At 41.8% G+C, this 72,089-nt stretch overlaps 3 protein-coding genes across 3 annotated transcripts; 2 read left to right on the plus strand and 1 right to left on the minus strand.

The window, feature by feature from the left end:
• The first annotated feature begins 12,886 nt into the window (after positions 1 to 12,886).
• LOC309506956 (uncharacterized protein) lies at positions 12,887 to 16,819 on the plus strand. Its single transcript, XM_082180988.1, has 2 exons — positions 12,887 to 13,256; positions 13,609 to 16,819. The coding sequence occupies exon 2, from the start codon at positions 14,470 to 14,472 to the stop codon at positions 15,712 to 15,714; it is 1,245 nt and encodes a 414-aa protein (XP_082037114.1). The 5' UTR covers positions 12,887 to 13,256; positions 13,609 to 14,469; the 3' UTR covers positions 15,715 to 16,819.
• A 30,181-nt stretch (positions 16,820 to 47,000) lies between these two features.
• LOC309505364 (uncharacterized protein) lies at positions 47,001 to 50,726 on the minus strand. Its single transcript, XM_082178728.1, has 8 exons — positions 50,448 to 50,726; positions 50,060 to 50,272; positions 48,931 to 49,154; positions 48,592 to 48,758; positions 48,401 to 48,502; positions 47,951 to 48,208; positions 47,581 to 47,789; positions 47,001 to 47,287 (listed from the first exon to the last, which is right to left on the minus strand). The coding sequence occupies exons 1-8, from the start codon at positions 50,704 to 50,706 to the stop codon at positions 47,229 to 47,231; spliced, it is 1,491 nt and encodes a 496-aa protein (XP_082034854.1). The 5' UTR covers positions 50,707 to 50,726; the 3' UTR covers positions 47,001 to 47,228.
• A 1,464-nt stretch (positions 50,727 to 52,190) lies between these two features.
• Positions 52,191 to 54,090, plus strand: LOC309505988 (uncharacterized protein). The gene is made up of 3 exons (XM_082179490.1): positions 52,191 to 52,468; positions 52,563 to 52,845; positions 52,964 to 54,090. Exons 1-3 carry the CDS (start codon positions 52,206 to 52,208, stop codon positions 53,609 to 53,611), a joined length of 1,194 nt encoding a protein of 397 aa, XP_082035616.1. The 5' UTR covers positions 52,191 to 52,205; the 3' UTR covers positions 53,612 to 54,090.
• Positions 54,091 to 72,089: the final 17,999 nt, after the last annotated feature.

Below are 72,089 nucleotides of genomic sequence, written 5' to 3' on the forward strand. Positions count from 1 at the left end.
AGCCATGGAGGAGGCCTGTGACCAGATGGAGGTAGCAGCAATGCAAGGATGGATTCGTCATTCAAGACGTTTCTTTCCAAGGTGTCTTGCTAATGACAACATTGCCTGCGATGTTGATGAAATTCTCTGGCCAGATCCAGCTAGGCGAAGAGACAATGTCTAGTTTTATTTTTTATTTTTACAGTAAACTTACAGTACAATACGTAAAGTGACATTTTGTTACAGTATTATGAATCTCCATGTCAACATTTTGGGCGTGTTGAGAAATAAATGAGTTTCTTCAGTCTGCAACATTGGTCTTGTGTAGTGTTTGGTGAATTTACATTATATTTGTACTTTGTTGATGGTAGCCTACTCTAATCATAGGGATGTAGAAGTGCTAAAAGTGTTTTAGGTTTATCACAGCAGAGTGTAACTCGTGCAAACAGAGTATAGTAATGTGAAACGAGTGTGTTTCATATGGTAACAAAGTGTGGTTTTTAAACAGAAGTGTATAGTTTTTACAAGAGTGTTTAATTATGCAAAGGATCTGTAGTGTTTTGCTAATTGGGTGTGTGGTTGTGCTAATTGTGTGTAGTGTTTTGAAAACACGGGCCCTGTTTTGAAAATTGTGCTTAAGCAATCCAAAAAAACTGTAATTATATAGGCGGATCTATGTATTGGCACTGACAACATGTAATAGGCTACATCTCATTAAACGACAAATTAAACCCCATGTAACCTACTATTTAAATCGATTGCTGGACATCGTAATGTTATTGGCGTCCATGTTCATTGAATTTTGAAATCAGATAGAGCCGGCCAGAGCGCTGCATAATAAGTAGCCACGCCGACTTATTCAGTATGGAAATACACACCGACAATGACACGCCCCTACTGCGTGCTAGAATCTCCGAAAAACAAGCCGATTTCAACATCAAAATATACGCTTTTAAATATACCAATACTGCTATCTCAAACATGGAGAGGCTTCTTCGTGATCTCAACTAACAGATTCTGCAAAAAAACGAAAATCACCAATTTTGAAAAAAAAACCGCTTCTTTCTCATTTTGCTCGAAAGTTGTGCTGCCGACTTGTGTCCCTGGTTTCCGTGACGGGTCACAGTTGTGTACTTACAATATCCCAAAAGTTCCCAAAGATTTTTAATTTCAGAGAAATTCCAATTTTAAATAATTGGCAGTCCCGGAAAACCCAAAAGGGTCTGGCTGCAGACTTACGGGACGAGTGGAGCTCCACTCAATAGCGGAAATACGTCACCTCCACTGCGCCGGAGCGCATATATACGTCACCTACAGTGCGCCCGAGCGGATATATAAACGATTATAAATGTATAAATGACCTAATCTTCACGCAAAATATCGAAGCGGTATACAAAGCTTTTACGTTTTATGACTTATATATATATATATAGTACCAGTCAAAAGTTTGGAAACGTTACTATTTTTAATGTTTAACCTGAGATACTTTTTTCAGGATTATTTGATGAATAAAAAGTTCAAAAGAACTGTATTTATTTAGAATAGAAATCTTTTGTAACAATAAACACTACCGTTCAAAAGTTTGGGAACAATAACAATTTTTTTTTTAAGAAATTAGTACTTTAATTCAACAAGGATGCATTAAATTGATAAAAGGTGATGGTAACGATTTATATTGTTAGAAATGTTTTTATTTTGAATAAATGCTGTTTTAATGAATAAATGCTGTTAACGTTTTACTCATCAATGAATCCTGAAAAAAGTATTCCAAAAAAATATATTAAACAGCACAACTGTTTCCATCATTGATAATAACTGAGTATCAAATCATCATATTAGAATGATTTCTGAAGGATCATAAGACACCAAAGACTGGAGTACTTGCTGATGAAAATTCAGCTTTGCATCACAAAAATAAATTACATTTTAAAATATATTAAAAAAGAGAACCATTATTTTAAATTGTAATAATATTTCATAATATTACTGTTTTTTGTTTTGTTTTTTAACTGCAGGCTTGATGAGCATAAGAGACTTCTTTCAAAAACATTAAAAATAGTAATATTTCCAAACTTTTGACTGGTACTGTGTATATATATATATATATATATATATATATATATAATATTTAAAGCAAAATAACATGTACAAATCAACCAATGTAAAATAATGAAAATAATAATTTCCACAAATTAAGTTCATTGTTTTTATGTAAAAAAAAAAAAAAAAAATCTTAAATTATTTTGACAACACAATAACTGCAAGTTCTACCAGAAAGACTCGGGAGAAGATATTGCAACAATCATCCATTTATTAATGACCCAGCAAGCAATATATGCAATAATCTATTTGGCGTAGGCCCCGTCCGTAACTCGCAATCCGAGGGTACGGATTCAGCATTTCCTGCCTGAAGATGAAGGCAGGGGCGCAGCCGACCCCGTGTGATGTATTGGAAGGGACCGTCCTGGTGATGGTGGGGTGGTTGGAGGGGAAGGAACATCCTGCGGTGATAAAGATGGAGAGAAGAAGCCTTCTTATTAGTGGAGGAAACCATCTTGGTGGTGGTGGGGTGGATGGTGGTGAGTGAAGCGTTCAGCATCTGCGAACTCAGACAAGTGTAAGTACGGGTCCTTTATGCTTCTATTATTAGAACGTGATTGGATAAATGAGAATGTAATAAGTGACGCAAACAATTGAGTCTTCCCGGCAGAACTTATGCTAAAGCTTTCATTTCTACCAGAAAGACTCGGGAGAAGATATTGCAACAATCATCCATTTATTAATGACCCAGCAAGCAATATATGCAATAATCTATTTGGCGTAGGCCCCGTCCGTAACTCGCAATCCGAGGGTACGGATTCAGCATTTCCTGCCTGAAGATGAAGGCAGGGGCGCAGCCGACCCCCAAAAATTGGTGGAAGAATAATTCCACTGGAACGGAGCCCACCCCCAAAACGGAAAAGAAAATATACCTGCCGGCCGTCTATCGTGTCGTACCTAAAATATAAAAGAAAAAAGAAAAAGAGTTAGCAAGCAGCATAATAGACTTGGAACGCATCAATTCTCGTAGGCTGATAGCTTATAATAGAGTTCCATTTATATCGTCGAGGGAACGGTAATTCTAAAAATAATGTTAAGGTATACATTAATGCGAGATACATTCCTGCTGCTGTAATTACGCAAAACATTTAAGCGTTTGCTAACACTTAAACAGCTTTAATTTGATTTAGAACATGCATAGATGAGGCCGCGCTGAGCCGCTCATGGAGTAAGCCATGCTGAGCCGCACATGACTAGGCCACGCTGAGCCGCACATGACTAGGCCACGCTGAGCCACGCATAGACGAGGCCACGCTGAGCCACACATGACTAGGCCACGCTGAGCCACACATAGATGAGGCCACGCTGAGCCGCACATAGACGAGGCCACGCTGAGCCACACATGACTAGGCCACGCTGAGCCACACATAGATGAGGCCACGCTGAGCCGCACATAGACGAGGCCACGCTGAGCCACACATAGACGAGGCCACACTGAGCCACACGTGACTAGGCCACGCTGAGCCACACATAGACGAGGCCACGCTGAGCCGCACATAGACAAGGCCACGCTGAGCCACACATAGACGAGGCCACGCTGAGCCGCACATAGACAAGGCCACGCTGAGCCACACATAGACTAGGCCACGCTGAGCCACACGTAACAAGGCCACGCTGAGCCACACATAGACAAGGCCACGCTGAGCCACACATAGACTAGGCCACGCTGAGCCACACGTAACGAGGCCACGCTGAGCCACACCTAGACAAGGCCACGCTGAGCCACACATGACTAGGCCACGCTGAGCCACACATGACTAGGCCACGCTGAGCCACACATAGACAAGGCCACGCTGAGCCACACATGACTAGGCCACGCTGAGCCACACGTAACGAGGCCACGCTGAGCCACGCATGGAAGAGTGCACAGACGACGGCAACTAATCCATAGCACGAGTTATGCAAACTGAACTATAGACAAATATATGCTTGGCACCACCACCAGTAGTTGCATAGGTATTTACCTGAATTGTTACTGCAGAGCTTGCTGAGCTTCGAGGATGATCTTTAGATCAGGTCTTATATAAGACTCAAATGCGGAGGAAGACCATCTTCCCAGGATCTTGATAGCTGCTGTAGGAACGCCACGTTCAGCTGCTGTAGTAGCTGCTCCAATCCTGAATGAGTGTCCGGTATACAGGGAAGGGGATAGACTACAACTTTTTAAAACAGAAACTAGATGAGATCTGAACCAGGTTTTGGAAAGAGGTGCTCCGTTAGAAAGTGAGAATAGTGGTGAGTGATCTGAGGATCTGGGGCGGATTTTAAGGAATCTAATCATAGATGAGAAGGGGCAAAAATTATTGCTAATTTTAGAAATTGTTATTGAAACGCCAGAACCTAGAGAGTCATTTTTAGAGTGCTTGAGAAAAAGTGTAAAGAAGTTAGGTGAGAAGTGTAAGTCGGAGATAGAAAGACCGCGGACGGGATCAAATTGTTTAGATGCTGAAGTGAATTCACCTGGGCGCATAAATCCATAGAAAGCAGTTAAAAACACCGCTTCTAGCAAAATATTAGAGTACGTGGAAAAAAGGCCATTGCGTAGGGAAAGGATTAATCTTTGCAATAAAGGTAGAGAAAAAGGCAACCTTTTATCGGGGGAAACCGTAGAGGATTTAGCTATGCCTTTGAGCAGTAATCGAACAGAAGAAGCAGTGAAGAGACTTGGAAAATCGGGATTAAAATATTTTGCATAAAATTGAATGCCGGCGAGCAATCTGCGAATTGAGGAAATTTTTAAATTGCGATTTTCGAAATTAAAAACAAGAAAAGAGCAAACAGTCGTAACCAGGATGGGAAATAAAGGAATCTGAAAGGAAAAGCAAAACATTAGAAAAGAAGACCAAGCGGAAGTGTAAGCTTTGAAAGTTGAAGGAGCAACTCCTTTAGACATGTAATGTCTAGCTGATCTTTGCAAATCGTCTAATTTAACATAGTTGCTGATAGGGGAGGGCAGGGTGTTGGTTCCGTATTGGCTGAAGGGCAAAGCCGTCTGAACGTCTGAAAACGAAAGCGGGAAAGCGCATCAGCAATAACGTTGCAGTGCCCGGGTATATGAGCAGCTTTAATAATGAAATTGAAAGTGACTGATTGCCAGATTAAGCGTCTCAAAAAAGGCATGATCGTTTGGCACGATGACCTGCCTTTATTGATTATGGAGTCATAGAAGCAGGAGGATTACCCAGCGTGTTATGGGCAAGAGAAAGTAGATCTTCTCTTGAGAGACCTTGGCTAATTGGAATGCCGGCGTCTTCGAGAACTTTAGTCATACTTTCAGAAGACCACTGCGCCCATGGAGAAGTCCGACACTGTATGCGCGAACTTCGGCGAGCGGTAATAGGAGATGGCTGGACGATTTCATCGTCAGAATCAGAATACTCACAAATATTGTGCGAGTCCTGGGACATATTCGGTCGGCAACTGAACGCGAGCAACTGAGTGAAGCGTTCAGCATCTGCGAACTCAGACAAGTGTAAGTACGGGTCCTTTATGCTTCTATTATTAGAACGTGATTGGATAAATGAGAATGTAATAAGTGACGCAAACAATTGAGGCCACATTTACACATAGCCGGGTATTTAGAGAAACGAATATTTCTCCCCCTCCGTTTTCAAAAATAACATCGTGCACACAATATCGTTTTCAAAAAAAGTTGTCGTTTACATCAACCCGCATAAATACAAAGGGGCGGCAGTGTAAGGAGAAGGATAAAGCCATGCAAGCCAATCAGAATCCTCAAAATCGACAACGACGAATAGCACGAGCGACTTCCTGTTCCTTTCAAAACAATAGACATGGCGCGAGGTTCGTTCGTGTGGACAGACAGCGAAGCAAATGCAAACAGGCCAAAAGCGTTTTCACAAAAGTAAAAATGAGTACCACTTTAACAGCATCCATGATCAAATAGTAGCCAAACAAACTCATAGACAGTATGGAACAAACTCTAAACATAGGGCGCTCACATGACGTAAGCATTTTCTGGCGCATAATGTGACGTTTGAGAACCTAAAACCCCGTTTCTCCCAGTTGACACGGCAACACATAACCGGCGTTTTCAGAAATCTCCACTTTGGCCGGAGTTTTTAGAAATAATCGTTTTCTGGGATAAAAACGGCGTTTTCGTGTAAATGACAGGCCAAAACGCAGGGAAATATCTGCGTTTTCCCATCGTGTAAACGGGGCCTCAGTCTTCCCGGCAGAACTTATGCTAAAGCTTTCATGGACCATACTGTAAATTTTTTGTTTATATTATGAAATAATTAATCAGAATTTTGTATTTACAGCAAAATAATAAATAAGCTTTTACGTTTTATGACTTATATATATTATATATTTATAATATTATAAGAATATAATATTATATATTTAATATTATAGTAAAAAAAAAATCAGAATTTTCTATTTAAAGCAAAATAACATACAAATCAACCACAGTAAAATGAAGAATAATTTCCAGTTAATTTAATTGATTTTTAAAGAAAAGGTAAAAAAAAAAAAAAAAAAAAATATATATATATATATATATATATATATATATATATATATATAATTTTTTTTTTATTTTTTTTTTTTTATTGACAACACACTTGAACTCACACTTGAATTGACAAATTGTTACATCAGACACATTGCGCGCGCACACACACACACACACACACACTTCACTCTTCAAGACCTCCATCGTCCAAAAAACAATCCCAGCTACAGTAGCCAGGGTTGTCATCTGAGGAGTAAAACCCCACAAGCACTCCCCGTTGTCCATTTCCCTGGTAGCCAGACCCACAGTCTTTGTAAAGCTGGCTGCATTGTAGACGGCTGCATCTAGAGATGGTGTACGGCTTTCTGTAGCTTTGCCGGTGTATCTTTGAAAGTCTTTCCCAATTCACTACACCTGTTCAATATCAAAATGACAATGACAGTCACACAATTCAGACAATAAATGAACAAATCTTTAACTGTAAAAAGTTTCAAGTTAGGGAAATGGAAGAGAGTGAGATTAACCTAGCCTAATTGTTTAGACAAGAAACAAGATGGGGAAACCACACTTATTGAACTCACTATCAAGCCATCTGAAGTGTGCCTCCTGCTGAAAATGCTCCTGGCTGACAATTTTGTTAAATGTCTGGCATGCCAGAGCCAGCCTCAGGATTGCAGAGCAGCTGTCTTCTAGAACTACGAAGACAAGGATCCTCTGGAGAATGTCATCGGGCAACTGTAGATTTGAAACATGATTTAATATGGAGTCATTGCAAGCCATTTCATCAACATTAAAGTGAATATGAACACATGCCTGCAAAATGTCAGTGGCCACTGCACCATACTGTGAAACCCTTTTGATCTTTGCTGGGAGTGTAGGTACCTTCAGAAAGCAAAACAGAAAAACAGATCATTTAAGAAACAGCTGCACATTTATACATGCTACTTTCACTACTTTTTACTGAAATATTACCAAAGTGCTGTGTAAAGATTGCTGCAACCTTCATGCTAATCCTAGCTCTGAAAGTGAGTGAGAAAACGTGAATGAAAACAGTAAAAAAACAGAAGAAAAAAAATCAATCCGTCCCCACAGTTTATAAACTGTACTCACAAATTCTTAAAACTGTTCCCTCAGTTTAACAAATCGTGCCCACGGATTAATAAACCGTACAAAGTTAGTTAATTGTTATAACTGAAAATGCATAACGTTAGATTCCTCAAATTCTCTTCACATTTACACTTCTCAATACCCGTGAATCAACAATCAGCACTAAATAAACAGAATTAAACAATAAATACGAACATACGTACAACACACCAACACTAAAATGTTATCTAACATTATAACTTATGTGGTCTCGCGCCATTACTTCTCTAAATGGAGATTTGCGTTCGAGCATCTCTTAACTAAAGAACTTTAAAACATTTAAATTAACAAGCAATCGAATACTCACACCTGCACACTCTACAAACATTATACTACATTATATTTTTTAAAAATCATTAGAATTAATACCTGAATAGAAGGGGAGAAAATCGCTGATGTTTCCCCACAGCGAAGTATGTGGAATGTAAAAACCCCGCGAATTTTCCAAGTGGAGGTGACGTATTTCCTGTCTGAGAGTGGAGCTCCACTCGCCCACAGTCTGCAGCCAGACCCTTCTCGGAAAACCTGTTCACTTGTCGCCTGTCACTGACGTAATATCCGCGTTATCCCTGGTTTCCGCTCAAGTAGTGCCATAGTAACCATGACGACAGACGTGGACAACTGTGCATAATGAGTGTAGTGCGTATAACCTCTGGCTGCACGCTGTTGTTGTTTCGTTCAAACATTATGGACCATGGCAGCAGACTTTGGGAAAAAAGGAGAACTAAAACGAGGATCAATATCAGCGACTAACTTGGACTTGACAGCGCTTCACGAGTCACGACTTCACAGAGACGCAGCTCTTGTATGTACTTTATTAGACAGATGAGCAAATGTACATAAAACTAATCAATGTTATATAGCTCAACATGATGAAATGTTAGAATATGATCAGTGTGTTATTCTAATGTTGATCTAGCTCACTGCTAGTCTCATACAGACAAACTAACACATAGAATAACATTATAACTTTAACCTGTTAAGCTGCAGCCCTACTTTTGAAAAATCCCCAGAAATGACATACCCAAACTGAAACCGATACAGTTCATGAACCCTTTGCACTAAAAGCACAAGTATGATCTCATTTGAAAGCTGACACCTGGTAGTTTATTGTAAATGTAGAATTAATTATTGTCATAATGAATTATTATTTTTTTAAATAGCTTCAAAGTTTTGTAAAGTTATTAGAAATTTATTTTTATGAAACATCTTCATGAAAATAAAATTGAAGTTGGCACTGGAGCAATCTAGAAATGCACTGCAGCTAAAGCCATATGTGTGACCGTTATATTTAAAATCTGAAAATGATAAGTCTAAAACTCGGTATTTAGTTAAATGTTTTTCAAGATCATGTCAAATTACTTTATTTTGATTAGACTCTAAAAATGCTACTGATGTTTAGTCATCATCTAAGTCATCTATTCAGTCTATTGTCTCTATTGTTTTGTGGTGCAAACGAGCCCCATTCAGTCTCAGTCTCCCCATGCACACATTCACACACCTCTCCAGCCTGGTTATGACACTAAATATGCATATCTTTTGTCTGCATTATAGTTACTAACGACTGGCTATTCACAGGCTATTCATAGGGTTTCAATCCCTCATTTATTTTATCAAAGTTCTCACTTACATTTGAAACTGTATCAAATGCACTAAAACATTTCAGTAAGCATAAGTTACCTATTTAGAAAAAAAAAATCATAAAAGAATAACTTAGGTGGCAGGTGCACCTGGGCTAGCTAGCATGTTAGCTTAGCACACCATCAATACACGACCATTTATGAGATTAAAACCATGTTTGTGCTCCAAACTTACTTTATAACACAAGTCGAGTGTTTTAAATAATCTTCTGTGATCTAATTTGGCTTCAGATTAAAAAAAAATCTGAAAGAAAATATATTATTTATAGTATTATGAACGCTGATAGTCTATATCGATTAGCATTACATTATAAATATAATCTATTATTATAAAAATACCTGGCATTGCTTGAAGAACACAGGCAAATCAAGTATCATTGAAATCATGTTTATTGTCTTCAAACCGTCTGTATCTGCATATTACAGCGATCTCTGTGTTAGCTTTGTGTGTAGCTGCTATCAGTGACGTCCTTGAAGGTCACATGATTTTGTCTCTTCTTCATGTTCCATATATGGAGTATTATTGTGCATATAGCGCCCTCAGGCTATTGGTATGAATTGAAAACACAGCACATCTCAGTAAGAAGCGCTCATAATGATTACATCGACGCATTTGGGTATAAATTCAATAAATATTATTCCTGTCTATAGAAATATGATGTGAATCTATGAGAATATATCAATATTTCTCCAAGTCTGCACATTTTTTAGCTAAAAGCCCTGAGGGACGTTGTTTTGTGAAGCACTGTCATGACGACAGCACGGAGTTTTTTTTTTCTGAATGGACCAGCTGACGCTCATAATTCATATTAAAGGTATCGACGCATTTTTTTCATTTCATAACTCCTGACACAAATTAAGACATAGCTGTCACTATAAGTTTCTCAGAATACAATAGTGGTCATACCGCACAAGCTTCATTCGTCTAATACACGTCTAATACACTGACCTGTGTGAGCACTAATACAGCACTTGCGTTTGGTAGAATGAAATCTCCATTCCTTTATATCCGTGGGACTCGCGTGTGGCGCTGATATCATGATAAAAACATCAGTGTATTCACTCATCCATAAACATTATTAGATCCATCGGCTTGACGACAAGTTCCATAATTCCGCAGGAAATTTTGCGTCATCAATTTACTCCTTTGTTATTGTAAGAGGTTAGCGACCCCTAGCGGCGAAAAAAATTACACATTGTACCTTTAACTATACGCGATCATGTTGTTTACTTGCTGTGCTTACGCGCCGATAGCTAACAACACACAGACATTTAAAGCAGTTTTACTCACCGCCTGCGGTTCCAACGCACGACCGTGAACCTTTATCGTTGGGACTGCTCCATCCTTAAGCATTAGACGATCTGCAAATCCGGCGTCGAACTGGGCCTTCCCAGCTAGAATTTTTTTGTTCTAAAAATGTTCTGAGAACATTATCTTGAAGTTTTCTAATAATGTTTTCAGCGGGTAGTTGTATAGCAATAGAGTTTGGTAAAAGCTGTTCATTCATTCACACACAATAACGCGATTCATTTTGAAACAGTATTTTTGCCAGCTGTAGCTACACAGCAGCACGCATCTGTGCATTCATTCATTCACACACAGAAAAGCGATTCATATTTAAACAGTCTTTTTGCGTACAGACACTATTGCGATAAGAACAAAGCAAATATTGAACTGACCTATTCATCAGCTGGATCTGTTGCTCCTCGAAATGAAACTTCCAGCACTTCTGAGGTAAATTTTCCAGGATTATTATTAAGATAGTATTATTCCTCACAGCGTCGTAAAGTACATGAGTCTGAAAGTGAACTCGCTGTGTGTGTTATCCAGCTGATGTGGGCGTTTCACAGGTCTGTATGGATCGCCTCAGATCATTTGCGTTTGAATAGCGCGCGCTCTCCGTGGGCGGGGTCACATTAAAACTTAATGAGATGAGAACGACTGACATCTCTCTCTTTTCATACATATTACATAAACTGAGAATATTTGTTTTTTATAAAAATTACTTCATTTAAAAGAAGAGAATTCAAGCTTCATGCCTGTGTGTCTGTATGCCTGTTTGACTGAGTATTCGCTGAGTTATAGTTAATTTTCGGACGCGTTTCAGAATGGACTTCACTGACAGAGAGAAGGCAGAACTCGCATCATGTTTATTTTTCTTTATTTGGCAAAAAGCACAACACTTTGCTTTTATTGTGAGTACACACACACACAAAAAAAGCACACTTAACAGGATCGATTGATGTATGAAACTTGTTTGTAAGATCAAAGTCAACAGAGTATTTTGAGTCTCTCTTGCACTGATAAGAAAAAAGGCGAGCCTATCGCACCGGCGTGATAGCCAACCTCAGGGGGTTAAAAGCCACAAGTTTTCTTTCTTATAAACTTCATTTTAACTCCTTCGTCATCGTCACTATTGCATTTGTCAGGTGGTTTGAGGCAAAACTTGTGCTAATATTAGTTTAATAATTGTTTCAGGGAGCAAAGAGCAAACAGCTCAATTTATTAAATTGTGGTCTGAAAATTACTATTTCTTTACAGGGCCAAAAACTCCGCCAGCGTGGCTTGGAGGTAAGAAAACAACCTATTTGTAATATTTGCACTAGTATGTCTCACTTGTGTATTATAAGAAATAACACTCACCCAATAAATCCCACAACAATAAGAAAAGCAGTAGATAAGGCAATGGGGTTACACTTTTATGTGTTTTTGTAGTGCTGTCATGCAAGCTATGTCTGCAAAGGTTTTAACCAAATTTGAGTATCCAGAAATATGATTTCTGAAGTATTTTGTATGCATGTCCTGATGTGTCATATTTTGCAGTGTTAACAATGCACTAATGTTAAGATTGCACCCCTGTGGTAATATTGTTAAGTACCCTTTTCTGCTTTTCTAGAGCAATTCTGGAGAAAATGGGTCTGCTGGGGAGGGTAACAGTATTATTATTATATTAGATTATTAGTTTGAGAAATATGTCCATAGATAACACTTTGCATGGGGCGCTGTGGTTCAAAAGGTTGCTGGTTCGATCCTCGACTGGAGCATGTATCTCTAACCAAAAACCCTAACTGAAATATAACCATATATTTTGACTTAAATATATAAAAAGCTATTACTATATTCATATGTATTGTTTGTTTGTATGTATGTGTAGGGAAGATGTAATATGTTTCTCCCAGCCTTAGGGGGGCGCTGTGTTCTATGAGTGTTTCACTGTGTGAGTGAGCCCTTCTTCACATGGGTGGAGCTGTTGTTAATTCAGTTCTATTTTCCTTGTGAAAAGGTAAGATGTTCTCTGTTACATCTATTACATTTCTTTAATTATATTGGCCATCCATGTTATTTGAATAAATATATTGCTGTTGAAGATGTTAACTAACATATTTGCGCAGTTATTTGCGACGGATGGTTTTGTATTTCTGATATTATTTAATGGGTTTTACTTTCCATGTGATGGGGTATATTTTTCTGTATATTGTATTGTGTTTACCATTTATCTGAGTATTTTGGGTTATAGACTTTGTATGTTGGATGCATGTGACATTTAACATTAATTGTCATATGTGGAAAGTTATTTTTCCAGTCTTTGAGAACCCCTGTTATTGAAGGTTTAATATAACTGCAGCTAGAACTGTATTGTTTCGTTTTGTGATATTGTATGCATTTTTATTTTTGATATTAGTAACTAATAGTTCTATTTTCCTTGTGAAAAGTGGCTGATGCAGAAGAGCCCAATAAATAAGCTTCACTGCTGTGACGACAACGATATTTGTGTCCTCCTCATTCAACCATCATCCAAACACAACGCAGAGACATTTGGGGGAGCACACAGACGAAAAGGGTTACATCTTTGGTGCCGTGACCCGGATCGTTGGTTTCTACGTCAACGGAAGCAATCTGACAAATAAGAAGTGTGAGTAGAGTGAAAAAAAAAAATCTAGAGAAAAAAAGAAGCAAAAGGAAAAAAACAGAAAAAAAAAACAGAAAAAAAAAAACATTATTTCACCTACTTTCTTTTGTCTTAAAGTGACAGTGTTAAATATATTGTTGGACTGAACTGAGTTTTATTTAAGAAAGTTTTTTTTCTGTGTCTGAACTTTTGATATTGTGCTATAAGAGTGTTAATTTGTTGATCTGAGTAACAAATTTGTGAATTGCTGTGTTTTTTTTGTGCATTCGGGTGTATTTAAATCTTTTGAAGTGTTTTTTTTTATAATTTTTTTTTTTTTTCTCTTCATTTATGATTATTTGCTTTGTGATTACAGGAAACATAAGATATACACAACACATTCACTAACAGCATTAATTTGCACTTTACTACATTTTTCATATTTTTACATTTTCAAACACTACACACAGTGTATTGCACACTACATACACATTGTGTATTGCACAGACGAGAAAGTTGATAGAAGTGGAAGAAAAATGCAGGGGCTCCATGAAACCACCCCTCATCGACCACCTCCTCGTCCCCAAGTACCACTAAGGCAGCCCTTTCAGGCCACCCCATGGTTACCAGTAAAGCAGGACAAAATCCAACAGTATGAAATAAGCATGCCCGTCGATGTGAGTATTGAAACTGTATCCCAGCCAAATGATAACCCCCAACAGTCTGTCCGCCCAAAGACAAGGCAGCTAGCTGCACATACGGAGAATCTGCCCACCGCGGCAGTGAGCTGGCACCAGTTGGGCACCTGCCCCAGCACTTTTGTGCAACATCAACCCTCAGCTCATGCCCAAGGCCCAGATAACCCATTATATGGACTTCCAACCACCATGCACATGTCTTTAGTTAGCCCACATCCATCTAATGTGCCGACTGTTTTGTCCCAAACTAACGTGCATGACAATGTCACTACCATTCAGGCTTCACCAAACGTGGCCAACAAAATGCCAACTGACATGTCCCCTTCTCCAAACGACCCATACCTGCCCCCAACGTTGACTGTGCCGCCTAAAACTTACATTTCTACTTATCCAGGTATGATCCAGGCACCCAATATGTACACTTCTCCATATTGCCTGCACTCTCCTGCTGCAATGGCTGTTTCACCCCAAACCAACTTGCCAGGTCATCCAAAGCCGCTCAGGTTCCTCCTCCTTTCTGTTGTGGTGTGCCAAATGCCATGTACTCACAACCACCTGACACACCTGCACCTCCTGTCTTGTCTGGAACCAACTTTTTGCAGAAAACGGACTCTGTTCAGACACACAGAAATTCCAATGATCGACAGCGCACCTTACATTCGCATTGTGCCGTTGTGTCATCCTCCTCACCTCCTGTGTATGCTCCTATGACAGTGCCGGTGTCTCATGGCTCACATATGTATGCACAACAACCCATTTCAGTGCAAAGACCTCAGACTGCACCTCCGCATGTGGCTCGTCAGCAAGATGCATACATCCCTGCCTCTGGAATGACCACGCCACAGCCCAGCTTTACACAGACACATCAAGTTCAAAATGTGCAAGTGTTCAGCGGTGGTCCTGATTGCAGGATACTTATTGAAGACTGGATAAGAGATATGCAGTACCTCCTTGATGCTGGAGGAATGCCAGAAAATCTGTCCTTTGCTACTGTAGTGCGACATTTGAGTGGTGAAGCCAGGAGGCTAGTTCTGAATCTCCCTCCTAATGAGCAGACTGCCGGCAGAGCTTTTGAAGAACTACGAGCTGAGTATAGTGATATGCAGACATCCCTGGACCCATTAGCTGATTTCTATGAGCGATACCAGCGCCCGGGCGAATCAGTGTGTTCATACGCCATTGCTCTGGAGGCCACTTTACGTTCAGTAGAAGATGCTCAGTATGGAGGCCAGCCTTTTCCAGACCGGGACGGCAAACTGACTCGTCAGTTCATGAGAGGATTGAGTGACGAAGAGGTTTTTCACAGGATAGCACCGATGAAGCCTAGACTTCTAAGTTTTCGTGAACTTCAAGCAGAACTTCGTAACCTTGCTCGGGAGACAAGGAAGTTTCAGACACAGCCAAAGGCCAAAAAGACGTACGCACAAGCTCAGTTTACGACAGTGAGTGGTAACCAGAGTGGCGAAAAGTCGAGAACAGAAAAAGGAAATAGGCAGAACACAGATCTTACTGAACTCACAGCCATGGTGAAGAAACTGGTGAGCAGTCAAGAGGATCAGCTTAACAGATTGACGCAGCTGGAGGCTAAAGTTGGAGCATCACCACAGACGGTGTTTCCTCACACCCAGAGACCTCAAGAGAGTAGTGACACTGCCGTAAGGGGCGTAGTGTGCTATCGTTGTGGAAAACCGGGACACATTGCACGTCTGTGTCGGACAGTGATGACTGATGAGGCAGCCCAAGCTGAAAGTGGAGCAGAGTCCAGGCAGGATTTAAATGCTTAGGGCCTGTGGTTACCGGGGCAACCACAGGCATGCAACAGAGTCCCCAGCAACATGAAACGGGCAGGTCAAAACCAGCTGATACCCCGCTGGTAGGTCCCTGTAATGAAGGGGTGGTTGGAGTAAATGGAGAAATGTGTAAAGCTCTCATTGACTCTGGCTCTCAGGTAACCACAATTACTGATGAGTTCTGGCGCCGACATCCTGTGTTAAGTTTTCAGGAATTGCAGCCATCAGACATCCCCATTGAAGGTGCCGCTGGTCAACCCGTATCTTATGTTGGTGTGCTTTGTATCAACCTTAAGTTTTTGGGAAGGGTCTACTCAAATGTTCCTGCTTTTGTTGTCCCTGTGACTGAGTACCGATCCAGTGTTCCGTTGCTCATTGGGACTAATGTAATAAGGGTTTCCAGAAATGACCTTCAAGCGTCATATGGCAGAAAATATCTCGCCAAATTGAAGTTGACCAATCCTGAGTGGCACTCTGCAATGGTTGCTGTGAGTAAAAGTGAACCTGGTGGAGCTACGGGTAAAGTTGGTCAAGTACAGTATGCTGGTCACAGAATAAGGATACCAGCTGGTAAGGAGTAGGATGTTATTGGCAGAGTTATGGGTGGACCAAAGAGAACACACTATACAGTTCTAGTGGAGAGCCAGTCCTCCAAAAGTGTTCCAGAAGGCCTTATGGTTGCCAGGCTGCTTGCTAATGTTGAAAAAGGTTGTGTTCCCATCCGGCTCTTAAATCTGTCTGGAAAGGATGTTATTGTCAACCCAAGGACCCTGCTTGCAGATGCTTTCCTGGTTCAAAATGTTGTTGAAGAGGAAGAAAAGTGCCAAATGCTGTGCCAAAACCAGTTCATGTGTCAGAGTCAGTGTGAGAATTCAGTGACAGCGTCTTGTCAAAGTCGACAGCAGACAACCAGTGTTGAGTCTGTTGATGGTATAACATGTGGAGTTAATCTTAGTGCTGCAGCAGTAGAAGGTGAGGAGCAGTTGGCGTTGCTTCAGGATTTGCTGAGGAGAAATGCTGATGTCTTCTCCAAACACTCTATGGACTATGGACATACCACCACGGTGCAACATGAGATACCTCTTGTAGACTCAAAACCTTTCCGCCTACCTTATCGCAAAATACCCCCGTCTCAGTACCAGGAAGTGCGGAAGGCCATAGATGGAAGAATCTGGAGTCATTCGGCCAAGCAAAAGCCCATATGCATCCCCCATCGTTGTTGTTTCTAAAAAAGATGGCTCCCTGAGGATCTGCGTGGACTACAGGAAACTGAATTCCTGCAGTACCAGAGACGCTTTTCCGCTACCAAGAATAGAGGAGGCATTGGAAGCACTGGGACAGGCAAGGTTCTTCTCGACTCTTGATCTTACATCTGGTTACTCGCAAGTTGAGGTGGCTGAACACGACAAGCTCAAAACTGCTTTCAGCACCCCCATGGGGTTATATGAGGCTAACAGAATGCCGTTTGGTCTGCAGAATGCCCCCTCAACCTTCCAAAGATTGATGACCTGCTGCTTTGGTGATCTGAACTTTGAGAGCCTCCTTATCTACCTTGACGACTTAATTATCTTCTCTAGGACTTTTGAAGAGCATCTTGAGCGGTTGGAAGTAGTGTTCAGCCGGCTCCGCAAACATGGTTTGAAGCTGAAGCCTCAAAAGTGTAGTCTACTGAGGAAAGAAGTTCAGTACCTGGGTCATGTGGTGTCTGCGGTGGGTATTCATACAGATCCTGAGAAGATAAGCAGAGTCAGAGACTGGAAGCGGCCGTCAAGTGTGAAGGAAGTGCTGGGGTTCGTTGGTTTTGCTGGGTACTACAGACGGTTCATCAAGGGATATGCAACATTGGCGGCACCTCTGTATAGACTTACCTCTGGAGACCCAAAGAAGAAGAAAAAAGGGGTAAAAAGAACTTCTGGAACTGTTAAACCGTTTGAGTGGACAGATGAATGTGAGAGAGCATTTGAAGCACTGAAAGAGAGACTGACTACAGCACCTGTTCTGGGCTACCCCGACTTCAGCTTACCATTTGTTCTGCAAACGGATGCTTCTGGTGAGGGTCTTGGGGCTGTCCTTGCTCAAGTTCAAGATGGTGTGGAAAAAGTAATTGCTTATGCAAGCCGAGGTTTGAGACCACCTGAAACCCGCTACCCTGCACATAAGTTAGAGTTTTTGGCTCTAAAGTGGGCTGTTACAGACAAGTTTTATGATCACCTTTATGGGCATAAGTTTTCTGTGCTGACTGACAACAACCCACTTAAATATGTGATGAGTACAGCGAAGTTGGACGCCACAGGTCAGCGTTGGGTGTCACAGCTTGCCATGTTTGACTTTGGCATTGAGTACAGGCAAGGGAAGTCCAACTCTAATGCCGACGCACTCTCGAGGATGTCTAATCAAGAGGTCATAGAAACTCTTCAGTCCTGCCCACAGTGCATTTCCTCTACGCAGCAAGACCAGTCCTGTGGAGATGAGTCAGGGAGGAAGGAAGACGTTAGGGAGCAAGCGAAAAGAACTGTTGTACGCAAAGAGGGAGAGTTTCTGGGCCGGGCTGACGAGCTAGCCAATCCATTTGATGGAGCGGGTACTGATGCGCTGCCTGCAATGACAAAGCTGGAGATCAGAGGATGTCAAAAGGAGGACCCTGACATTGGGCCAGTTCTACATTACAAGACACTAAACAAAAAGCCAAGACGTGGAGAAAGATTGGAAAAGGGGAAAGATGCACGACTTCTCTTAAAAGAGTGGAGGAGGCTGGTGGTCAAAGATGGAATTCTTTACAGGCAAGTTAAGGATGTTCAGGGACGGTCCATTGCTCAGCTGGTCTTGCCAGAGAAAATGCGACTCTTGGCTAAAACAAGTCTTCATGATGACTCTGGTCATTTGGGATTTGAGCGTACTTTTAATCTGTTCCGGGAACGATTCTTTTGGCCGAGAATGCAGTGTGAAATAAAGTCATGGTGTGAGCAGTGTGAAAGATGTTGTCTGAGGAAAACTCCCACTGGAAATAGGGCTCCGCTGGTGAGCATTCACACTAATGCCCCTATGGAACTCATCTGCATGGATTTCCTTGTCCTGGAGAAGTCTAAGGGAGGAATAGAGAATGTCCTGGTTGTCACCGATCATTTCTCAAGATTCGCCCAGGCTTACCCCACAAAAGACCAGAAGGCTGTCACTGTGGCAAGGGTGCTGTGGAAGAATTTCTTCTGTCGATTTGGTTTCCCAGCAAGACTCCATGCAGATCAAGGCAGAAATTTTGAGAGTACAGTTGTGAAGGAGTTGTGTAAGCTGACTGGAATTACAAGGACTCATACTAGCCCCTACCATCCGCAGGGAAATGGGACCACAGAGAGATTTAACAGAACTCTTATGAATATGTTGGGCACTCTTGATCCTGATAAAAAACCCAGGTGGCATGAATACATTGACGCACTGACACATGCTTATAACTGCACTCAACATGATTCGACTGGTTTCTCCCCATACTTCTTGATGTATGGCAGACATCCACGACTGCCTGTTGATCTCATGTTTGGCCTGTCAACAGCAAAAGAGCCATGTGAGTACAGTGAATATGTCCAGACTCTACATGAGTGCTTGACCTATGCTTATGATGAGGCAGACCGAATGTCGAGGCATGCTAAGGATCTTCAGAAAAAGCACTATGACAAGAAAGCCAAAAGCCAAATGTTCCAACCTGGTGACAGAGTGATGGTGAAAGTGTGTTATGTCGAGGGAAAACAGAAGCTGGCTGATAGGTGGGAACCACGTCCATATGTTGTGGTGAAGAAACAGCCAGGAATTCCAGTGTATGTGGTTCGTCCAGAAGATGGTGACAGGGAAAGAGTCATCCACCGAAATCTTCTGTCCCAGTGCATGTTTTTCCCAGTGAGTTCCAAGTACCTTGCCCAAGAAGAGCCTGACATGGAGGAAGTGTCTGGAATGGACTCAAGTGTTTCCGAGGAAGAAGAGGAAGTAGTGGAGACAATTGAAAGTGGAGACAGTGTTACACAGTGTACAAGTGTGGAATGGCCAGATGTTGTAGACGAAGAGCATGAACAGGATGGAATTCAATTGAAAGAGACTGTAAGTGAAAAGGAGGAGCATGGGGAGCAGACGCCATTGGAAGTCTCCAATCCTGAGAGGCCAGAGAGGAGATATCCTGAGCGGAAAAGGCGCCCACCAAATAGACTCTCCTTGGAGATACATGTCCTCCAAAGCGAGATTGACAAGGAGAAGGTAGAGAGAGGAAGGAAAGTGTGGGAAAAGGCTAAAGCGAAGAAGCAGCTCTACTTTAGCAATGCCTATACACACACACACCCCACACAGACACTTCAAAGAGAATCTTAAGATTTAAACTGATTTAATTTTGTTTAGTGATGACTGGGACGGCATCATTTAAAGAGGGGGTGGATGTAGGGAAGATGTAATATGTTTCTCCCAGCCTTAGGGGGGCGCTGTGTTCTATGAGTGTTTCACTGTGTGAGTGAGCCCTTCTTCACATGGGTGGAGCTGTTGTTAATTCAGTTCTATTTTCCTTGTGAAAAGGTAAGATGTTCTCTGTTACATCTATTACATTTCTTTAACCCTCTGGGGACCAAAAACGCGCCCGCGCGTTTTGCTCGTTTTTTTTTTTAGCAATGAAAAATAAACACAAAATGCTCTGTTAATTTTGATCTTTCATTTTCGTGTAATACATCAATCGATCCTGTTCAGTTTCTATTTTTTTTCTGTATACTCACAATACAAATAAAGTGTTTTGCTTTTTGACAAATAAAGAAAAACTAACATGATGCTATTTCTGCCTTCTCTCTGTCAGTAAACTCCCATTTGAAACGCGTTCGAAAATTATCTATAACTCCGCGAAAATTCAGTCAAACAGGCAAACAGACCCACGGGCATAAAGCTTGAGATCGCAGCTTTTAAATGAAGTAATTTATATAAAAAACAAATATTATCAGCTTCTGTAATCTGTATAAAAAGAGAGCGACTCCAGTCGAGCTCATTAGGAGCCATTCAAAAGTAATTTGACCACGCCCCGGAGAGCGCGTGCTATTCAAACGCAAATTCTGAGAACCATTTCAGTCTGTGAAACGCCCCCACATCAGCTGTAAACAAAGAGGCATAATATAGCCTACCTTATGGAGAAAATTTTCCGTGCTGATATGAGGAGCAGATCCCGCTGAGGAGTGAGGTAGGCTAAGTTATCCTTTCTCAAGTGTTAATGTGGAATAACGTTATGGAATAACGTTGTAGGCTTATGTAAACAAAAAGATGAATCGCGTTTCTATAATATGAATAGCGTTTCTGTGAGATGAATGAAGGGTACATATTTGTAAAGACTGTTTAGCCTAAATATGAATCGCGCGTCTGTGTGTGAAAGAATAAACTGCTTTTACAGTTACAGTTACTGCGTTACAGTCAGGCGAAGTATGAAAGACAACATTTTGTTAACTAGATTTGGGTACAGTTTTTACTGTAGAATATACTGTCACATCAAATAAGCTTTTCTGCTCATATATATAAAATACTATTTGGTCAAAAATAAAGTCATAGACTAAGATGTTCCAATGTTGGCTATATTCAAACTAATGAATACATATGATAAAATGTAGGCCTATAATCTTTTTTTTTTTTTTTTACAAAGAAAGAGTACTTTTTTTGCAGAAATATTGCTGAAATTGTAATTATTGTTGTAATTGTAACCTTTTTAATAAAATAGCAAAACATATTTACAAGATAGATGTAAGCAAAATCTTAAATGGTCAATATAAGTCTTCTTCTAAATATATAGGCTATTTTGTCCTTGCATTGTGGCTCAGTCAGTGTCACACCTGAATGAATGGCTAATTATGCAGAGTCATTATGCAGAGTGGGTGGGACTGGGTAATCTAAGGTGTAAACTACTCCTCCCCCTCGCATATTGGCTTTCCAAGCAAAACCTGTTTTACACCATTTAAATCAATGTATTTTTTTTTTGTGAACGATAAAGCAAGACTATTTTCACATAATTTTGAAGCTAGAACTCCAAGAGAAAACATCCATTAGTCAAAAGTCTTGTGGGCACATATTTTGTATGAGTTTTGTGGTCTTATTTCAGCAACTTTCATTTTTATTTTTTTAAATAACCACGCATAAACATTATTCTCTTAAAAATACAAACATCTACATACATGTTGCTCGCATATTATGGTAGGCCTGTTTGTGCTATATAGAGTGAATTTACACCTTTGCCATTAACATGTTTATAAATAACTGAAAAAAGCACAAATGTCAGAGCATGTCAGAACATCTCAAGGGCCCCAAAAACCGCTTGGTCCCCAGAGGGTTAATTATATTGGCCATCCATGTTATTTGAATAAATATATTGCTGTTGAAGATGTTAACTAACATATTTGCGCAGTTATTTGCGACGGATGGTTTTGTATTTCTGATATTATTTAATGGGTTTTACTTTCCATGTGATGGGGTATATTTTTCTGTATATTGTATTGTGTTTAACATTTATCTGAGTATTTTGGGTTATAGACTTTGTATGTTGGATGCATGTGACATTTAACATTAATTGTCATATGTGGAAAGTTATTTTTCCAGTCTTTGAGAACCCCTGTTATTGAAGGTTTAATATAACTGCAGCTAGAACTGTATTGTTTCGTTTTGTGATATTGTATGCATTTTTATTTTTGATATTAGTAACTAATAGTTCTATTTTCCTTGTGAAAAGTGGCTGATGCAGAAGAGCCCAATAAATAAGCTTCACTGCTGTGACGACAACGATATTTGTGTCCTCCTCATTCAACCATCATCCAAACACAACGCAGAGACATTTGGGGGAGCACACAGACGAAAAGGGTTACATATGTATTTATTTTACATGTTTGCTTGTAAAAAAAAATACCCCATTCATTAATAAAATCTAATTTAAAAATGAAAGGAATCAGAATTGAAAGTACTGCAACATGTAATTGTCTTCTCTGAGTGACTGTTGGCAATAAATAAAGATAAAGGCCTTGCTGTTTAAATATATTACAAATGTATTACAAAATAGACATCTTAATTATCTCTTTCTCTCTCTCACACACAGTAAGCATAGCACAGATACAAAGGAACTGAATTATTATATATAAAATACAAATATAAATAAATAAACAAAATACAAAAAGTAATAAAGGTAGAAGATTCTGGTCATCTGGTAAAAAAAATATACAAAAAACTAAATCAACACACCTTGCAAGGCTCACACACACAAAAAAAACAGTAATATACAGTGTGTTATTTCTGTTATGTTGATTTATTTTTATTTTTTAAATGCCAGACCTGTTATGTAGGATTAATATTGAACAGAACACTAATAGAACATGACTTAAGTATTGACACTATCTACACATTATGAGACAAAGACAAACCAATCTATTTCTTATCTGCCCTCTTCCTCCGCATCTCCTCCATCCACTGGTCAAGTGGAATTCCAGCATTTTGGGGACAGTATATGTACCCATAATACTGGCTGTGGCCACTTTCTTTGTTGCGGGGCTGTTGGCACTGACTGCATTTATTTTTGTCAACTTTCCGATTGTAAGTCCTCCGGGCAGGTGGTGGGGAGGAAAGGGGGGCCAGCAGGAGCAATCCGTTTGGATGCATAGGCTTGTGGGGTCAAAAACACATACACAAGAGGGTCACTGGCAGGGCTGGGGCTGGGGACAGTAGGCAAAGGGGCAGGGGTAGGTGGAGATGTCTGCTGAGGGAACAATTGCCTCTGAGCTGGCAAACTTGGGCAGACAGACTGCAGAGAATCTGTGCGTTGGGCCGGAGCTGCAGACTTCCTCTTTACCACTGCTTGTCCTGCTGTACTTTGAGGCAAGTGGTACTGATGTTGAGGGCCAGGCTGTGGTGGTGCAGCAGTGGGGCGTACCTGTACTGTGGGAGAGGTACGGGAGCAACAGGAATGGAGGCAGGCAAGTTGACCCCTTGCAGCAGAATATTACATTCCTGCCTCTTCAGTCGCTTGTTGTGCCACTGAATGAGAGTTGTTTGATTAACATCAAACAACTGCAGAGTAGAGCTCTGCATGACTGCACCATTACCCAGGACCAGCTGTCGGAACTTGCTGTAGTCTCTGAGAATTAGAGTCCATCTAGTCAGTGCATATTTACCCAGTTTTTTTGGACTTTTATGGATGTTACAGAGTTTTACAAAAATGCACTCTACCACACGACAACAGTCTGGCTACTGGGCAGGGGATCCTGTCGATCCTAGGACGCAACGTGTCATGCTCTCCACACCTGGCGTAAATTCAGGTTTCTTTTTAGAGCACCTGAAGCGTCCTGTTGTCAGGCGTGTGATGGTACTGGCCTGTTGGGAGTTAAGTGTTTGTCCAGTTTCATTCCTCAGTCCCACCAAGTACTCTGCCAGGCTGTCCACTCTGTCCATCCCTGGGATACTGCGCTCATCCACAGCCTGGTAAATATATGAATATATAAAAATGTTATTAAAACAATATCACAGGCAGAAAAATAGCACATCTTTCACACTGTTTACATGCCCCAAAAGACCTACCAGCTGTTGCTGTGGTGCTGCTGGAGTCATGGCAGGTGTCCCAGAGGCTCGGAAGATGGAAAAGTAAGGAGGAGCAGAAGCTAGGCTGGTGGGGACAGCTGTTGGGCCAGAGGGCGCAGTGGTGTCCTCATTTGCAACCTGTTAAATGTAATAATAACAAATAATAATACTAATTAAATAAATATCTAAATAATACAATTACAACCAAGACAATAACACCACTGATACAACATATCACAAAAGACTTGCCAGTTGTTGTGGAGCTGCAGGGGTGACGGGTGATGGCAGTGAAGAGGAGGAACTAGCAGCAGCAGAGCCAGTACAAGCATGCACAGTCTGCAAAATGTAATACTCTTTTATTACGATTTTAATTAGAGCATTATGATTTTATTCATTTACATATTCTTCAGATTTTTAGTCATTGTCTTTCATCTCTGTCTATTTCATGATTGCATTGTGTATTTTTTTGTGATTTGAAAATGTGTTTTTGAAAAGTGATATACAAATACATTTTCTAATTATTATTATTATACAATAATGATTATTATTATTATTATTATTTCACAACAACAATAATAAATATTATAATACATTAAACGTTTAAATTATCTGGAGCAACTGGGAAGTCCACTGAAATAGTATGATAAAAAAAAATAAAAAAAATTGTGACAGGCATAATTACCAGTCGTTGCTCAAGTGCAGCTGTAGTGATATCAGATGCAGGCCTTGAAGGTCCAGCTGGTCCAGAAGTGGCCTGGAAAGAGGTGGGAGTTGGAATGACAGCTGAGCTGGTGGTGGCAGGTGATGGACCAGCGGATGGGTCCAGTAGCCCAACGGTTGGGTCCAAATCTGCATCTTCAAAGCCTTCATCTTCCAACTCTTCCTCTGTGCCTACATCTTCCAGCATCTGCTCAGTCTCCTCTGAGTCAGGTTGGACATCCTGCAAGGCCCTCCCTGCCTGGCGGTATAGGTAATCTATAACTATTAGCTCCCCTGGGACAGACAAGAAAAAAGAATAGAGGAAAATTTACTTCTCAGAAAATTCATAAAATGGTCATTATATTTTATGGATATAGAAAATAGCCTTATGATGGAAAGCTTAAACTAGCCAGTGTAAACAACAGGTGGCTGAAAAGACGGGAGAAGTTTCCTTCCAAGCACCTTGACACTGTAGTTGTTGACACAGTGAACAAGGTCGCCTGAGTAGCTGAGCAGTGATGGAGGCTTGACTGCCATGGATGCAGCTTCACGGTCCTGATTCCATCTGTTAAGGCCTTCCAGGAGGTACAGCTGGAAATTCAGGCTGTTGGCACTGGTTCCTTAAGATAGTACAAATATGAGCAATATTGTTAGGTAAACTTGTTGTGTTTGGTTCTTTGACAGACATTAACTGTGTTAGCGTTTCCAGGATAATAATAATAACAATAATTATAATGATAACAATAACAATACTACTACTACTACTAATAATAATAATAATAAAATGTGTAACTGCAAATATGTAATCTTGCTGATGAGTAAAAAGTGATTCCTACTGACCTGGAATGAACCTGTTCAGATGCAAGTGGAAGGATTCAAGTGATGTGGACCCTCTCGCACATCTGTAGTTTGGCAAGACAATGCCCTCCTTTGTAGTGGTGCTACATCCTCTCGTGGTCCAAGAGAAGGACACCAAGAAGGTCTCTGCCCTTTTACCCCCATGAGCTCATTAAGAAGCAGTTCAATCATTATGATAGTCTGCGGCTCCCCTCTTGTCCGCCTCCAGCAGTGCAACGCCAGTTCGTCCTTGGTTATCTGCTGGTCCACTAGCTTTTCAGTAGGAACATCCCAGGAACATCTTCTCGTTTCAGCTGTTCCCTCTTAGCTTGACACAGCAAGGCAACATCTCCACTGTCCCACTCAAAAATGCAGCCTGACAGTCTGGACATGAAGATGGGGTACAGAGGATGTGCATCCTTTGTACAACCAGATGCCAGTCGCCGCATGAAGTGGTATATATATGTCAAGCTTTACAACCAGGTCCGGCCAGCCACCAAATCTTTGTTTCAGTTTTGTCTGTCCAGTGCCCTCCCGACAACATTCACAGTCAACAGAGAAGCTGAGGAGCAGCCACACCAGCATTGCTGTATCTGCGGATGAGATCAGCAGCCATGGTGTCAAGAGCAGGACCCTCCTGAGCAGTCAGGACACTGATGAGGATTTGGCCCACCTCATTGCTCACAGATGTAAGCCACAAGGCGGTCCCCTTGGCAAGGCCTGATAGCTTCTTGGTGATCTGTGATCACACAGAAAAGACAGTGAGTGCCTAAAGGCCAAATAAACTGTTTCTTTTATATGTAAAATATTGAAATAATACAGTTATTTTTATACAAAGCAATAATTACATTTTTCTCATGTCTCTACTGCTAATGCTGTATTTTGGACTTTTGTTTGTAAGGTGTAAGATTAAAAAATATTAACCTTTTTTGTGGAATCTATTTTTAATATATTGCCAAAGGTGGATGTTATGCTGGCTTTGATGCGATCCAGCCTGCTTAATAAAAGTATACACAGAATAAAGAATAAATAAAGAATAAATAATCTTTTAAAGGTTTTTTGTGTCTGTTTTACATTAAAAATAAACTGTTTATTCGTTTTCCAATATTTTTTTGATGTCTGATATACTGTTGACATAATATTACTGTGATGAGGTTCAACGATGTAAATGAAGGGAAGGAAGAAGACAGGTGTCGGCGAGACTGGGACACTCGTTTTTATTGAAGCAAAAAAGTTCAAAACAGAAAGGGTGCGCACAGAGCGCGTTCACCGTGCTAACAGCACAGCACATAAACACAATAATCCAGATTATCTCTTTGGCGATTTCTCCGTGAGAACAACAGCAGCAGACGAGGTCCCAGTCCAACTCTCTCTCTCTCTCTCTCTCTCTCTCTCTCTCATTCCTGCCGGCTTATATCCGGTCTCTCCACGCCAATTACTGCAATCAGACACAGGTGTTCATCATCTGCACTTGATCTACTTACTTACCGCTCGGCTCCATCCTCCCTCTCCCGCTACAGACTTCGCAAAACCACGCCCCCCTCGCCACAATTACCTGCAATGTGAGGTCATGAGCCTGTGGTACGGTCACATCAGGACATTCGTCCTCGATGTCTTCATCCAAGATCTCAGGCAGGATGTCACCAATACCAATCTGCTGGCTCAGAAGATCTCCTCTGTTGGACTGTGCCAGAAGATATTCTACAGCAACACACTCTCCTGCAATAAGTATTCACCAAGGGAAAAATGATTGTTTACTTGCCTACCATGTCACAGTATAGGTCTGATCATCATCAACAACAGACTTTTCTTACCGGTAGGTTTCCCAGGGGGGATAAACTCTGGAAGAAGAGGTTTTCCCAACACTTTGTTGCGGAGCGCATTCACATTGGACATTAAACGAATGTTATACAGCTTTGTCCTGGATGTCTCAGTCATAGAAAGTGCTTGTGCTGACCGGTTTAAATTCCACCTTGACACACCCTCAAGCATGTACATCTGAGTGTGCAATGCATTGCATCTCCACCCTGATGAGACAAAAAAACAGGATCACTGATTACAACAAATCACAACAATATTATGTCCACATTCAGTAGCAAAATATACCATATGTGTGTGAGGTTTTAACATGCCTGAAATGAAAGCACACTGGTGCTTATGAAAGCTTTCCAGAGAGGAGGACCCTCTGCCGCATCTTAGCACATCCAGTGTCTTCTCTCCTTTCTCCAGCCCTGACCCAATTTTTGTGTAAAGCTGCACTCCTGGTGGATCCTGCAATTGGTGCTTTTGCTGTACCTCCCACACTTGAGACATGCTGTCATGATTTATGAGATGCAAGCCACTTGTGTCTGTGAGGTCCCACATGGAGTCCAGCCGTTGTTTGATTAGAACGCGGGTCTCCTCAACCCCTCGGGTTCTCCTGCGGCAGTGCTTGACCAGCTCACTGGATGTGATGCTCGATAACACCTGAGAGTCAGTGGGTATGTGACCCTGGTGCTTTTTTTTAAACTCTGCCCTCTTGGCCTCTTTGAGTCGGTGAATGTCCTCTTTGTCCCACTCAAAGATACAAGTGGACAACTTTGAGCAGAACGTGCCATACAGTGGGTGGTGCTCCGTCGTAAGACCCTTTGTGAACCGCCTCATAAAATGGAAAATATCCAGTCTCACCGGTGACGTCCATGGTTGAAACCAAGTGAGAACTGGACCCACCCCTATAACAATAAGAAACAGACAGTAAATACAGTACATGCATCTCTGTTTGTTTCTAGTTCAAACTGCAATGATCTCCTGCCAAAACTATTGTTTGATCAAATGTAATTCATAAGACACTGTTTCGGCCTCTATTTAAAAAAAACAAACCAAGGCTCAAAAGGGATTGGAGGATGCAATAAAAAGGATGCCAGACACAAGTTAAATAATGCAAAAATATTCCCAATAACAATTTGTGTTCTCTCCAGTGAACTTGAACAATTATTATAGGTTTTTATAATTGTACAATCCTCCCTAATTATAGTCTAAGTTCACTGCAGTAACTATACAGAGAGACAGTAGACTAATTACATTCATTTATTACATGGCTTGGCTGAATTCCAATGTAGAATGCGGTCTGTTATTTCTTGATAACAGACCGCTGCGAACTATAACAGACCGTTGCCATGCAAAACAGCGCGTTGCTAAGGACGTGGAACGGACTATTTTCTTTGGCGGAAGCAATACAATCGTTTTTAAAACAATAAACTCCTTTTTAAATCAATAATTTGTGTCAAATTAATTATTTATTTTGTAGGTAGCCATGTAATAAGCGGGATAATGTATAGAAAGGCGGTCATTATTGCGAATAACAAGCCCTTCAGGCTGTCAAGACGTGCAGCCTGACGGGCTTGTTATTCGCTATAACGACCGCCTCTCTATTCATTATCCCTTATGTAACAACAGGGAGAGTACACCTCAATGGTTTCTGACCTTATATTTAGCTGGGGGGAAATACCTGATGAATACACTGTGTTACAGTCATGTTTAAAGTGTGCATTAAATGTATCACTTAATTATCTTTATAGTTTCTAGATTTTAGAGTCCAATTTCTTCAGAGTCTATGTCCATATAGGCTTACTAGGAAAGAAAGCATACAATAAATAAAGAAGGAAACTCAGCCTCTATAAAAACAAAAACGTGAGAAAAACCGTGGCAGAAGCAGACCGACTGAATGATATATCTAAAAATATACATTTACGAACTACTGCTCTTAAATGAAACCATTTAAGGAATTTGGCTCATTATTTCCACAAACGAACTGTTGTACACTTTGCCTGAAAAGCGAGCAGCAATTGATCTTCAGGTTACATTTCCTGTGTAACATTAGGCTGTCTTCTGCTCATTTTTAAGGCAAAGAGTACAACAGCTCATTTGTGCAAATAATTAGCCTAACTTCTTGAATGGTATGGCAGTTTCAATTCAGAGCAGTGGTCAGTAAATGTATATTTTTAGGATTATGCATTCAGTCGGTCCGTGATCGACCTTTCTCTCGCTGTTTTATTACAGTGGCCGTGTTTCTTTTTTTACAAATGTGTCATAATTCCATATGAAGCTGCTGCTCACTCTGTGTAAAGAATACACAATGCGTATTCTCCATTTTAGCATCAGTAAATTTGGGATCGATACCGTGGTCTATTTAAGAAAGTCGTGAACGTGCACTTATCCCAACTATCTACACCTGGCTTGACATAGCTTCACCTTCTCATCCTGGCTCGGCAAACTTGCAACCGATTAAGCCGCGATGAGCAGATCACACTAAGTCAAGCTGCGCTTTTTCACTCATCCTGAATTTATTCATTCTACTTTTGTGCAACAGCCCCCAGAGGCACATGTAATAGACACATCACAACACAAATTAAAAGGCAATGCACCTGTCTCACTGCAGCAGTCTCTGTCCACATATATGGCATCTGGCTGTGGCTCATCAACATCGCTGTACCTTTGGACGATGCCTTGACAAAGGTCATCAAGGCCAGCCCCCTCACCAGTGGTCAGCACAGAATTCAGCACTTGCCCAAATTCATTGCCGATATTAGACATCCATGTGGCTGTGCCCTCAATGCCACCAGCAAGTTTTTTTGTGATCTAAAAAAAAAAAAAAAACACGTCTCAGAAATCATCAGCTATGCTAACAAACTGAATGAAATCAAGTTTACATACAGTATGTTTACATTTACCTTCTTAGTAGAGTCCAGTTTCAAGATTCTACCAAGCGTTGAAGTGATCACACCCTTCAACTCGTCAAGGTGACTCAGAATGTCATTGCATGAACCGTCTCAAACCACTGGGACAGGGGCAGGGGAATGAAGGGTGGTGGCGGCTGATACACAGCTTCAGACTGGGTGAGGACACAGGACTTTTTGTGGACCTCACAATCAGTGAGGTAGTCGATGGTCCGCCTAGCCCACTCCTCACTGTGTATCTCCTGCAAGGCTTGCTGTAAATAGCTGGAGCTGTTCCCTAATGTTCTTGGGCGCAACATCGCAACACACCTCCTGTCCAGTGCCAAATGGGTTGTGAGGACAGCTGGGAATTTGTAACGGTGGGAGGGATCGAGCTGTTTTAAAATGTCAATGCTCCAAGGGCAGACGGGAATCATGCATTTACTGCACCTTGGATAGTCTCCACCCACCAGGTAATATTTCGAATCAATGTCAATTACCTCCCTGGCTTTAGTGTAAATGCCAGAATGGTGCATCTTTCTATTGCACTGGGTGCATTTCAGAGGGATGCCCCACATCCGCATTGGAGCCCACTGGAACATCCGCTGGCGGAAATAATTATGTGGATCAGGAGGTGAAATGGATTTGGTTGGGCTGGGGGGATGAAACCAGTTCTGAGACAGGTTTTGTTTCAGCTGTCCAGTACTGGCATATAAAATGTGGGCGATCCACTCCTGGTCAGCTGGTTGGATGACTCTTGTGAACTGCTTGGGTAGAAAATTCACCCAGTTTACCTCAGGAGGCTGCAGAGTGAGTGGGTGTCGTGGTGGTGATAGTGACGTCTCATGGGCTGTGGGAGGAGCAGGAACGGGGGCAGGAACATCGGGTGGGTCACTGGGTTGCAGTGTCGTCTCTTGGGCTATGGGAGTGGTAGGAGCAGCAACATCTGGGAGGTCTGTTGGACAGGTGAAAAGGTGACATTCCTCTATGTGCTGTAACAATCCAAAAGTCCCCCAGGCCTTTGCACCACACTGCTCACACTGCTCCTGGGTGTGGTAGTCTGACAGGTGCTGCGTGAAGTCCTCGCACATCACCTCCTGACTACACAGCGAGCATGTGATAGACTTCCCCTCGCTCATCCTGCACAGAGCTGGAGTTTTCTGACCTACACCTGTCTGTAGGGCTGGGCAAAAAAATCGATTTTTCGAATAATCGTTTTATAAAATGTGGTCGATTCAAAATCAATTTTCAAACACCACGAATCGATTTTTTTCCATATTTATTTATCTATTACCCAAAAGCCAGTATTAGTTTTCCTCCACTGTTCAGAGGCTTGCAAACTGCATTTTATAGCTAATGATGTGAGATTTTATGTTTGTTTTATCTTAATCATAAAATAACCTCAACTAGTGCTGCACGATTAATCATATCGCAATCCCGATGTCAAGCCTACGCAATTATATGATGCAAAATGCTGCGATTTTTTATGAAATGAACAAATTTGGGCTGTTAACGCAATTAATGCAGCATCTGTAAATTTTTGTCATCCCTTGGCTAGTGTTACATAATCCCGCTCTTATTCATGCAAATGTTTTTAAACCATTCATGCGCGACAAGACAAAAAAGAGCTTGCTCCCTGTGAATGTCGTGACTGTGACACACAGAAAGACCCGCGCTGATATCGTGCGTGCGCACAAAACAGCCCAGAATAGAGTTATCTTTCGCGCTTGAACAAACAATAGCACACAATTATGCCAAAATTATGCCAAAATGTCTTTTTGTCAAGTATCTTCATAACATAAGAGCAGTCTTATGACGAACGTGAAGAGTTGTGACTCGTGAGAGACTGAGGCGCGTGTGAGATCCGCGTCTCTGTCACCATCGGCTGGTCTTAAATGGACAGTGCACAGTAGCCACTAATTATATCTTTCGTTAAAATTAATCAAAGAACAAAGGGAACAGAGAAAAAATACTCACTGCTCTTGACTAAAGAACTTTTGTAACTTTAATAAGGATTAGTCTATATATAATTTATAATTAATACAGCGCAGACTGTTTGATAACTTCATTCAATTTCTGCATATGTCCTACCTGTTAGACAGGAAGGGCACAGGTAAATATGATTCTTAATGGTTTTAATGTACCCAAGTGTACCTAAAATAAAAAGAGTTTAATATACAGGTTTGTAGCTCTTAATGTCTTTTTATTAATTAACCACTTGTAAACTAATGTTCACTTTTCTTTTTTCTTTTTCTTTTTTTTTTAAAATATAGGATTTGTGTTAAATATATATTCATTGAGTCGAATCGAAATCGAAATCGAATTTAGAATCGAAATCAAAAAACCGAATCGAAATCGAATCGAATTGAGAGCTTGCGAATCGAAATCGAATCGAATTGTAACATCTGAATCGATACCCAGCCAGCCCTACCTGTCTGTGGTCCTGGAACTTTAACAGCTTTTCCAGCTGCTGCACTGGCCTGAGAACCTGTAGCTGTTGCACCTGCACTGGCCTGTAAACTCTCAGCTGACCTGAGACACAGCTGACCTGCACTGGATGCTGCTTTCCCTGCTGACTGGGAAAACCCAAACTGGGTTGCAGCACTGGCCTGTGGAGCCCAGGGGCGGGTCATTCGATTGGCCACCCCAGGTGCCCCCCCATACGCTGATTTCACGCAGCTGCCATTTTGAAATCGAAAGGGAGGCTCCGGTGGGAAGAACCCCGGAAGTAAAGATAAACAACAATGCCTTGGATTACCAACCTGAAGCTGCTGCCGCGATTTACACTATTGGATGTTAATATTCAATATAGGATATATATATATAGTTCATTCCTGCTTCTTTTTTTACATTCTGAATTATATATATAAAAAAATATTTTATTTATAAATGCATTTCACTGTATATAGTCTAAAGCAGGGAACGACAACTGGCGGCCCGCGGGCCAAGACTGGCCCGCCAGCAATATTTTCTGGCCCGCCGGATTATTTTGGTAGTCCTAAATGCTGCACAAAACTCTTCCACTACTTGAGAAAAGCCGTAGTCGCGCGGCGATTTCACCGCCGCATACTGTGTGAAACACCCATAGGGAATCATGCGGCGCGGGATTACATTTTAAAGTATAACTGGGTGTTCACACCGGACGCGAATAGCGCGTCAAATTCGCGCCTGCCGCGTCTAGTTATACGCTTGACCACGTCAAAAGACGGTAGCGGTCAGAACTCTGGTGTAGGCTACTGTGGACGGAGCGGGCGGTCTGACTGACAATAGCCCACTCCCGACATCTTTTGACAGCGTATCCGCACTTAATTCTGACCACCTGTACACCTAGCTCTGAGGAGCTGTTTGGTACTGAAACCATTGTCAGTCAACAACATTCTTTTTTTGCAAGGATGTTTGAAATAGTTCGGCAGAAAATAGCCTACTTCATTTGTCAGAAGGGCAATATGATTTTCGTTTATGTTGCTTAGAAATTTGAGTGATAGGCTTTGTCCTATTTAATTTATGTTAGGCTATTTATATTTCATATTTTTTTTCTGTGGCATTTTTTTTCTCTGCTGACAGTACAATGTTAAAATAGCTTAATATTTATATTGACACGAACACAATTTTTGTATAGCATTTATTATAGGCTACTTAATCTCATTCTTGCCGTTAGAGACATTTGAATGTGAGATTATGGAAACGAGATCAAAATTTTGCGGACCCGTCAGGTCGGGAAATAAAGCGGGTGAACACCGAGTGTATTTTAAGCGGTTGCTGAATAGAACCTTGTGGGAGCGGGACAGAAAAAAAACAGTCCCGCGCAGAACTCCTTAAACCTTAGGTGTGTATGTGTGTGTCCAGAATAAATAATAATACAAAAAAAAAAGGAATAAAGTTCAAAAGTCGGACTGTACGGAATGAGTATGATTGCTATTCACACCTTTATTAAAATGGCTGTAATCTGTTACCACAATAGTACTTGATCTGTTTAAAATGATTTCCTTGATATATGCATAAGGTGTTAAATTAAAAATCAAAATTAAAATTTGTCTAATCCAGTAACTATTTTTTTCTATTTTTGATCTGAGCACAATCAGAAAATCAGAAAACCCATTGTTATTCATTTTTTCATTTTAGTTCAGGAAATAAATAATGGAAAAACAAGTCGTTTTTCATCTTTTTATTTTTGGTTTTAATTTGAAAAAACGATTGAACGAATGATCCACGGACGGTGACAGACCCATCATATTCCGCGATTATAGGCCTATTTAAAAGTATTTAATTTGTATCCATAGGCCTACTCTGTGTAGCTGGCCCGCCATCTACTGGCTAAAAAAAATATTGGCCCGCGGCCAAAGTTTCTTGCCGACCCCTGGTCTAAAGTATGAAAGAAATGTATGTACATTTTTAGAATTGACACACCATCATTAAACACAACAATACGCCATCGCATTCATGACTCTCCTGTGATTAAAGGCGACACTTCCGGTTTTCTTCCCACCGGAGCCTCGCTTTCGATTTCAGAATAACGGCTGCATGAAATCAGCGTATAAGATGTCTTGTGATTGGTTAATTTTACGACCAATCAGTTTTATAGACTCTACTGAAGTTTGCTTCAAAGAAGTGCAGCGCCAGATAAACAACGGTCGTCGCAGACTTGGACTTTTACTTTATCAATCAAGAGTGGGAAGTCAAGACACCAAACAAAGAGCTGCCAGTCACCACCGAAACAGAAGTTTTAGTTCCAGCTGTTTTAGTTGAGGTCTGCCTTTTTCGACTGTTTTCTCTTTCTGCTACTGTTTTTACAGTGCTGCCAACTCTCACGCATTCACCGTGAGACACGCAATTTTCATACTCTCTCACGCCACACATCCATTTTCTCACGGACAGAAAAATCGCGAAGCAAAGAGGACACGGAGACCGACAGACTAGACAGAGCAGGTTACTTATGATATACAAAAATCTCAGCTCTCAGATTCTGTCAATTTTATTACGAAATTCAAACAATAAATACCGTTTTGGCGCTTGTAAATGTTACGTGACAGATAGTAATAGCTAATAGTAAAAAAACATGAATGAACACTGAAAGATACACTTACCGAAATGTATATTCCTCATACATAATATCGATCAATCAGTGTTTTTCATCAGCGTGAAGAGGTCAATAACATAGCAGAACAATTGTCACATTTACCTCAGGAAAGCCATTTAATGAACATAATATAGGCTATAGCACATAGTTGGCAAGAAAAAAAAAAGCTATAGAGAGTATTTAGCTAAATATGTGTTCTATATTACATATTTACTATATTTTTACTTATATCATTAAATAAAGTTGTTATTATAATAATTTTAAAAAAGCATTATATTTAATTTGAGTTATTTTTAACCTTAAATAATAGCCTACTACCAGCTGATAGGGCAGTATGTTTACAGCATTAGGTGAGTTGTTTTTTTCTTGAGGAAAAATAACGCCTATCTTGTGTAGCCTACCTAATACTTATCCAAATGAGTCAATATTAAATCAAATCACAATAATTGAATTGAATTGAAATAATAAAAAAAGCGTAGCTTACCAGAAATTGTACCATGTAAACATTGTAACATGTTGTCACTAAACCTAATAAAATTCAGTTTAGTTACTAAAATGTTTGTGACAATGTTAGTAAAATGTTTGAGCTAAACTCAAAAGTTGGCAGCTATTATTGTTTCTAAACTAAAGACTGTTCTTTAATATATTAGCAGAGCACAATGTAATGGTTCCATATTTTATTTTTAAACTGTGTTGTTTTCATTTGAACTGTTACAGTGCTAAAACTTTAACTCTGTGTTACTCAGCTTTTTTGTAATTTAATCTGAAAGAAATGTTGAATGAAACACTATGATGTTTTGACCAAACCATTTGAATTATTACAGTGGGGGGAATTATTTATTTATTTATTTATTTATTATTTGAAAGAGATTGTGAATAAAACTACTGTATATTGTAATGGCCAAACTACTTATTAAAAGAAAATAATTGACATCGTTTCTGCTTCTGGGATTTTAAAATTGCTCATTATTAAAAATTGTTTTTATTTTATAAACTTGTTAGTTTTATGAAAACACAAAAAATAATAAACACTGGCTCTCAAATTTAACTTAATGGATATATACAGGGATGACAAAAAACTAAATTAATCAAAATGTGCTTTATTACTACATTTGTTTACAAGTAACTTTATTCATGTTAAAAAAATAATAAAATCAATAGGATTTACGTAATATACTGTAGAATTTAGCTCTTTTTTTTTTTGGTCACTGGCGGCCACCCCGTTTGGAGGCAGTGCCCCAGCATGGCCCCCCCACTGAAAATGCTCTATACACGCCCCTGGTGGAGCCCTCAGCTGACTTTCACTGGATGCTGCTGTCGCTGCCTTCTCTGCTGACTGGGAAAATTAAAAGTGGGTTTACATTTAAAGTACATTTCCACTAATAATTACATACTCACACTGTTTAACACTGGAAACAAGCAGTAGAACTGAGGAGAAACCATTTTCCATTACATTTTCCAGTATATTTTCATCACATCACAGGTTTAATGATTCAATGGCATCGTTTACCTGGTGGTATCCACACTTGCAGGGGATCCTTTTCCCAAATATGTCTATTTTGCGGACAGTAGTTTGACCTTTCAGGGGGGTCAGAGGACAATCAGCAATCCGCAGCATTACGGCCCTCCATCTCTTGGACCCTGGCCTCTTGCCAGTTGTAAATGTGTACTTTACCTGGGCATACAGTGACATCACACCTGCCCAGTAGGCATCTGGTTTCCCAGTCTTTGTCATTTCTGCAGATATTAGGGACAATATATGGAAAACAACAAAAATGAACCGTAACAGATGGAAATACTACTCAACAGGGCTTGACATTAACACCCGCCAACCCGCCAAATGCGGGTGGATTTTGCTCGTGGCGGGTAACATAGTCACTCCAACTAGCCACTTTGGCGGGTTGAATAATTGTAGTCTTTTCAAAAGGCATCTGAAATAAGTGTGACACACTACAACTCCCATGAGTATTAGGGCTGTCAACGAATATTCTAAATTCGAATATATATTCAAATAGTTTTAAAAAACAGAATTTCGAAGGTGAAAATGAATATAAGCTGGGGAACAATAGTCTGGAGAGGGGGGGGGAAGAAGGAGGAAAGAAGGGGAAGAAGGGGGAAGAAGGGGGAAGAAGGGGGAAGAAGGGGGAAGGAGAAGAGAAAAAAAGAGAGGAAAAATTAGAAAATCGCCGGTTCGAATCCCGATTGGAACATGCATCAATTAATTCAAACTCTTACAAAGTGCTATGAATCTATCAAATATAGCTTAAAAACTGATACAAATAGAATTGGTAATTGTTGCAATAACAATAATAAAAATAAGAATATGATACTACTACTACTACTACTGCTTATAATAATAATAATAATAATAAACCTTTATATCAAAGAAATGTTTCTGACAATCACTTATCACATCCTGTGGACCTGTCTGCTATACAATTCTGTCCCTTTCTTGTAATTTTTATGTTTTGTTGCAATACAAATAATTAAAATAAGAATATGATACTACTACTGCTTATAATAGATAATAATAAACCTTTATATCAAAGAAATGTTTCTGACAATCACTTCTCACACACTGTGGATTTGTCTGCAATACCATTCTGTCCCTTTCTTGTAATTTTAATGCTTTGTTGCAATAAGAATAATAAAAATAAGAATGTGATACTACTACTACTACTGCTTATAATAATAATAAACCTTTATATCAAAGAAATGTTTCTGACAATCACTTCTCACACCCTGTGGATCTGTCTGGAATACCATTATGTCCCTTTCTTGTAATTTTAATATCTGTGTGAGTTTGTAAAAAGGTTTCCAGATAGGTTTGATAGAAAAAAGCCAAAGGATACTGTTGTAGAAATAAAGTTCTTTTTATTTTTTATTTACAAAACACCTTCTCCTTCTCTCTCACATGAACACACCCTCACAAGCATACACACACGCATGCACACACTCACACGCATGCACGCACGCACGCATGCACGCACGCACGCACGCACGCACACACACACACACACACACACACACACACACACACACACACACACACACACAGTATATAACAGGTTGTGGACTATTTACAAACAAAAAAGCTTTAAGCTTACATAGTCTCATATGGGGTAAATGAACACATTTAAAAAGCAAATGAACAAATTAGCTTCATGGAGGGTGAACAAATGACCCTAACTGAGGCATACACACACACACACATACATGTAGCATTTTGAAATAAACAAATGATTTTTTTTTTATCTGCCCTCTTTTTCTTCATCTCCTCCATCCACTGGTCAAGTGGCATAACAGCAGTCTGGGGACAGTAAATGTGGCCATAATACTGGCTGTGGCCAGTATCTTTGTTGCGGGGCTGGTGGCACAGACTGCACTTGTTTTTGTCCACAGTGCGGACGTAGGGCCTCCGAGCAGGTGGTGGGCAGGGAATGGGGCCAGCAGGAGCAATCTGCCGGACGGCAGGAACTGGAGCTGGACATAAAAACACAAACGGGCCAAAGGCAGGACTGGGGTTGGGGATGACAGGTGAAGGAGCAGAAACAGGTGTTTGGACAATGGGGGCAAATGCAGGACTGGGGTTGGGGACAACAGGTAAAGGGGCAGAATCAGCAGGGAACAACTGCCTTGGCCGGAAAACTTTTGGAAGAGGGGGGTGTGGAGCTGGAACTGCAGACTTTCGCTTGTCCACTGCCTTTCCCACTGTGCTTTCAGGCAAGTGGTAGCGGTGTTGGGGACCAGGCTGTAGGAGTGCTGCAGTGGGGCGAATCTGTCCAGGGGGGAGAGGCCTAGCAGCAATAGGAATGGGGGCTGGCAAGTTCACACCCTGAAGCAGGATGGCACATTCTTGCCTCTTCAGCCGCTTGTTGTGCCACTGAACTAAGGTTGTTTGATTCACCTCAAACAATTGCAGGGTGGTATTCTCCATCACAGTCCCATTGCCCAGGACCAACTGCCGGATCTTGCTGTAGTCCCTCAGTATTAGAGTCCATCTTGTTACGGCATGATTTCCCAATTTTTTGGGGCTCCTGTGAATATCACACAGTTTAACAAAGATAGACTCTACCAGGCGGCAACAGTCTGGCCACTGGGCAGGGGATCCTGTTGACCCAAGGACGCAACGGGTCATGCTGTCCACACCAGGCGTGAATTCAGGCTTGGTTTTTGAGCACCTGAAGCGTCCTGTTGTAAGACGCACCTGGTGCCGGGCAGCGTACGCCACTCTCTGCTGGTCATACGGAAGCAGGCTTTGCCATAGGGCAATGATGGTACTGGCCTGCTGGTGGCTCAGAGTTTGCCCAGTTTCCACCCTAAGCCCCACCAAGTAGCCTGCCAGGTTGTCCACTCTCTCTATCCCTGGAACACTGCGCTCATCCACAGCCTGGTAAAATATAAGAGTAAATCAATGTTAAAAAGATACAATATCACAGGCAGAAGAACAACACAACCATCACAATGTACTTGTCACAAAAAGTCTTACCAGCGGTTGCTCAGGCACTGGTTGCACTGCTGGAGGAGCAGTGGCTGCAGCGACAGAGACAGTGAGAGTGGTCGGGAGAGGAAGGATGGAGGCGTAGGTGGTTGTGGCGGATGGACCAGAGGCGGCGTAGGTGGTCGTGGAGGATGGACCAGTCATGGCAGATGGACCAGAGGCGGCGTAGGTGGTCATGGTGGATGGACCAGAGGCGGCGTAGGTGGTTGTGGCAGAAGATGGACCAGAGGCGGCGTGGGTGGTCATGGTGGATGGACCAGAGGCGGCGTAGGTGGTTGTGGCAGAGGATGGACCAGAGGCGGCGTGGGTGGTCATGGTGGATGGACCAGAGGCGGCGTAGGTGGTCGTGGCAGAGGATGGACCAGAGGTGCCGTAGGTGGTAGAGGGCACCCTGGTCATCCAGTTGAAAGACTGAAAAAAAGGGGGAAAAAAACATGTTTATGGAATTTAATCTATCTTTTTTACTTTGCTTTTTTATTAATCTATTTACTCTTTAGATTGTATTAATGGTATTTAGTTTGTTTCTATTTTTCTTTTCATTGCGCTATACAAATAAAGTTAATATTGCTATACAAATAATACTACTTGTACTGTTATTATTAAGAATAGTTACCAGTTGTTGATTAGGTGCTGCTGTGTCGGTGTTAGCAGACCCAGTCTGGACAGAGGCAGGAGTGCTGGCTACACTGGTCGTGGTGGGTGATGAGCCAGGGGACAGGTCCAGCACCTCAATAGTGGGATCCAGGTTAAGGTCCAAACTGACATCTCCGAATCCCTCATCCTCCAACTCCTCCTCCGTGCCCACATCCTCCAACATCTGTTCTGTCGCCTCAGAGTCTGGATATACGTCCTGCATGGCCTGCCCTGTTTGACTGTACAGGTAATCTATACCTATGAGTTCACCTGGGACAGACAGGAGAACACAGTAGAGGGAAATCAGTTTTCAGAAAAATAATATAAATATTAAATTTTTATGCAATATAAAAAGCAATTTAAAGCTAAAACTCACCAGTATAGACAGATGGTGGCTGAAAAGATGGTACAAGCTGTCTTCCAAGTACCTTAACACTGTGGGTGTTGACACAGTGCACCAGGTCCCCGGAGTAGCTTAACAGGGACGGAGGTGTGCCTGCCAGAGATGCCATTTTACGGTCCTGATTCCACCTGTTCAGGCCTTCCAGGAGGTACAGCTGGAAATTTAAGCTGTTGGCGCTGCTTGAGCTTGGTCTCCCCAGTGCCCTCCCGACAGCAGTCACAGTCCACATAGAGGAGCTGAGGTGGAGCCACACCCGCATCAGTGTACCTCCGGATGAGGCCAGCTGCCATTCGGTCCAGGGCTGGACCCTCCTGAGCTGTCAGAACACTAATGAGGATCTGGCCCACTTCATTGCTGACAGATGTTAGCCACAAAGCTGTCCCCTTTGCAAACCCCGACAGCTTCTTTGTGATCTGTAATCACACAGAAAAGACAGTGAGTGATGCTAAATTATTTATATATGGAACATTACTTACATACTACTGTACTACTACTAATGGTGTATTTTCAATTCTTTTGATTGAAATGTAAAAATAGTTACCTTTTTGGTGGAGTCCATCTTCAGGATGCAGCCATATGTGGACGTTATGCTGGCTTTAATGTGGTCAATCCTGCACAAGATATCTCGCCCATAAACGGCCAGCATCCATCTGTGGGAGGGGATAGTTTCGGGCTCAGGTGGCTCCTGAAACCTCACAGGGAGCAGGCTTGGCTGGGAGATGAAGTCTGAGCAGGCACCAAGGTATCGGCAAAGACGCTTCAGCCACTCCTCGCTGTGGTTCTCCCGCAGCTGCCTCACTAAGCGAGAGGGGCTGTTGCCCAGGGCCCTCTCCCTCAGGAACCTTATGACCCGCATGTCACAGGCATACCTGAATAAAACAAAGGGAAAGAGAGACAGAAAGACCCAAACATTAAAACCAGCTCATCTCAATTGTGTTTTAAATGACAAACATTTGTTACACAAGCTAAATAATCTCAGTATAGTCACTTTCGAGTTAGGATCAGCCTAAATTCCAGTCTGTGGGCTAAGTCCAGCTGGTCCAAGATGGCCTTGCTGGTGGAAATTAAGGCCGTTTTGCACCCACTGCACCAGAGAGTCTCCGTGATCATCAGGTAGTACTGGTCCACATCCAAAACCTGACGGGCTCTCTTGTGTGCCCCATAGCCTGTGAGCTGTCTCCCACACACAGGACAGGACAGCCTGACCTTCCAGAGGTGGTATGGCATCCACAGTAGAAGCCTGTGTGTAAAGAAGCGCTCTAGAGCGGGGCCTTGGTGATAGATCAGAGCTGGCTCTAGTGGATCATACCACAGCTTCAGGTCAGGACGAAGCCGATGTTGCTTCCACAAAGCTGCTGAAATCCATTTTTGATCCTGTGGCGGTATGGTTTTCATCAACTTTGCGGGAAGCCATCCAGACTCTGAACCTGGAGCGGTCACCCTATCCTCGGCAGGTTGAACAGAGGATCCAGCCACAGATGGAGCAGCAGAGGGAAGACAGGTGGAGCTGATCACAGGGGTGAGAGGAGCAGAGGACGGCCCAGAGGAGGCAGCGGCTGACACTTCCTAATGTATTAAAAAAGGCAAACACATACAGTAGATATAATTACAAGACACTTATGAGGAATGTTTGTTCAAAATGTAGCATATTTATGTGATCCAACAATATTAGTGTGAAGAAAACGATTAAATTAAAGAGTTTCTCACAACTCTAGAAGCAGCTCCTGGAGCACAGGAAGCAGAGGTGGCTTCAGACACAGAAGAAGGAGGAAGAGACAGGGGGGAGACGGTCTGAATATACAGCCTGGGACTGCGAGCAGGATTTGGTGTCCTAGATGCAGGGCTGGACAATGCAGAAGTGCTAATAGGCTGCAAGATTAAGAGAACACAGTTTACAATATTGAATGAAATAATCTATCATTATCAGGTATTGCAGTAACAATGATTAGATAAACTCTGCATATCTTTATGGAATGAAATTTCATTTTTTTGACTATATACCTTGGTTGCATGCGTCCTTGCCACACCTAGGTTTGGCTTTAAAGCTGCACCATGGGCCCCACCATACCGTGGCTTTGTAAACTGACAAAAAGAAATTAGTAACATTATGTGAAGCATTTTAAAATGCTATAACATATGATAACATAAATATCTGCAAAGACATGCATTTACCGATGCCAAAGTTAAAGCAGGCTTTAAAGGTGCCTTTCCAGATGTTGTTCCTGACTGCCCTGGTGTTACAGGTGGTGACGTCGTTGGTGTGGATGACACAGGGGCCACAGGGGCCAAACTGGAAGGCTACAGTTTCACAGAAAAGGAAATTAAATTCAAAAATACACAATACACCATCAACACATCACAGTTTTCTGAAACACTTCTTATACCTTTTTCGTATGGAAACCACAGTCACATGTCTGTGTCCCCCCAAACAGAGACATTTGCCCCCTGTGTTGCAGTGGACACTTCTCAATCTGTAACATATGACAGTGAATCATAACTATCTGCTCCCTCTATATATGACATAGCTTTCCTGTGTCTATATACATGCCCAAGTTTACCTTCTGATACAGGTCATGCCATTTCTTCTGGCGTGGTGCCGGTCTGTTTCCCTCCTCAGAAGGCCAGACCCCCTGTGTGGCAAATCTGCGCAGGCGGGCCATCCATTCACCCTCACTCATAGCCCTGTGCTTCTTGTGCTTGGAAGCCATCTTCCAATAAAAGATAGCGTGTGGCAAAATACAAAGTTTATGACTATTCAGTAGAACTGAGTAGTTAATCAATTTCATACATTTATTTCACATAGCACATATTTCATCTCAGTGTTTTTGGACAAGGTTATAGTTTGATATTTTGGGAGGAAGGGATATTGTGGTGTGTGGGTATAATAATATGCCATAACTCCATAAAAATCAGATTATTACATACAATTTCGATTACATAGGCTTACAATTAGCCCACATTATGATTATTATCGATTATAGCCCACTTAAACTACACAAGCCCCATATTACGTCATAAAACGTCATGTTAATGTTAATAAAGGCGCAGTTTTATGGTTAGCCTATGTATTGAATTACAGCTGAAATGAACAGACAAAATTATTTCAAAAACTGGCGCCCAGCCCAAAACTGTAGGCTAATTAACATTAACGTTATGCATAATTCAGCCATATAGCGGTACGAGGTAATCTATATGATAGGCTAGCTATTTTTAGCCAACTTAATGTAAGCATAACAACGTAATAACATACATTATGCACGATAGTAATTATATTGATATAAACATGTAAAACTGTAAACATTCATTAAAAATAATGAAACTGGCCACTACCCTTGACCTCTAACAGTTACATAAATAAGACGTTCTTCTCTGTAACGTTAGTATACGTAATATGTTAGCTAACTAGTGCAAGTCACTTAACTAAATATAACAACATTGTCGGTTTCTTACCTCGATGTAGTAACGTGAAATCCAAAGTAAATCCAGTACTTTGACACCTGTAAAGTTTGCTGGAAACCACTTAACCTCTGGCGATGCCCCGTCAGGTAGATGGAAAGTTTTTGGGAATGAAGGATAGTGATTGGTTGTCAACAAAGGCAAGGAGACGGAGATTTCGGAAATGGACTTTATTGATTGGCTGTAAGCTGTGAGGTAAAGATACACATACTGATACGTGATTGATGCATAGTATAAAAAAAAAAAGTTGGAAATGGATCATAGTAATTGGAAGCTGGGAAACGGAGATTATGGGATTAGGCTTTATTGATTGGCTGTGAACATAAATGGAAAGATGCCAATAGTGATACGTGATTGGATGGCAATTGACAGTCTCTCGTTCTCCCGGCACCGCTATCCGGGCTCTTACTCGAGATGCGTGCGTGTTGCGTGGGAACGCGCAGCAAAATGAATGGTATCTAAAAAAAAAAAAAACCTTCTCCCATGCATCGCGTTCCCTTCTTCGACGATTAAGAACGGCCGTCCAAACGTCTGCTATGTCAAAATATATTTGCGAATTAGTGGGAATGCAGCCTATTAGACGGATAATAATAATCAACCGACAATAATGCTAGGAAAAAGAACAAAAACTCACAGCTTCTTGTCTGGAAAGCATCTTTACATGCTTGAATGCTGTGGACTTGCCGCGCTCTTATCGTTATTGTAAACTTGCTTCAAAGGCGCAGTTGTTTGGAGAAAATAGCAAGTCCACTGCACTCTAGGTAACAGCCAGCGAGTGTACGGACACCTAGCGATTAGAAAATATACCAGCACCATATTCTCTCTGAAGCAAGATTCTTCCAAACTAAACGGGAGCGTTTCGTTTTCAGTCTTTTCTCTAAGGGTTCAAACCTGAGAGCTCGTGCTCTCAAAGAAGGTCCCAGTGGCAATTCACTCAAACATCAAGAGCACGTCAAGGGCGCACCGTGCAAAAAAGAAAAGAAAAAGAAAGTGGTCTGAAGGACGGGGTGAGGAGAGGTGGTAACGTGGAGCTCAATTTCAAAGGCACCCGGAAAATCTTGCCGTGACCCGGATTCGAACCGGGGTTGCTGCGGCCACAACGCAGAGTACTAACCACTATACGATCACGGCGAGCTACCGGTCTCCCCGATGTGACACTGAGTACAAAAGGGCCCTTGTCATCTTTAGCATGCAGACAAAAAAAACCCTGTTTCTTACCAACCTAACTCTTTTCAAGGGTAATATTGTCACAGTGACTTTTTTCTTTTTCTAAAGTTTTAGCAAGGCCTCCAGAAGGTTACAACCTAAAGCAAGCGCATGCTGTCAAACGTAGTCGGCAGGATTCGAACCTGTGCGGGGAGACCCCAATGGATGTCTAGTCCATCGCCTTAACCACTCGGCCAAAAATGGGGCAAAAGGGACTGCCCGGGGGGGGGGGGGAAGAAAGAAAAAGAAATGGAGAAAAAAGGAGGAAAACATACACTATATAAATTTTTATCTACTCTCTTATCTTCTCAATATTGTTAACACACAGTTCTGCACTTATTGCAAGGTTTATTATCACTTTAATTTTCATGTCTCTTGCGGGATTCGAACCTGTGCTGTGGCAATATCGCTTGCATCTTCGCTTGTTCTCTAGTCTCGTAGTGGATTCCGGAAGTACACATGCAATGCATTTTGGGTAACGTAGTCATTTTTAAAACAGGAACTCTTTTCCATATAAATCACCACAGTAATAACCCTGTGATTATGCAATTATGGACATGAATGCATTTAAAGCAAAGAGTGTTGGGTTTTGTGAATAAATGTAAAATGATTCTGCAAGTAATTCTGGCTTTAGTTTTAACAATCACATTCAATGGTCCTGGTATTCAAGAGGAAAATAAATAAAAATGTGAAGGCTGTTCTTGGCTCAAATAAAATGATTAAACTTTATTGTAACAGACAGACAAATGACATAGAGACAGACAGAGAGACAGAGACAAATCAGAATCAGAATCAGAATCAGAAAGAGCTTTATTGCCAAGTATGCTTGCGCATACGAGGAATTTGTCTTGGTGACAGTAGCTTCCAGTACACATACAATATAAAGTGACAAGACAAGTGACAAGTAACATAGGTATAAATAAAAAAATAGAAAAAATTAAAATAAAATAAAAATAAAAGATTATAAATTATAAATATATATAAAGTTATAAGGTGCTATAATGAAATGTCTGAGGGAAGTATTGCACATGTTTGTTCCACAGTAGGGGAACATTTAAGTGTTCATGAGGTAGATGGCCTGGGGAAAGAAACTTTTCCTGTGTCTGGTTGTTTTTGTGCTCGGTGCTCTGTAGCGTCGACCAGACGGTAACAGTTCAAACAGAAAGTGTGCTGGGTGTGACGGGTCCAGAGTGATTTTGCGAGCCCTTTTACTCGCAAATGACAGAGAGAGAGACAAGTAATGGTGACAGCAATTATACACTCTTCCTCCAGTCATCCAGGGTCAGTCCTGAGGCTGGACAGTACCACCGCCCCTTCAGCTGGGTGTGTCCAGTCCTTTTATTTTTGTCCTGGCCACACCCCTTGCAGGTGTAGTGGTACTTTTCCTTTGTCAGCCTCTTCCGTGGCGGTTCCCCCCTTGACACTAGGTCCTCATCCTCCTGGGCAGCTTTATTCAGCCTCCAGGCACGTTGCCTTGGCTGGGATGGAAGGCACTCTGGAGGAGCTTGCTGCAATGGAGGTGCATGGGTAAATGGAGGAGCATGCGGATATGGAGGAGCATGGGTAAATGGAGGAGCATGCGGATATGGAGGAGCATGGGTAAATGGAGGAGCAAGCGGATATATAGGAGGAGCATGGGTAAATGGAGGAGCAAGCGGATATGGAGGAGCATGCAGAAATGGAGGAGCATACAGAAATGGAGGAGCATGCTGCAACTGAGGAGCTTGCTGGAACGGAGGAGCTGGCCCAAATTGTGGAGGGAACTGGGGAGGTGGAGATGGCGGAGAGAACACAGGCTTACTTGCTGCTAGAGTGCGCTGGCGGGGGAAAGCTTCCCCCTCATGGTTTTCAGGCTCCTCAAATGTCATCGCTTCATGTGCATGTTGCACAGGGGCAGCTGGAAGTGTGTTCATTGCAGGGAGAGGCTCCTTGGCCAGGTGCAGCTGTTTGGGAAGTACAGTGCCTTGCAGCAGCATGTCCCTGTCCTTCCTTTTATCCCTCCTAAGCAGCCTACAAGACAAACATTCATTATTTTATACATTTAAGCTTATCCTCCCTCTCTAAGGTTATTACATACTTTCTAACAAGCATGCAGGTGGAGCTTTTTCTTGAGGTTAAATCTTTATATACTGTCTTGACTGTATGGGAAAGGTAAATGAAATAACACATACCATGAAGAGACTGTGGTGTTGTTAACCGGCACCAGAACCAGGTTCGTCTGGTCCAGGACAACCCTGCTGTCCTCCAGCAGCTGTTTGATGTGGCTGTAGACGCTGACAATGGACTGAGGGATGGGCATGGTTTTCCCCTTTGTGTCCTTTGGCCTGTTGCGTGACTGCTCAAACTCTTTGGCAAGTCTGAGGCAAACACACTCACTGACCCTGTGTACTTCGGGGTCCTGGGCTGCTTGGCCGTGAGTCATGTATAGTCTGTGGGAGAGAAGGATGATATGATCTGGACTGTGAACAAGGATGTAAATTGATGAAGAACCAAGTTACAATGTCAATAGGGATTGCAATAAAATTATTTACACTTAATAAATACTTTTCACAGTGACACGTGCTGTCTCTTAATCAATGATTTGTATTGAACCAAAATGATAGCAAATTGTGGTCAAGCACCTCTCTGCCGCCTGCTGTCCAGGAGCAGAGCCACTCGGCTTCCTGGGTGCTCTCCACGGTCCTCCTGACGCACATGCTTTTTCCTTAGCCTTCTGGGTGTACCTAAATGGTGAAAGAGACATTCATATGCTTCATTCATTCCATGGAATGTATGTTTAATTTTGGTGTACAAAATAATTACTATTTTGTACCTTGAAGGTTTCTTGTCCATGGCATGGAGAGCTGTGCACAGGTGGACTATGTCCGCCTCCTCCTTGGCTGACAAGGCGGTGATGGTACGATTCAAGCCAACTAGGTAGGCTGCGAGGGCATCAACTGCCTCCCATCCCACAACGCCCCTCGAGTCACATTGGCTGGTCTGAAAAGTGATAAGTGAGAAAAAGAAAAAACAAGCAAATAAATGTACACTCTTGTTTCTAATATGTGAGTAATGCTGATTTTACATTCATTTATCTTATTAAAATGTAATCACATTTACTTCAGTTAAATATTGTGTTTTTGAGTAAGGTGTTACAGAAAGTGTTATTGACCTCTGTGACGAGGGGTCCGGGTTCAGTGTCACCCGCCACAGCACTTGGGGGATCACCAGCCCCTATCTCAGCTGACTGGCAGACAATGTCAAGCATGCTGATGGTGTCATCTGGCTCATCCTCCTCCTCAAGCAGCTGCGAGGGGATTTCAGAGACCTGCGATGGAGCCAGCAGGTCACCTCTGTTGGTCTGGGCCAATAAATATTCCACTGCTATGCGCTCGCCTGTAACCAGTATAAAACACAAAGATGAAGAGAGGACATACATACACACATCCATCTCCTACATGAATAGCACAATCTTCACACCCAAGAAATGCATGTCCTCTGAGTAGGGGGGTGCCTAAGAAAAAGAGGAGGAGGGGATGTAATACTCTGGTCAACCAGTGTTGCTCTGAGCTCTCTCTTGTTCTTACTAGATCAAGAAAATATGATCATATAACACCGATTTTATCATCACTGCATTGGTTACCTATAAAGTTCCGTATTAATTACAAGGTATTGCTACTGACCTATAAAGCCCTAAACGGCTTAGCTCCAGTCTATTTAACGGATCTTCTATCACCCTATAATCCATCACGCTCTTTAAGATCACTAAATTCAAGGCTTTTGGTCATACCTAGGATATCCAGAACCACCAAAGGAGGGAGAGCATTCTCACATTTGGCTCCAAAACTCTGGAATAGTCTTCCTGATACTGTTCGTTGCTCAGACTCGCTCTCCCAGTTTAAAACTAGATTAAAGTCGCATCTCTTCAGCCAGGCATTCATATAATCCTACAGTTCAAACTACAATCCGGCCTCTAGCTCATAAATGCCAGAGGAGAACTGGCCCCCGACTGAGCCTGGGTTCTCCCAAGGTTTTTTTTTCTCCATTAGGTCACCTGATGGAGTTTTAGGACACCATTAGGTCACTTGATGAAGTTTTTCGGTTCCTTGCCACTGTTGCCTTTGGCTTGCTCAGTTGGGGATATTTTGGGGATATTTAATTTAATTTTATCAATCAATAAATTCCTCTTGAAACAAACTTTGTTGTATTATTTTAATTTAATACTGTGAAGCTGCTTTGATACAATCTGTATTGTGAAAAGCGCTATACAAATAAACTTGACTTGACTTGACTTGACTTACCAGTAGGTTTTCCGGGTGGGGTGACCTCTGGCACCAGAGCACAACCATGGACGCGCTGGCTTAAGTTATTAAGGTGGGACATCAAGCGAACATCAAAGCTTCTTAGGGTTGAGGCCCCCTCCACATCTACTGCCTCTTTGGCCTGGCCCATGTTCCATCTTGATGCCCCCTCCAGCATGTACATTTGCATGTGTACAGCATTGCACCGCCAGCCTAAGAAACAAAATACTCTGTTTTTTATTGTTCATTATTATCAACCATTATTGTAAAGTGGATACATATGAATACCCGACAGTGGTAATTGTGTTATTTTGAATAATTACAACACATAACAGAAAATAACATTTAAAAAAGACATACAATACAGTATGTCTTGATGCAAATGTACCTGGAATAAAAGCACACTGATGTCGGTGAAAACTCTCCAGGGAGGAGGACCCCCTACCACACCTAAGGATGTCCAGCTCTTTGCCGCCCTTCTGTAGTGTCCCCACCTTTGTGTACAGTGCAACACCTGCAGGGTCTTGGAGGCACTCCAGGTGCTTCTGCTGCACTTCCCACACGTGGCGTATGCTGTCATGGCTCACCAGACGCAGCCCTGTGGTGTCTGTCAGCTCCCACACTGATTCCAGCAGCCCTGAAATCATGCGCCGTATCTCCTCCACTCCACGCGTCCTCCTCCTGCAGTGTCTCTTCAGTTCCCCTGAGCTGATGGTGGCCACGAGCTGTTCTTCAGTGGGAGCATGTCCGCTGTGGCTGCTCTTCCACTCTGCTCTCTTGGCCTCCTTCAGGCGTTGCACATCCTCCTGGTCCCATTCAAAAATGCAGGAGGAAAGCTTGGCACAAAAGGTGCCATAGAGAGGGTGGTTCTGTAGTGAGGCCGCAGTTAAAGCGTCTCATGAAATGGAAGCTGTCTAAGCGCACTGCAGACTTCCATGGGTGAAAGAGCTTAGCCACTGAAGACACACCTGTGAAAAACAACCATTCATAATAACATAGACCACAACACCTGTACTTACACCATGATTACAGTTTTTCTCGATTGTTTACACACATTTTCTGGTACTTGAGACACAATGACCACAACATGTAACTCATTCACCAACCCCCTGAACCAATTCTGCTAAACTACAAGCACAATTCCTGCTTTACACTCAAATTGTACTTCTAAAACACACTTTTTTCAAAACACTACACACAATTCTCTGCTTTTGGCACAATTTTCATGCAGAAAATCTCTTGTTTTCACAAGGAACACACTGCCATTCAAATATGCACACTGACTCATCACATGGGCAAACACCCGTCACACAGTTTTACAATTAGCAATCAGAGCTTTAGCATAAAGGGCAACAGGTCAGCTCTTCAATGGAGCAATGGATGCCAACATTGGATTTTAATTTTTTTTTACTGTAACTGTATACAGTAAATTCTTCTGTTGTTTTGTATGTAGACCACTGTATGTGCAGCTTTGTGTTGGTTTGGGATGTACACGGTGTACATTGTTTTTGTGGGAAAAATAAAATATATTTGGTACCATGTATTTGTGTGTTCTGAGTATACAGTTTTTGCCCGTTGCTTGAACACTATAGACACATGCTTACAGTTTTTTTGGATTGCTTACACACTAAAATTAAAAGTAGTACACTATTAGCAAAACCTTACACTCAAGAAGCAAAACATCAGCCCATATTTGCACAACTATAAGCACATTGTCAACCTCACACTTGTTGCAAAACTCTACACACAGTGATTTGCAAAACACTAAACACACTTAACATACATTACACACAAAAATCTATCATGAAGTCACTTCCTTGCAATACCAAAGCACTGACTGTCAAATTACCGCACCGTCCAACCAATTGGTTCAACACAGTCATCAGGTGTGCAAACACTTGTTTGCTTAATTGTAGACACACCAATCAGGTGTATAAGCACTATAAAAAGCAGCAGGTGAGTTCATCAGTCTTCAAGCACAATTGAAAGAGTCAGAGAAAGAGTAAGACGAGGAGGAGGAGGACGAGGAGGAGGACGAGGAGGCGGACGAGGAGGAGGACGAGGAGGAGGACGAGGAGGACGAGGAGGAGGAGGAGGAGGAGGAGGAGGAGGAGGAGGAGGAGGAGGAGGAGGAGGAGGAGGAGGAATGGGAGGAAGAGGAATCAACAGAGGAGGAATCAACAGAGGAAGAGGAAGAGATGGAGGCCATGCTGGAGGTAGAGGAAGAGGAAGAGGAAGACAAGAAGGTGCTCAAAGAGGACCGAATCTGACAAATGAGATCCGCGCAACACTGGTTGACCACGTTGTCAACCACGGCCTGACGCTGAGGGAGGCTGGACTGCGAGTACAGCCAAATCTAAGCCGATACACAGTGGCAAGTGTGATAAGAACATTTCGACTGGAAAATAGGTATTTGTACTGTATTCTATGCACTCAGCACTTCTGTTACCTTTTCCTGTGAAATTACTGTACTATTGTATACTGTTTTTTTTTTTCTACATAGGATTGAGGGTCAGGAACGACAAGGGGGAAGGCCTCCTATGTTCACAGAGCAGCAAGAGAGGGAGATAGTAAACATGGTTTTGGCCAACAATGCTATAACACTCAATCAGCTCCAAGCTAACATTGTCAATAACCACGCCACTTTCAACGATATCCATCAGGTCTCAACATCAACACTGGCACGCATCCTAAAAAAAAACCATATTCAAATGAAGCAAATTTATCGAGTGCCTTTCGAGCGCAATTCTGAAAGGGTGAAACGACTGCGGCATGATTATGCAGAGGTATGTATTCACTTTAGCAGTGTGATCTTGCATACTGTCTCATAATCTTTTACTGTAATGTAATATGTATACTAGATCTACACTGAACTACACAATATTGCCTGACACTGTTCTTCAGAGAGTTTTACAAATGGATGGAGAAGAGATCCAGCATGAGTTCATTTACGTAGATGAGGCTGGGTTCAACCTGACGAGAACACGAAGGAGGGGAAGAAACATCATTGGCCACAGGGCTATAGTCAATGTCCCAGGGCAACGTGGGGGTAATATAACACTCTGTGCAGCCATTACACAGAATGGGGTCCTCCACCGCCATGCCCATATGGGCCCTTACAACACAGCACTCATACTTACATTCTTGGACCAATTGCACAACATAACAGCAGCAAATCAAATCGATCATATGCAATACATTGTTGTCTGGGACAATGTGTCTTTCCACCGCTCTGCTCTGGTTCAGAACTGGTTTCAGCAACATCCACATTTCACCGTCCTATATCTTCCACCATACTCTCCATTCCTCAACCCTATAGAAGAGTTTTTCTCTGCATGGCGGTGGAAGGTATATGATCTCCGTCTCCAGGCTGAGGTACCCCTCATCCAAGCCATGGAGGAGGCCTGTGACCAGATGGAGGTAGCAGCAATGCAAGGATGGATTCGTCATTCAAGACGTTTCTTTCCAAGGTGTCTTGCTAATGACAACATTGCCTGCGATGTTGATGAAATTCTCTGGCCAGATCCAGCTAGGCGAAGAGACAATGTCTAGTTTTTTTTTTTTTTTTTTTTACAGTAAACTTACAGTACAATACGTAAAGTGACATTTTGTTACAGTATTATGAATCTCCATGTCAACATTTTGGGCGTGTTGAGAAATAAATGAGTTTCTTCAGTCTGCAACATTGGTCTTGTGTAGTGTTTGGTGAATTTACATTATATTTGTACTTTGTTGATGGTAGCCTACTCTAATCATAGGGATGTAGAAGTGCTAAAAGTGTTTTAGGTTTATCACAGCAGAGTGTAACTCGTGCAAACAGAGTATAGTAATGTGAAACGAGTGTGTTTCATATGGTAACAAAGTGTGGTTTTTAAACAGAAGTGTATAGTTTTTACAAGAGTGTTTAATTATGCAAAGGATCTGTAGTGTTTTGCTAATTGGGTGTGTGGTTGTGCTAATTGTGTGTAGTGTTTTGAAAACACGGGCCCTGTTTTGAAAATTGTGCTTAAGCAATCCAAAAAAACTGTAAACCAAAGTAACATAACTTGAAGTTGTTGTGACTATACCTTAAACAAAGTGTAACCATACCTTAAACAAAAGCGCTGCTTTGCACTTTAGTTGCAATTCTGTAACACACTTGCTCCTTTCTGCAACACACTTGCTCCTAGACACTACACACTATTTCATACATAAGACACTTAGTTCAAAAATGAAATCTCAGGGTACCATTGGGAAAACACATCTATTCAAAATACAACACACATCGGTTAATTGAAAAGACATAGACACACACCTGAAAACACTTACTTACAAAACTGAACACCAATCAGCCAGCTACAAAAAGGCCTCAGTTAAGCCATTTTGAGAACTTTGCAAGCATGGAGGCAGGGAGAGGAAGAGGAAGAGGAAGAGGAAGAGGAAGAGGAAGAGGAGGAGGACAGAGAGAGAGAGAGAGAGAGAGAGAGGAGGACAGAGAGAGAGAGGAGGACGTGGTCAAAGAGGCCACGCAAGGACCATTATTTCGGATGACATAAGGGCAACTTTGGTGGACCATGTCATAAACCATGGCCTGACTATGAGGGAAGCTGGACAGAGAGTCCATCCTAATCTAAGCCGCTTCACAGTTTCATCCATAATAAGGACATTCCGACTGGAAAACAGGTATGTCTTCAACTCTCTACTCTACTCAAACTGTATCTAGAGTATTTACAGTACTGTACCATATCGCATTACTGTATCACATGTATTGTATTCCAGGGTGGTTAATGCTCCTTTTTCAACAAAAGTGGTAGTTTTGTGAAACATACCGTGATAACGTGTTGAGATGTTTCAGTACTGTGTATGGTAAATACAGTAAAGTTCAGTATACACAGTACTGTAAAAAAGAAGCAGACGAGAACAATTTGTGGTTGCATTTTTCTACAGAATGGCTAGAAGACCTACTGGGGGTGGACGCCAACGCCTGTTCACCCAACAGCAGGAACTTGCCATAGTGAACCTAGTCAGAGCAAACAATGCGATCCGTCTCCACCAGCTACAGCAACAAATACTTGCAGATAGGCAAGTATTCAACAACATAAATCGAGTAAGCATCACAACTATCAGACGGATCTTGGTAAAGCACAACATGACCATGAAGCAACTGTACAGGGTCCCATTTGAGAGGAACAGTGTCAGGGTCAAAGAACTTCGACATGAATATGTACAGGTAAGTGTTTCAGTCCTTTACATTTACAATAAAGAATGGGTGCAGTCCAGTAACAGATGAATATGTACCACTGGATTAGTACCACATAGATACATTCAGAAAGCTACACAGGTACCTGTGTGGTGGGATGGGTCGGTTCTGTATGTGTAGTGTAAGTGTGTGCTTTGAGTAAAGCCATCCACAATATGTATTTTTTGTTACAGAGAATCTTGGACATGGATGGAGCTGCACAGCCGCATGAATGTATCTACATTGACGAGGCTGGATTCAACCTTAGCAAAAACAGACGACGGGGACGTAATATAATTGGCCATAGGGCAATTTTGCACGTCCCGGGGCAGCGAGGGGGAAACATCACACTGTGTGCTGCCATAAGTCTTCGAGGGCTACTGCACCATCATGCCAAACTGGGTCCCTATAATGCACAACACATAATCACATTTCTAGATGCACTTCATGATGCAGTTGTACAGGATGGACCAGAGCAGCCCAGGTTTGTTGTTGTCTGGGATAATGTTAGTTTCCATCGGGCTGCTCTGGTCCAGAACTGGTTCACCAACCATGATCAATTTGAAGTTCTGTACTTGCCCCCTTACTCGCCATTTCTAAATCCTATAGAGGAATTTTTTTCCGCTTGGAGATGGCGTGTATATGACCGCCAACCACATGCCCGTATGCCTCTTCTGCAGGCAATGGAACAGGCCTGCGGAGACATTGAGGTGAGGTCAATCCAGGGATGGATTCGGCACACAAGGGGATATTTTCCCCGATGCTTAGCGAGAGAAGACATTGCTTGTGATGTTGATGAGATCCTGTGGCCAGACCCGTGGCAGGATCCATAAGCCCACTTGCGCACAATTGTGTTTTTCTGTGTTTACGGTAGTTTATTGTTTGTTTTTATTTTTGATTTAACTGAATTTACTGTACTGTAAAATATACTAATGTAATGATTTTGAAAACAGTATTTCATTTTTTGGTTGTTGTGAAAACATGCCCTCTGTGGAACTGAATAAAAACATTGAAAACAAAAGACTGCAGTTTTTTATATAAAGTAGACTAGTGTGTTGCTGCTGATCTGAAAGTGTATTCATATGATGTAAGTGGATATCATTTTGTCATCAGAGTGACATTTTGACAAATGATTGTTAGGTTTTGATAGTCGAGTTTCAATTTGACAGAGATGTGAATGGTTTATTTCCTAGTGTTTTGTCTTATTTGCTTGTGTGTAGAGTTTTGACACAATGAGCCAAATTTAGCAAAACGTGTGTAAGCAATAGGCAAAAACTGTAAAAACAATATTCTCAAATATTTTACAACACACTTATGTATGTACTGTCTGTAGTAAGTGAACACTGAACAAAAAAAGGCCTAAGTCATTATGATGAATGGAGAAGAAGTGTTTTCCATTCATCATAGTGTTTTACATTGAGCACATCAGTGTTCAACTGGTTCTTATAAATGTCTATTCATATGATGGTTTGTGTGTGTCATTTGAAAACAAAATACCATTTTGAGAAAAAATAACATTGTTTTGAATGTAAAGTTTCATTTTGCAGGAGAATTGAGGGGTTTTGCCCATTGTGTGTGTTTTTTTGGATTTGTGTGTAGAGTTCTGAGAATATGAGGCATGCTTTCAGAAAATGTGTGTAAACAATCGAGAAAAACTGTAAGTAAACTCCCAATTCCCTGTACCACTTCTCCCCCAAGTGGCATTTCTATTACATACATACATTTAATACAAATGGTTCTAACAGTGTGTGTGTGTGTGTGTGTGTGTGTGTGTGTGTGTGTGAGAGAGAGTGTGTGTGTGTGTGTGTGTGTATGTATGTGTGTGTGAGAGTGTGTGTGAGAGTGGGTGTGTGTGTGTGTGTGTGTGTTGTGTGTGTGTGTGTGTGTGTGTGTGTGTGTGTGTGTGTGTGTGTGTGTGTGTGTGTGTGTGTGTGTGTGTGTGTGTGTGTGTGTGTGTGTGAGTGTGTGTGTGTGTGAGAGTGTCTGTGTGAGAGTGTGAGAGTGTGTGTGTGTGTGTGTGTGTGTGTGTGTGTGTGTGTGAGAGAGAGAGAGAGAGAGAGAGAGAGAGAGAGCAATTTTCACCCACCTGACTGGCTGCAGCAATCCCGGTCGACATAGATGACCTCAGGTTCAGCTTGGCCCGCTTTCTTGTACCGAGTGACGATGCCTTGGCACAACTCTTCCAACCCTGCACCTTCACCCGTCGTCAGAACAGAGTTCAACACCTGGCCAAACTCGTTGCCGATGTTTGACATCCATGCAACACTGTCCCCGATCCCGCCAGCCAGCTTTTTGGTGATCTGTAAAACAAACACAAGCATTAAGAAGTAAACCAATTTCCTGTTTTGTTGCAATTATACATGTTCTATTTTATATACTTTTTTACTGTTGAAACCCTAACCTTCTTTGTTGAATCCATTTTAAGAATTCTACCATAGGTAGAAGTGATCACTCCCTTCATCTCATCCACATGGCTGAGGATGTCGTTGGAGTGGACCGTCTCGAACCATTGAGCAAGTGGAAGGGGCCTGAAGGGTGGTGGAGGAAGATATACAGCTGCAGAGGGGACGAAGGTAGCCATCTTCATGTGACGCTCACAGTCTGAGAGGTAGCGGATAGTCTGCCGTGCCCACTCCTTGCTGTGCGCTTCCTCTATTGCAGACTGGAGGTAGGAGGAACTGTTACCACTGGTCCTTGGCTTCAGGAAAGTCATACATTTCCTGTCCAGAGCCAGCTGTGTTGTGAGGACAGCAGGAAACAGGCTCCTGTGTGCCACATCCACCTGGGAGAGTATATCCTGGCTCCATGGGCAGACCGGCTGAGAGCACTTGCCTCCCACTAGGTAGTAGCGGCTATTTACATCAATCACCTCCCTGACCTTTCTGTAGATCCCGGAGCTGTTCATTTTACGGGAACATTGTGGGCATTTTAAAAGAATCCCCCACATCCTCATTGGTGCCCAGATGAACATCCTCTGCCGGTAGTACCACCCAGGCTCAGGAGGAGATGGTTTGGGCTCCAGTGGGGGGTGAAACCAGCAGGCTTGGATTTTTGGTTTCAGCTGGCCTGTAGGCTCATATAGGCATTTGGCAATCCACACCTGATCTGCTTCCTGGACTACTCTCCGAAACTGCTCAGGAAGAAAACCTTTCCAATTGATTGAAGTTGGTTTTGGTTTTGAAGTTGGTGGAGTTGCAGTGTGGTGTGGCGTGGCAGAGCTACTTGACGGAGGGAGTAGAGATGGCGTTGTCTGTGATGGTAGCACTTTTGTGGTGGTAGTGCTTTTGTAGTGCTTCGGTGGTGGCTTTTGCGGTGATGGCATTATGAATGCTGCATAGTGAACCAGTTGGATATGGTTCAAAAGACCAACAGTACCCTGCACCTTGACCCCACAGGTGTCACACATCTCCTCCGTGTGGTGGTCAGACAGGTGCTCTGAAAATTTCTCTCCCTCCACAAGCTGGTTGCACTTGTAGCACTGCACTCCCTGTCCTGCCACTGATACTCCTGTGTCTGTGTCTCCTCTCCCTGCCTCTGTTTCTCCTCTCCCTGCCTCTGTGTCTCCTCTACCTGCCTCTGTGTGGTCTCGGACTCCCCCTGCATCCATGTCTCCTCTCCTTGTCTCCGTGTCTCCTCTACATATCTCCATGCCTCCTCTCCCTAACTCTGTGCTGACTCGCCCTGCCTCCGTCTCAACTCCTCCTGCCTCACTGGACCCAGTGCCTGATGACAGATCTGCTGGCTTGGGGGGGTGGGGAGTACAAAAAGAGAGCAATGCTACATGCAACTAAGAATCCTACACTACTAGTTTTCTCCAGAATTGTACAGATACATATTGTTCAATAAATAAATCCACATGCTACAGTGACTCATCATGACTTAAAATAGAATAATGAATAGAATAATGTTTATTCAGACATGTTAAAAGAAAACTAGAAAAAAGACAAAAAAAGCAAACAGGCTTTGAAAACATCAGGCATTACTGCAAAATCACTGAAGCCCACCAAAGGGAAAAAAACAAACAAACAAACAAACAAACAATCAATTAATCAATTAGTAAATAATAGTAAATTTCACCTACCTTGTGGAACCCACAAGAGCACCGAAGGCTTCTCCCAAACAGATCCTTAGTAGAATGGCTCTGCAGGGGGCAAGCATCAATTTTCTCCAATGCCTTTTTCCATTTCTTGGCCCCTGGCCGTTTGCCAGTTGAAAAGTGGTATTGGCCCTGGGCATATTTTAAGCAGATGTCCCTCCAGTAACTATCTGGCTTTCCTGTCTTAGTCATCTGCAAACATTACATATAAAACAGGTTAATGTCAAGCTGTATATACATGCATGTATGTATTTATGTATGTATGTATGTTATGTAGGTAGGTAGGTATGTTTTGCATTACTGTTTTATAATTGTTGTGAAGCAATTTGTAAATGTATGTTTTAAAAGTTACTATATAAATAATTAAAAAGGTACTATATAATAAATTAATACATCTGGACACATTTGTTTGCTCTGTTCAAACACATAACCAGGGACCCTCAGATTAAAAGTCTGATGCTCTACCGACTGAGCTATCCGGGCTCTTACTCGAGATGCGTGCGTGTTGCGTGGGAACGCGCAGCAAAATGAATGGTATCTAAAAGAAAAAAAAAAAACCTTCTCCCATGCATCGCGTTCCCTTCTTCGACGATTAAGAACGGCCGTCCAAACGTCTGCTATGTCAAAATATATTTGCGAATTAGTGGGAATGCAGTCTATTAGACGGATAATAATAATCAACAGACAATAATAGCAAGTCCACTGCACTCTAGGTAACAGCCAGCGAGTGTACGGACACCTAGCGATTAGAAAATATACCAGCACCGTATTCTCTCTGAAGCAAGATTCTTCCAAACTAAACGGGAGCGTTTCGTTTTCAGTCTTTTCTCTAAGGGTTCAAACCTGAGAGCTCGTGCTCTCAAAGAAGGTCCCAGTGGCAATTCACTCAAACATCAAGAGCACGTCAAGGGCGCACCGTGCAAAAAAGAAAAGAAAAAGAAAGTGGTCTGAAGGACGGGGTGAGGAGAGGTGGTAACGTGGAGCTCAATTTCAAAGGCACCCGGAAAATCTTGCCGTGACCCGGATTCGAACCGGGGTTGCTGCGGCCACAACGCAGAGTACTAACCACTATACGATCACGGCGAGCTACCGGTCTCCCCGATGTGACACCGAGTACAAAAGGGCCCTTGTCATCTTTAGCATGCAGACAAAAAAAAAAAAGTTTCTTACCAACCTAACTCTTTTCAAGGGTAATATTGTCACAGTGACTTTTTTCTTTTTCTAAAGTTTTAGCAAGGCCTCCAGAAGGTTACAACCTAAAGCAGGCGCATGCTGTCAAACGTAGTCGGCAGGATTCAAACCTGCGCGGGGAGACCCCAATGGATTTCTAGTCCATCGCCTTAACCACTCGGCCAAAGATGGGGCAAAAGGGACTGCTGGGGGGGGGGAGAAGAAGGAAAAAGAAGGGGGAAAGAAGGGGAGAGAACGCCAAAATCATGGGTTCGATTCCAAGGGAAAGCAAGAACTGATAATAATGTAAAATGTGTATCTTAAATGCAATATTAGGCGCTTTGGATATTAAAAGTGTCTGTCAAATGCATAAATGTAAATGTAAAAATATTTAAATGATTTACAAGTCAATATTTAGACCTATTTTACCTACCCTATCTCAAACACTGTGAAAGAATAAAGAATAAAAGTGTACAACACATACTTTCCACAAATATAGTTTATTCCAAAAGCTCAAATGTAACGTGTTATATGTAATAATTAAAAATAAATATACACGTACAAATATATGTAAATACAATTATTTATTATACTCTTACTACCACACATATGGTTTAATCTTAATATACATTATATATATATATATATATATATATATATATATATATATATATAACGTATATATATATACATACATACACAATTCAATGGCTAGATATAATAATAATAATAATAATAAATACACATTACATGCAATAATAATAATAATAATAATAATTAAACACTTTCACAAATAAAAGCTCAAATCTATATAACTTTATAATAAAAACAAATTTAAATAGCTTCATGTAATGCTAATAATAAACACCTACTACCATTACAAAGTTTGATAAATTATGAATAATAATAAAACTAGTATTTATAATAATAATAATAATAACCATGTAGTTATAAATGCCATTATATTAGCCATTATATATATACATACTCACACAATTCAATAGTTAGATATAATAATAATAATAATAAGTAACCATTTAGTTATAAATGGCATTATATTAGACATTATATAGAATAATACATTATATGTGAATATACATACTGAATACACATAATGTGCATAATACATACATATGAATAATACATTATTATGAATAATAATAAAATTATGAATAACAATAAAACTAGTATTTATAATTAATAATAATAATAATAATAATAGAAAATATATTATAAATTCAATTTTAATTAAATACTGATTAGGCCAACAAGGTGCACACTCCTGCCAGGATTTGCATCTGGATCTTCCACCCAAAGGATGAATGTGTTACTGTTACACCACAAGAGTTGTGTTTTCTGTTTTTAATAACACAAACACCAAAAGGTGTATGTGTGTATTTTTTATTTTTTATTTTTATTTTTTTTAAGAACACAAACATCTCCAATAAAGAGATGTATGTGTTTTTTTTGTTTGTTTTTTTTAGAACACAAACAATAAAGAGATGTATGTGTGTGTTTGTTTTTTAAAAGAACACAAACAACTCCAATAAACCGTTAACTGTGTTAACGTAAACATAGATAAACATAACAAGATAACACAAACACTTTGAATAGAAATAACACAATGTATGGGCTTGTTATGGAACATCAAAGTGCAGCACAATTATAAAAACAACTATAAAAACAACTATATACACTACATATGTATTCTATAATGCATCTATTCCAGATGCAGGACAATACCATTTCCCCCGTAACTGTGTATGGCCAGTAAGTTTGCTCTTTGACTGACCACATATTTTACACTGATAGTGATAGCTTTCTTTGGTTTGCCGTTTCTTGGGGGGATCACCTCTTATCTCTTGCTCCTTATCCTCCAGGGTTGCCTTTCGCAATCTCCATTCTCGGAACCGATTGAGAGAAGCTAGTGGTGCTGGGGCTGGCTGGTAAGGAAGCCCACCTTGAGGTTGAGGTGTTGGAGCTGGTGGCGGTTGATCATGATGGCCACCCTGGGAGTGAGAAGCTGATGGCAACTGGGTAAGTGTTCCAGCCCTGAGAGTGAGACGCTGGAGCAGGTGACGGTGACGGTGACGGCAGGTAAGGGGACCAGCCCTGAGAGTGAGACGCTGGAGCAGGTGACGCTGACGGCAGGTAAGGGGACCAGCCCTGAGAGTGAGACGCTGGAGCAGGTGACGGTGACGGCAGGTAAGGGGACCAGCTCTGAGAGTGAGACGCTGGAGCAGGTGACGGTGACGGCAGGTAAGGGGACCAGCTCTGAGAGTGAGACGCTGGAGCAGGTGACGGTGACGGCAGGTAAGGGGACCAGCCCTGAGAGTGAGACGCTGGAGCAGGTGACGGTGACGGCAGGTAAGGGGACCAGCCCTGAGAGTGAGACGCTGGAGCAGGTGACGCTGACGGTAGGTAAGGGGACCAGCCCTGAGAGTGAGACCCTGGAGCAGGTGACGGTGACGGCAGGTAAGGGGACCAGCCCTGAGAGTGAGACGCTGGAGCAGGTGACGCTGACGGCAGGTAAGGGGACCAGCCCTGAGAGTGAGACGCTGGAGCAGGTGACGCTGACGGCAGGTAAGGGGACCAGCCCTGAGAGTGAGACGCTGGAGCAGGTGACGGTGACGGCAGGTAAGGGGACCAGCTCTGAGAGTGAGACGCTGGAGCAGGTGACGGTCACGGCAGGTAAGGGGACCAGCTCTGAGAGTGAGACGCTGGAGCAGGTGACGGTGACGGCAGGTAAGGGGACCAGCCCTGAGAGTGAGACGCTGGAGCAGGTGACGGTGACGGCAGGTAAGGGGACCAGCCCTGAGAGTGAGACGCTGGAGCAGGTGACGCTGACGGTAGGTAAGGGGACCAGCCCTGAGAGTGAGACCCTGGAGCAGGTGACGGTGACGGCAGGTAAGGGGACCAGCCCTGAGAGTGAGACGCTGGAGCAGGTGACGGTGACGGCAGGTAAGGGGACCAGCCCTGAGAGTGAGACGCTGGAGCAGGTGACGGTGACGGCAGGTAAGGGGACCAGCCCTGAGAGTGAGACGCTGGAGCAGGTGACGGTGACGGCAGGTAAGGGGACCAGCCCTGAGAGTGAGACGCTGGAGCTGAGTGTTGACCCTGCTGGCAGTAGGCAACGTCCGACGAAGCAGGGAAGACAGCATCCCCAGGCCAGTGCTGTGCTCTCGGCCAGTCCTGATCACTGCTACGTGGGGGAAAGAAAAAGAAAAAGAAAAAGAAAGGAAGAGAAAAGGAGAGAGTTTATGGCCATAGCACTGTTATATTTCAACACAATGCCATCTTTAAATTCACTATCATCCTTTCCTCATCAAATATGACTAGTTTTCATAGAAATAAAACGTTGTCAGCTAAAGTTACTTCTCAGATTATCTTTATTATTTCTGGAAGACCTTTCTAACATTGCTTTCACAAAGTTGGAGCTTTTGTTATCCCAACCGATAAACATCTTTAGAACACAATTGTGCAACAATTAAGATACTTCACAAACTTCAACAGATTAATAAATACATTTCCTAATTATTCTCTCTCTCTCTCTCTCTCTTTTTTTTTTTTTTACATATTCACAAATCTTTTGAAGTCAATTACTGTGACTCATCATCTTCACTTGACTTTTTTCAGCAACCACTCTTCTAAGGGACTTTAAACTTTAAATTTACACAGCACTTCACTTTGTATCTGACTTAAACCAAACGTCTGTTACAACATATTTAAATTCACACAGCATTTTACTTTAGTTTTAAATTCACACAGCACTTTACTTGTCTATATTTGACTAGAACATATTTAAATTCACACAGCACTTTACTTCGTCTATATTTGACTAGAACAGTTTTAAATTCACACAGTACTTCACATTGCATATATCTGGCCAAGAACAGTGAACCTAAATAGAACAGTAGTGGGATACAATGAGTTAAACAAAGATACTAAACTAAAAATACTTCAGGCAAATGTTTTTTTTAATTATTGAGAGTCTCTTTCCATTCAGGGATAGTCTGTCCAGATGATGGACAGTACCACTTACCCTTTGGGTGTGGCCAGTACGCTTACTTTTTGACTGACCACATGTTTTACACTGGTAATGGTAGTCGACTTTGCACTGACGCTTCTTTAGTGGCTCCCCTCTTGCCAAACGCTCCTCGTCTTCAAGTGCTGCCTTTCGCTGTCTCCACTGTCGGTGTCGATTGAAAATGACTAAAGACTGATCTGATGGTGTACTGCTGAGAGGAGATTGTGAGGAAAAGGCAGGAGAAGTGGCAGGTGGCAGATGACCCTGCTGATACCAGCCAGGAGATGGGACTGGTGGCGGATGACCCTGCTGGTAAGTGGGCCAGACAGGAGGTTGGGCTGGTGAGATATGGCCCAGCTGGTAAGAGGAACAGGCAGGCAATGGGGCTGGGGAAGTGTGTTCCTGCTGGTGGGAGGACCAGGCAGGAGGTTGGACTGGTGGCAGATGACCCTGCTGGTAAGAAGGCCAGACAGGAGGTGGGGTTAGTGAGGTATTGCCCTGTTGGTAAAACGACCAGGCAGGCGATGGGGCTGGGGAAGTGTGTTCCTGCTGATGTGAGGACAACAAGGCAGAAGAGGCAGGCCATACATTCGGCCCAAGAGGATAGTGCTGTGCCAGTGCCGATCCACTTCTGAAGCTGTGGCGCGGGCGTATCACTGCCTCACCTTCACGATTTTCTGGCTCCTGAAACTGTATTTTTGCATGTCCATGTTCCACGGGTGCAGAAGGAAGTGCTCTTGCTTGTGGCAGAGGATCCTTAGCCACAGAGACCTTCTGGGGTAGCTGTACACCTTGCAGCAATGAGTCCCGGTCAGTTCTTTTCTGCCTGTCATGCAACCTGGAAAAAGTACAAAACAAAATGTTTACCATTTCATAGAAGCACAATTGCAAAGGTTGTAGCTTAATCAAATCCTTCCTGGTTAAATTAAAAATAATACAATATATTTACACTTCTCAAATGCAGATGTCAAAGTGAATGTAGGAAGCCAAAAAAGATATCTCACCAAGAAGACACTGTGGTGTTGTTGATAGTAACTAGCACCAAGTTGGTCTGCTCCTGTATCACCCGGCTGTCTTCAAGAAGTTGCTTAATGTGACGGTAAGCTTGTACAATAGACTGTGGAATGGGCAGGGTTTTACCCTTGCAGTCTCTTGGCCTATTTCTAGCTTGGGCAAACTCCTTCAAAAGCCTGAGGGAAACACATTCTGAAGTCCTGTTGGAATCAGGTCTCTGGGCAGCCTGGCCATGGGTCATGAATAGTCTGAAAGAAAAAGACAATATTTGTATATAATAAATATCTATATCTATCTAGATATATATAATCAATATTATACAACAGGCGGTTTTGGTTCGCTACTATGATTGGAGAGGCGTTTTATGAGGCATAGTATAATTCCACTTCACGATTTGACTATTTATAGCAGTCCACCTGTCTGAATTTGTTGCTTGTGTAATACAGCTTAAGTGTTATTAATGATAATTATGATAAATATGAATTACATAATGTGTGCATCAACTATTGGTCAGTTCACCTTTCAGCTGCTTGTTGACCAGGTGCAGAGCCACTGCGTTTCCTGGAAGCTCTCCATGGCCCTGGCAAGGTCTTCTTCTTGCTTTTCAGGGAATATTTGGAGGGAGACTTGTCCATTTTATGCAATCTAGAATACAGCCGCACAATCTCAGCTGTTTCTGTGGCTGACAAAGCAGTTATTGTGCGGTTGAGGTTCACGAGATACTCCGCCAGGTTATCAACCGCCTCCCAGCCAGGAAAACCTCTTGAATCACATCGGCTTTCCTGAAAAATGAAAAACAGCTGTTGAAGAAATAACTTACTTTGTACTTAATAATCCTCTTAGGGGGATTTATTTTGGGTGCAGTGTTGCTGCATTTAACAAATGTCATCCTACTTTAAACAGAGTATGTAGACAGGTGACACAGTCACATAAGTCATTATTGCAAGAAAGATAAACTGTGTTTGGGCTTAGAGTACCACTCTAAACAAGTAGTCAGAAACTCTTTCTTCCAACTAAGGAATATATCCAAATTAAGAACACTGGTGTCAAAGGGTGAGTTGGAGATGATCATTCATGCTTTTATTTCCTCTCGTTTAGATTACTGTAACAGTCTTTTTACTTGTTTGAGCAAGAAGGAGCTTCACCGTCTCCAGGCTGATCAGAACTCTGCTGCAAGGCTTTTAACCCACATTAACAAACATCACACCTGTTTTAGCAGCACTTCACTTGTTACCAGTCCAGTATAGAATTCAATTTAAAATCCTGGTCCTTACTTTTAGAGCCCTGCACGGTCAAGTTCCTCCCTACATCTCTGAGTTAATACAGTTTCATACTCCGAACCGTAGTTTGAGGTCATCAGGTCAGAGGCTGTTAGTGGTTCCCTACACTCATTTTAAATCCAGTGAGGATCGTTCAATCCAAGCAGTGGCAACTAGGCTGTGGAATGCTTTGCCTCCCTTTCTATGTGTGTGAATTCTGTTGATTCTTTTAAAAAGCAACTGAAGACGCTGCTATTCAAACAGGCTTTTAGTTAGAATTGGGGTTTTTTATGGTTTTTGTTTCTATGTTTTCCATTAGTTTTAACATTTTCTTATGCTTTGTATTGTACTTGTTGTATTGTGTTACATTTTACTGTGAAGCACTTTGTGATTTTTTATCTGTGAAAGGTGCTATACAAATCAACTTTACTTAGGTTCCAAATGGTTACTGGTAATGTTGGAGTTCCATCTGGTTTACAGAATGTATGCTGCAAGTGACATTAGCAATGCATAACCCTGTGTCTATAGTGTACAGTTAGGTAAGTTACTTCTAAAATGTAATACATTATATATTACTAGTTACTGTCGTTGGAGATTACATCTGATTTTAACGGGTATAATATTACCGTTTTTTTGGAATGCGTTATATTACTGTGTTACAGCAAAAAGAAATATGTTACTGTAATTGCGTTACAATTTACCATGTAACTATACACTGATAGGGCTTGATTTACTAAAGGTTTGCGTGAGTAAAAACGTGTGCAAACTTGATATCACCAGCAAATTAACACATAAGCTGATCTACTAACGGTGTGCAAGCAGAATGACGTCTTTAAAAAGTGCAAAATAGCACCTGTTGTTCATTTAGTACTTTTGCCTTAATGAAAATGCAATTTGGGGCGTTTCAGTTTTATTGTGCAAAGTAATGGGAGGGTAACATGCAAATACATTTATTTACTACACGCAATGTGATCTAACAAACCTAACCGTAATTTAGTGTGAGTGCAACAGCATCTGTATTTAATACGTTTGAAAGGAAGGTGCAAACCGCCAAGTGTTGCGCAGAGATGGCTGCCGCTATCGTTGACAGAAGGAGACAGAGCCGTAATGAAAGAAGACGTAGAGAAATTAACAATATTTTATAATATTATTCTATATCCAATACATAGAAATACAATTAGTTTATTTTATTTATTCAATGAACTTTATGAATGGAATTGTTTTTTTGTATTTTTCTTTAGCTTTGGTAATACTGTTGTATTAACATTCATGCCAATAAAGCAAATTTCGTTTCGACCTGACTCCTTTTCTCTGTCAGATGGAAGTCTGCTGCAGTGCATGGATCACGCGTAAAATTCATCCAGCCAGAGGGAACGATTACCAACAGTTTACAGCGCGCCGGTCGTAATAGCGACACAACCCATTGTAGGTATCGGAGAGGGAATAGGACATTGGAGTGTACAGGGCCAGGAGATCGCGGAGCAACCGGACACGGATCATCTGGCTGGATGAAGCACGATCTGCTGGCATTTCCTTGAGTCTGGGTCATTGCAGCACACTGTATCTGTTTCTGCTGGGGTTCCCCAAAGCGGCTTTTAGGTGTGCTGTCCCAAGTACTTAGTGCAATCTTAGGCAGGACAATTTCTGCATACTCGGGACGCACTGAGTGGAACAAACAAAGGTTTTTACGCAGTGGCTGCTTTCCCAGTGGCACAAACCATTAAAATACGCAAAACCCTCATTTAAATACTTCCACCTCCATTGTGTTTGCTTCTGTTGTCATCTACGCAATAATTGTTAGTAAATCACTCATAACAGGTATGAAAACTGCACATGCAATATTTTAGAATGCACTCGGAAATTAGTATTGTTTATTCGGGATGTTAGTAAATTGGACCCATAGTATATAGTTACATGGTAAATTTGAATAGCCTACATTTGAGCATAAAATATTTGTGAAGATTGACAGCCCTAGTACATACATTCAAGTGCTATTCATTGAAAAGCAGGACATAACACCGGGTTCGCAAGCGTAACAGAGCCACAGAATAATACAGAAAGACATTAGTCTCATTACCTGGACTGATGTGCTGGGCCTACTAGAGGAATTGTCCTCAGCAGGTAAACTACTGGCTGGACTGACAGGACTGCAAGAGACACTGCTTACATCAAAACCGGTGTCCTGGGGATTTGTGTGACAGAGAGAGAGAGAAACAAATATCCTTTTGATTATTAAATTGCCTTTGTACAAAATGTATTGCTGTATATGCACACATCATTCATAGTATATACAAATGAATAACTTTTCCTGTAGAATTTCAATGAAAGATGATCAGGAAATGGTCAGATTACCAGAGATGATGTGTTGGGTGAGTCGTCAGGTGGTAAAGGATTCTGAGGCGGTGCAATATCCAGCTGGTCATCACACTGGGTGGTTTCAGGTGGTCTCTCAATGAGGATGTCAGCTGCATCACTTATTGTGAGATCAAGACACTGCTCCTCCTGAACTTCTACCTGCAGGTCTGGCAGAATGATGCCAAGTTCACTGTGCCGTTGTGGATTCAGCAGATCTCCTTTGTCAGACTGAGCCAGCAAATACTCCACAGCAATACGCTCACCTATGTAAAGAATCATGAGGAAAAAGACATAGTTTAATTCAGAATTGACAGGTTGCCACTGTCACTGGTGAGTGAAGACAGGTAAAGGTTTATTTGTTGACTTTATAAAAGTGTAGTCACAAGGAAAATGCTCTCTCCTGGAGGATCTTACCGGTGGGTTTCCCAGGTAGAATAAATTCTGGAATGAGTGCACGGCCAAGGACACTGTTGCTGAGGGCATTGACGTTGGACATCAAGCGGACATCATAGATTCTTGTGTGTGACGTTTCACTCACATCCACAGCTTCATGGGCTCGGTTCATGTTCCACCTGGATCCACCCTCAAGCATGTACATCTGTGTGTGCATGGCATTACTTCTCCATCCTTGAAAAAAAAAACCCCACAAATGATAATTGAAATATTAGTTTTTTATCTCCTCTTAGACACTTGAGACATACCAGAAAATTATAACTTAGATTGATAAGATATTTTCTGCTGCTTTGTGGGGATTGACCTGCCTGCTTTGTCCCTGTACTTTATTGCCTCTCACATGACAACAGAAAGGCTGAACATTTAAACAATATACACATTTAAAGCCATCTACAAACACACACCCACCCAAGATAGAACTAAAAGAATGTCTAAACATTGACATTGTTAAACAAATTATAGTACAGTGCCTTTTTTTTGTTTGTTCAGAGTAATGATCGCAGAGGATCAAAATATTATTTTTCATAGAGGTTGCTCCAAACCAGTGGGACTTTGCAACGTTGACCTGATGGCAGTGACTGAAGGGGACTGGTGAAGGGGGTGATGGGGGTCCTGCTTAATCAAAGAGGCTATCCTGATTACTGCCCGGGTGTACAGTTCAGATAGGGGGGCTTTGAGGTGAACCCATTATTATGCTGAGCGGATTAGTTATGCGGGTGAGTTTTGTTTTGTGTTTGATGGTGAGGGCGTTTAAAAAAATTATATTTCTATCACTATAGAATTTCTACTTACCCGGGATAAAGGTGCACTGGTGGCGATGAAAGCTTTCCACAGAGGACGACCCTCTGCCACATCTGAATACATCCAGGACCTTGTCTCCCTTTTGTAACCCAGAGCCAAGTTTGGTGTATAGTTCAACACCAGGTGGATCTTGGATGCATGGCAAGTGCTTCTGTTGCACCTCCCACACATGTTTCATGCTCTCAGGGTTTATCAGGCATAATCCTGATGTGTCAGTCAGAGCCCACATGGAGTTCAGCAATCCTTCAATCAGGCTGTGTGTCTCCTCAACCCCACGAGTTCTCCTTTTGCAGTGCTTGGCAAGTTCACTGGAGCTGATGTTGGCCAGAACTTGCGCTTCCGTGGGAGCATGACCACCATGCTTTCTCTTAAGCTGTGACCTCTTTGCATCCTTGAGACGAGAGATGTCATCCTGGTCCCACTCAAAGATACAGCTTGACAACTTGGAGCAGAAGGTGCCATACAGAGGATGGTGTTCTGTTGTGAGACCAGCAGTGAATCGCCTCATGAAGTGAAAAATATCCAGTCTCACAATGGTCTTCCACGGTTTAAACCAAACAAGAACTGGGGGTGCACCTGTACACATGAACAATGATGTGACAATCATGAAAGGATGCAACATATCATATCGAATTAAGTACCTCATTACAACAACTTGAATCCTTGTTTAATTTAGGAATACATTTAAAACTACATCAAGTTAAGCATGTTGCTAAAAGTTTACTTTTGTGCCTGTAATAAATATTACATTACAACGCAAACATTATGACGGTAGTTTTAATGATCACAATCCAGCAGGGTTGTAAAATGAAACGTGTATTGTAACTCCCTTCTGCTACATAGTAGAGAATATACAGTATACAAAAAAACAATCATAGAAAGGTAAAACAGAAGCAAACTATACACTATATATACTGTACCTGTCTCGCTGCAGCAATCCCGGTCAACATAAATTACTTCTGGCTCTGGCTCCCCGGCGTCCTGGTAGCGCTTGACAATGCCTTGGCACAAGTCCTCAAGACCAGCTCCCTCACCAGTGGTTAGCACACAGTTCAGGACCAGGCCACATTCGTTGCTGATGTTTGTCATCCACGTAGCTGTGTCCGCAATGCCACCAGCAAGTTTCTTTGTGATCTATAAATATAAATCAGTATTACAACATAAACAAATAATAAATAAAACAGATTACACAAAACACAAAAAATATAGCCAACAAAACACCCACATTTCTGCGCCTGGGGATCAATTAAGTGTTCCCTTATCAATTTTAATCAATGACCATTGATGAAAACAAAGACCTGCCTGTACCTTTTTTGTGGAGTCAAGCTTTAAGATCCTGCCGTATGTTGAGGTGATGACACCCTTCATCTCATCCAGGTGAGCAAGGATCTCATTGGCATGCACTGTTTCAAACCACTGTGCCAGAGGTAGGGGGCAAAAAGGTGGTGGTAGCTCATAGACTGCTTCCTCACACTGGTATATGGAGCTTCTCCTTTTGTGAAGCTCACAGTCAGACAAGTAGTCAATGGTCCGCCTTGCCCACTCCTCACTGTGAACTTCCTCCAGTGCTTTCTGTAGGTAACTGGAGCTGTTCCCTGCAGTTCGGGGTTTCAGCATTGTAACACACCTCCTGTCCA

Source organism: Leuciscus leuciscus (genome assembly GCF_965113295.1).
Source record: "Leuciscus leuciscus genome assembly, chromosome: 9".
NCBI lineage: Eukaryota > Metazoa > Chordata > Actinopteri > Cypriniformes > Leuciscidae > Leuciscus > Leuciscus leuciscus.

Bases quoted from the DNA above. Each gene is read 5' to 3' on its own strand.
- LOC309506956 (XM_082180988.1), top strand. From the start codon at position 14,470: ATGTACTCACAACCACCTGACACACCTGCACCTCCTGTCTTGTCTGGA.
- LOC309505364 (XM_082178728.1), bottom strand. From the start codon at position 50,706: ATGATTTCAGGGCTGCTGGAATCAGTGTGGGAGCTGACAGACACCACA. The intron at 49,155-50,059 runs GTAAGTCAAGTC...TACTGGTTACAG, and splicing joins CCCACCCGGAAAACCTACTG to GCGAGCGCATAGCAGTGGAA. The intron at 47,288-47,580 runs GTAAGCCTGTGT...CCTCCATTGCAG, and splicing joins CCAGCGCACTCTAGCAGCAA to CAAGCTCCTCCAGAGTGCCT.
- LOC309505988 (XM_082179490.1), top strand. From the start codon at position 52,206: ATGGGAGGAAGAGGAATCAACAGAGGAGGAATCAACAGAGGAAGAGGA. The intron at 52,469-52,562 runs GTATTTGTACTG...TTTTCTACATAG, and splicing joins ACATTTCGACTGGAAAATAG to GATTGAGGGTCAGGAACGAC. The intron at 52,846-52,963 runs GTATGTATTCAC...ACTGTTCTTCAG, and splicing joins TGCGGCATGATTATGCAGAG to AGAGTTTTACAAATGGATGG.